The following is a 71,359-nucleotide window of genomic DNA, read 5'->3' as shown; positions in this document are numbered from 1 at the left end:
ATCCCACTTCTGGGCATACACACCAAGGAAATCAGATCTGAAAGAGACATGTGCACCCCAATGTTCATCGCAGCACTGTTTATAATAGCCAGGACATGGAAGCAACCTAGATGCCCATCAGCAGACGAATGGATGAGGAAGCTGTGGTACATATACACCATGGAATATTACTCAGCCATTAAAAAAGCCAGAAAGATAAAGACCATTACAGTATACTAACACATATATATGGAATTTAGAAAGATGGTAACGATAACCCTATATGCAAAACAGAAAAAGAGACACAGATGTATAGAACAGACTTGTGGACTCTGGGAGGAGGCGAGGGTGGGATGTTTCAAGAGAACAGCATTGAAACATGTATATTATCTAGGGTGAAACAGATCACCAGCCCAGGTTGGATGCATGAGACAACTGCTCGGACTTGGTGCACTGGGAAGACCCAGAGGGATCGGGCGGAGAGAGAGGTGGGAGGGGGGACCGGGATGGGGAATACATGTAAATCCATGGCTAATTCATTTCAATGTATGACAAAAACCACTGCAATGATGTAAAGTAATTAGCCTCCAACTAATAAAAATAAATGGAAAAAAAAAAGAGTGGGATTGCTGGATCATATGGTAGTTCTATTCTTGTTTTTTAAGGAACTTCCATACTGTTCTCCATAGTGGCTGAAGCACTTTACATTTCCACCAAAAGTATAAGAGGGTTACACTCTCTTCAGGATTTATTATTTGTAGATATTTTGATGATGGCCATTCTGACAGGTGTGAAGTGATCTCATTGTGGTTTTGATTTGTGTTTCTCTAATAAACAGAGATGTCGAGCATCTTTTCTTGTGCCTGTTGACCACTTGTATGTCTTCTTTGGAGAAATGCCTACTTAGGTCAGGAGGACTAATTTAGGAACCAGTATATTGATAAAGCTAAATTGTAATTTTTATATTTCTTGTCTTCATTGGGCAAGGAAAATTTTCTTTTAAGTATGAAAGTGAGTGAAAAATATAAGGAGTAAAATGGGAGCAATATTTTCTGAAAATTGCTTTTGTTTCTTTTCCTTCAAAACTCCTAATTTTGTTAGCTTAGGTTTTCCAGGATATGCATCTGTGGGGTAAGAGATTGTAATATTACTGAAATATAGCAAGGAGAATTTCAGCTTCTAAAATTTAAAATAGCAATATGAGCCAGGCTCATAGAAACTTTTCAGAGTCCCTTATTACTCTGCAGTACTGTATCCAAAACTTTCCTCTATTAAAGGACCAAAATCCCTCAATATTGCACTTATTTATCACATGAAAGTTTACTCCCTGCTCGTAAAGATCTACTCTGGTCCTGCTGCTTTCTAGGGCTGCTGCCTTCCAAGTAATCCCAGTCTGCATCCATCCTGTGGTTCCACCATCTCAAAACAAGACTTAATCTTGTCAGCCAAGCATCTTACTACCATCTCCCACTGTGCCTGGGTCTATGAGTTCAGTCTCTCAGCTTCAATTTTCCACAGAACATGCTATGGCAAAGTTGCCTAGCTGCATGGTGATAGGAATGAAACTTGGGCTTTTGTGCATGAGTGCTCAGTCACTTCTGTCACGTCCAACTCTTTGCAACCCCATGGACTGTAGCCCACCAGTCTTCTCTGTCCATGGGATTCTCCAGGCAAGAATACTAGTGTGGGTCGCCATGCCCTCCTCTGGGAATCGAACCTGCATCTCCCGCATTGCAGTCTTATTCTTTACCACTGGGCCACTGAGGAAGCCCTATGGGCTTTTGCTACTTCTCAATCAGAACTTCAAATAAACCTTATTTTTTCATGACTCCAGCCTTTAGTTTTACATGATGCTTCAAATTCCAAAGTCTTACTGAAATTCTCTGGGGCACACCGGGAGGGAAGAGAGATGTGGTTTGTATCTCTGAAATGTTTCCTTCAGCATCCAAACTATCATTTTCAATTTCCAGGAATGATTCTGAGTTTGACCACTTCTGTACATTTTCATAATTAGGGCTTAACTCAGTAATCATCAAGTCTCACCTGTACTATTTAGGTATTCTAACTACATTCTGGGCTTCCCAGGTGTCTCAGTGGTAAAGCATCCACTTGCCAATGCAGGAGACACAGGACACTTGGGAAATGGCAACCTGCTCCAGTATTCTTGCTTGGAACATCCCGTGGACAGAAAAGCCTGGCAGGCTCCAACCCACGGGGTCACAAAGAGTCAGACATGACTGAGCATTCATACACCCACAACTACATTTTCCTGCCCCTACATGGTCCACAGAACAATGAAGGTGATTATTTAAATGTGTAAATGATATCATGTCAAGTGCTGTTTTAAACTTCCAGTGATTTCTCATTTCAAGTAGAACAAACTCAAATACTTAACATGAGCTACAAGGTCCTACATACCCCAGATCCTGCCTCCCCCTCTCTATGCCCCAGACACAAAGGAGTGTGCAAAAACTTTCTATCCTGCAAAAACACCACCAAGCTCTATGGTAGGTCTGTTACACTGCTGTTTCTTCCAAGTGGAAATCAGCTCTGGATCTCCCTTCTTGTCATTTGAGACTGGGAAATGTCTCCTGCTCTAGGAAGTATCAGAGAAGGCAATGGCAACTCACTCCAGTACTCTTGTCTGGAAAATCCCATGGATAGAGGAGCCTGGTAGGCTGCAGTCCATGGGGTCGCAAGAGTCAGACACGACTGAGCTACTTCACTTTCACTTTTCACTTTTATGCATTGGAGAAGGAAATGGCAACCCACTCCAGTGTTCTTGCCTTGAGAATCCCAGGGACGGGGGAGCCTGGTGGGCTGCTATCTATGGGGTCTCACAGAGTGGGACACAACTGAAGTGACTTGGCAACAACAGCAGCTAGGAAGTATTTCTATACCACTCGAACTAGACTTTCATTGCTTCACAGAATGTATGCCCACTTGAAATTGTCTTGTTCATTTATGCATGGATTCACTTACTGGGATGTATCCATGACTTAACCATGTGAAGCAGACACACAGCATTGAAAAGGCAGTGGAGAGTTAGAAGATTTTCAGATGGCATTTTTTTTTTATCCTATGTTGGATCATCTCTCCTAGCAACTTGGGTCAGACAAGTACCAGGTGATCTCCACCAAGTCCTCATCCTTAAGATATGGCTGCAAACCAAATCCCCCAACCCATCCAGTCAGCCTGAACCCAACAATCAATCCCCAACTCATTTATCAACACCACACGACACAACAAGCTCATAAAAATAACTTTTGCTTGAAATATTTTGATAGAATTATTCAGAAAAGTGCCTAAACACATCTCAAATGATTAAATCAAGTCAGATGTTAACATCCTAGTTGCCTTTAATATAGTTGTGAACAAATACTGGCAGCGAACACTTTTCCCATACATCAAAGACTCAAAAACCCAGTACACTTCCACGGGCAACACAGGAGGGACTCTGCGGCAAGACTAATGACCTGCTAACACCCAAAGCTCTGAAATATAAGCGATGACCAGTCTCGAGGATCGCCCACACCCAAGAGCAGTGGGGTACAAAGGCTTCCCCTAACAGCAGTCATACTCGGAGGCCTCAGCAAGACGTTGGAGCCCACGGGCTGGGTTGTTCCACCCAGGGTCGCTCTGCAGGGCGAGGCTGCGTCTCAGATCTGAGTCTTTGGAGAGGCTCCTCTTCGCCCGGGTCGGACAGTCAGCCCCGGAGTACCCTTTTCCCTTTTCCCGAGGACGACGTCGAGAAATACATCTGCCAGTTGGGTGGTGAGCTGGAGCGGATGGACCTGGCGTCAGCGGCGGGGTCTGGCGCGGCTCCAGGGAGTTGCAGGCGAGCCGGGTTCCCCAGGGCGAGTGCACCCCGCTCCAGGCGCTCAGCTCCCGGCCGCCCGGCGCCGCGGGCTCGGCGTGGTTCACCACCGCCCGGTCCTGCCCGCGCTTCCACAGCTCATAGCGCTCCGGCTGCAGGATGCGCACGAAGGCGTCCATGGAGAAGGCCACCTGCGCCTCGCCGCAGCTGCACTGCGAGGCCACTTTGCCATAATCGACCCAGCGCGGGGTGGCGAAATTGATGGCCTCGGCGCAGTTGAAGCCGTGGTTGAAGCCAGAGTGGTAGCCGTAGGGGAAGGTGACCATGAACTCGCCCGCCTCCTGCGTGACCCGACCGAAGGGGATGCCGTTGTTCCGGAGCACCGTGGGCGAGATGAGCGCCGCCTTGTGCCGCAGGAAGGCGTCGCAGTCCCGCGAGCTGCCCGGGAAGAGCTCGCGGGCCAGGCGTTCCAGGCGCCAGCCGTGCTCGGGCGGCACCGCGTACCAGGTCTTGGGCTCCCCGAAGTGCAGGAAGTTGATGCTGTAAAGGTCCATGTCCTCCGTGTGCCAGGCGAAGGCGGTCTTCCACATGCCGAAGTACAGGTAGGGAGTGTTGACGCCCTCGATGACCACCCCGCACTCCTGCTCCAGCAGGTCCTGGATGGTTCCCAGGTGCCCCAGGTTCCACTGCTTCGTGTTTTCATCAAACAAAGAGCCACTGATGTCCGCGCCGTATATCGGGGACTCGTACACGCGGGTTTTCCAGTATTTTCGCTCCAATTCCTCAAAATCGGAGTAGAATGGAGTCTGGTATTTTTCAGTATTTGCTAAGCGGCGGTACTCTGCCACTGTCATAGCTTTCTTCTTTTTGTGGTATTGAGTAAACACACCTGCCCTCCCAGAGACCACCTGCTGCAGCGGAGCGGCTATTAAGATGTCATCGATATCGTCGTAGGTCTGTCTGGCTTTCCATTCCTTGGGTGGAACTATCTTAGCCAAGCCTGCTCGGTGGGCCCCTTGCGATTCTATGTAAGCAATGTATTTGTTGAAGTCCGCAAATTCTTCCATGGTTGGGTAGAAGGTCATGATCTTACAACTTGGGTTCTGGGAACCAAAGTGCTTAGACTGCATGGCTGCAATATAATCAGCAGTGGCCTCTCCGGCTCTTAGGTATGCTGTGGGCACCTGAGAGCTTAGGGAGTAACCTCTTCCCTAGACTTTGTTTTTAGAAATTTTTGCTGTGTCTGAGGGGCAGTGACTCAGACTAGAACCTTTAAACCAGTGAGGTGGTATCTTTTCCAGCTTGTTAATCCACCGGAACGACAACCCACCCTCGTCTGTATTCTGTAGCCCAAGGAAAGAGGGTGTTTCCCAGAGGGGAAGGTTCCCTGAACCAAGTCCTGCTTCGGCCTGCAGCTCTGTGACTTTCTTTGGTTGAGGGTGTAAGTGCCTCGGAGGCCGCCCCAGATTCACAGGCTTGAGTGCCTGGCAGTTTCTCAGCTCACTGTGACAAAAAGTGTCTTCATGGAAGTTTCAAAGCCAAACCTAAAGAAAATACAGAATATCTGAAGATGAGTAGATGATAAAAGGAACTGATTTAACACAAAATTTTACAGCAATCTTAATTTCAAAATTTGAATTTAAGGGCAAAAATATACTTTTTAAACAGGAATGTAAATTGGTGCAGCTACGGTACATACTGTGGAAAACTGTATAGAGGTTCTTTAAAAATTTTAAATAAAACTATTATATAATCCAACAATCTCATTTCTGGGTATATATCCAAATGAAATAAAAACAGAATATCAAAATAACATCTGCCCTCCTAGGTTCCTTGAGGCATTACTCACAATAGCCAAGATATGCAAACAACCATAGTGTCCATCCATGGTTGAATGAATACAGAAGATGTGACATAGATATCTGGTGGAATACTACTCAGTGATAAACAAGAATGAAATTTTGCCATTCACAACAGCATTGGTTGACATGGAGGGTATTATTCCAAGCGAAATAAGGCAGAGAAAGACAGAAAGTACAGATACCAGTGTGCATGTTCCTAACAAGTATTATCCTTAATGAGCAAACATCTGAAACATTCCAACTAAAGTCTAATTATTAAATTGCATTCACAAACAGATTATTAGAAATATATGGATCAACCAAGTTTCTGAACACTGATTAGCATACAAAATCTATAGATCCCATGTACAAATTAACATCAATTATGAAGTGAAATAGTAAAAAAGTTTCAATTCCTTTAGTAACAAATACATGCCTCCAAAGAAGAAGTCAAAATCATATGCATTTAATACTTGTACTTTAAATGCATAAATGAGAATTTTACCAGGGGAAAAATGTTGCTTTCTAATATAAAATGTCTTTTTCATCTTTGTATTTTAAAGGACAAACATAAAAAAAAAAAAAAGTGCTTGCCTCCTGCTAATCTAAAACCTTAATTCCAAATGAGGAAACACTACAACCCAGAAAATTGTTTCCTTGAATAATTCAGCCTCTAAATAAAAAAGGTTGTGCTCAAAGTCTGGCTCTATCTGTCCCACCTCAGTTTCAGCTCAATCAGCACCACCCTAATTCTAATATCCTCATATCCAATCAAAGTCTTTAATTTGATCCCACACATTTTTCAAGTTCCTTCTAATTGACTCACTCCTTACCCAATTCTAGAAACCATCTTATTTCCATTGGATCCCAGTTAACTAAATGAGGCACTTTATCCTGAAAATCTTTGTGATTTTTATTAAAAAAAATTAAGAAAAAAATTAGCTCCATTTGTCAGAAAATAGTTTAATAATAAAAACACAAGGAAATAATATCCCAATGTATCTCTCTCTATATATATATATGTATACAGTACAGTATATATATATATATAGTAACTTTTAAAAACTTATAATAGAAAAACACCTCTTTTGCTTACAAGCACAAGTAGAAATAAAATGACATACCTCCAATCAACAAAATCCTGACTCCAGTTGGAGCTATTCAAGGATCCAGAGAGACAGTGTTCTCTCAGCAGCTGGTCTCCAAATGCAGACCAATGTCCTGATGGCTCTGGCTTTATACCTGGGCAAAGGTATAATTTGATCAGGACCAATCAACAGTAATCATGGGATGAGGGCTCTGATTGGTCAGCCCAGGTAGTCTGTGCCCTTTTGATTTTTAAACCAATCAACAGAGAACTGAGAGGTTGAAAATTATAGGAATGGCACTTCCCTGGTGGCTCATGTGGTTAAGAATCTGCCTGCAATTTGGGAGACCGGGGCTCGATCCCTGGGTTGGGAAGATCCCCTGGAGAAGGAAATGGCAGCCCGCTCCAGTATTCTTGCCTGGGAAATCCCATGGACAGAGGAGCCTGGCAGGCTACAGTCCATGGGGTCACAAAGAGCTGGACATGACTGAGTGAACACACAACTTTAAAGCAGCTCTAGGTTACTCACCATACCATCATGGTTATCCAGGCCTTTAAGACCTTTCTTGTATGTTCTTCTGTATATTCTTTCCACTTCTTAATCTCTTCTGCTTCTCTTAGGTCCTTACCGCTTCTGTCCTTTATTGTGCCCATCCTTGTGTTAATAAATGTTCCCTCTCTATCTCTAATTTTCTTAAAGAGATCTCTAGTTTTTCTGATTCTATTGTTTTCCTCTATTTCTTTGCATTGTGTATTTAGGAAGACCTTCCTATCTCTCTGTCCACGCTGTTCTCTGGAACTCTGCATTCAGTCGGGTATATCTTTCCCTTTCTCCCTTGCTTTTCACTTCTGTTTCCTTAGCTATATGTAAAGCCTCCTCAGACAACCACTATGTCTTCTTGCATTTCTTTCTTTGGGATGGTTTTGGTCACTGCCTCTTGTACAATGTTATGAACCTCCATCCATAGTTCCTCATGCACTCTACCAGATCTAATCCCTCGAAACTATTTGTCACTGCCACTGTAGAATCATAAGGAAAATGATTTAGGTCATATTTAGGTGTATGGCCTAGTGGTTTTCCCTACTTCAATTTAACCCTGAATTTTGCAATAAGGAGCTCATGATATGAGCTACAGTCAGATCCAGGTCTTGTTTTTACTGGTGATATGAGGCTTCTTCATCTTTGGCTGCAAAGAATATTATCAATCTCATTTTGTTATTGACCGTCTGATGATGTCCATGTGTAGAGTCATCTCTTGGATTGTTAGAAAAGGATGTTTGCTATGACCAGCATGTGCTCTTGACAAAACTCTGTTAGCCAATGCCCTGCTTCATTTTGTACTCCAAGGCCAAACTTGCCTATTATTCCAGCTATCTCTTAACTTCCCACTTTTGCATTCCAATCTCCTATGATAAAAAAGACATCTATTTTTGGTGTCAGTTCTAGAAGGCCTTGTAGGTCTTCATAAATCTGGTCAACTTAAGCTTCTTTAGCATTAGTGGTTGGGACATAGACTTGGATTACCATGATATTGAATGGTTTGCCTTGGAAACGAACAGAGATCATTCTTTTGTTTCTGAGATTGCACCCAAGTACTGCATTTTGGACTCTTCTGTTGACTATGAGGACTACTCCATTTTTTCCTAAGGGATTCTTGCCCACAGTGGTAGATATAATGGTCATCTGAATTAACTTAGCCTATTCCCATCCATTTTATGTTAGATCATATGGTAGCTCTATACTTTCAGTTTTTTAAAAATACCTCCATACTGTTCTCCATAGTAGCTGCACCAATTTACGTCCCCCTCAAGGTGGAAGAGGGTTCCCTTTCATCCATACCCTCTGCCGCATTTATTTCTATGCTTTTTGAGATGTCCATTCTGACAGGTATGAGGTGATGTCACTGTGGTTTTGATTTGCATTTCTCTAGTAATTAGCAGTGTTGAGAATCTTCATGTGCCTGTTGGCCATTTGTATATCTTCTTTGGAGAAATGCCTACTGAGGGCAAGAAGACTAATTTAGAAACCAGTTTATTGTTACAGCTAATCTGTATACTTAACACTGCTTGTCCTGATTAGGTTAGGAAAAAAAAAATTTTTTTAAGAAAGTGTAACGCTTTAAAAAAAATATTGATTGATTGATTTTTGTCTGTGCTGGGTCATTGCTGCACAAGCTTTCCTGTAGTTGCGGCAAATGGGGGCTACTCTCCAGGTGTGGTGCCCGGGTTTCTCACTAGGATGACTTCTCTTGTTGCTAAGCACAGGCTCTAGGGCTCACAGGCTTCAGCAGTTGCGGTTCCCCGGCTCTAGAGCACAGACTCAATAGTTGTGGTGCCCAGGTTCGGTTGCTCCAAGGCATATGGGATCTTCCCAGATCAGAAATTGAACCAGAGTCTCCTGCATTATCAAGCGGACTCTACCACTGAGCCATCAGAGAAACCTGGGAAATATATATTTTTTTTAAGTGTGAAAGTAACTTGAGTGAAAACATAAGGAGTACAATGGGAGCAATATTTTCTGGAAACTGCTTTTGTTTCTTTTTCTTCCAATCCCCCAATTTTGTTATCCCAGGCTCTCCAGGACATCTATATGCCAAGGAGGAGACTGTGATATTCCTGAAATATAACAAGGAGAACTTCTGTTTCTAAAATTGCAAATAGAAATATGAGCCAGGCTACTGTCTTCATAGAGACTTTTCAGAGTTCTTTTATTTCTCTGCACTACCATACCCACAACTGACCTATATTAAAGGGCCAAAACCCCCCAACATCTCAGTCACTAAAAGTTACCCCTGCTCATATAAGATCTACTATTATGGTCCAAGTGCTCTCTAGGGCTGCTACCTGTCCAGTAATTCCAGTCAGCTTCCATCCTGTGGTTCCACCATCTCAATACAGGACTTAATCATCTTTTCAGCCAAGCATTTCACTGCCGTCCTCCACTGTGCCTGGAATCCCTAAGTTCAGTTTCTCAATTTCAATTTTCCACAGTATACACTACCACAAATTTGCCTTGCTGCATGGTGACAGGAGTGAGACGTGAGCTTTTGCTATGTCTCAATCAGAACTTCAGAGAAGCCTTACTTGTTCATGACTGTTCCCTTTCATTTTACATGGTGCTTAAGATTCGAAAGTCTTCTGGAAATTCTGTGGGGGCAGAGCTGGAGGGAAGAGAGATGTGTTTTGATTCTCTAAAATGTTTCCTTCTGCATCCAGTTTTCAAAATCTATTCTGTTTGGCCACTTCTGTGCATTTTCAGCACTACGGCCTGAGTCAATCACCATCACCTGTCTCCTGTTTTGGGACTTCCCTGGTGGCTCAGGCAATAAAGAATCCACCTGCGATGCAGGAGACACGGGTTTGATCCCTGGGTCAGGAAGTTCCCCTGGAGAAGGGAATGGCAGCCCACTCCAGTATTCTTGCCTGGAGAACTCCATAGACAGAGGAACCTGGTGGGCTCCAGTCCATGCAGTTGCAAAGTCAGACACGACGGAGCGTGGTCCACAGAACAATGGAGGTGGTTATTTAAATATGCAAATTGTATCGTGTCAAGTGCTGTTTTAAACTTCCAAAGCATTCTCATTTCAAGTTGAATAAACTCAAATACTCATCATGAGCTACAAGGTCCTATATACCTTGCACCCCGTCTCTCCCCTTTCTACGCTCCAGATACAAAGGAGCTTCCTTTCTATCTCTGCAAAAACAACCACCCCAAGCTCTATGTTACATCTGTTACACTTGCTGTTTCTTCCAAGTGGAAATCAGCTCTGGACGTCCCTTCTTGTCATTTGGGACTGGGAAAGGTCTCCTGCTCTAGGAAGTATTTCCTGACCACTCGAACCAGACTACCCATTCCGCTGTCTCATCCCACCCTCTTTCATTGCTTCACAGAACATATGCCCACTTGAAATTCTTGTTCATTTATGTGTGGATTCATTTATTGGGATGTATCCATGACTTAACCATGTGAAATAGACTCACATCGAGAAGAGAGTGGAGAGCTGGAACTCTTTGTCCCATGTTGGCTCATCTCTCCAGGTGATTTCCACCAAGTCATCCTTAAGATATGGCTGCAACCCAAATCTCCCAACCCAGCCAGTCAGCCAGAACCCAACAATCAACCCCCAACTCATTCATCAATACCACATAATGCAACAAGCTCATAAAAATAAGTTTTGCTTTAAATGTTTTCATATAATTATTCAGAAAAGTGCATAAAAACGTTACCACCTCTCTAATGATTGAACAATTCCAGAAATCAAGTCAGATGTTAACTTTTTGGTTGCCTTTAATAATAGTTGCAAACAAATACTGGCAGAGAACATTTTTTCAATAAATTAAAGACTCAGAAATATTCTATATTATTATCTGAACCTCTACTGACCTAATTGGTCAAAAGAGCTTTGTGTGGCAAAAGCAAGGGGTGGGAAAAAAGGAAGTAGGAAGAAGAAACGGAGAGAAGTCGGAGAGTACTCAAATCCCAGGATTCTTCAGAAGCTAGGCAGCATCCAGAGCTGGCCCACGGGATGGGATCTGAGGTAGATCAGCTCTGGTGACCTCAGCAGGACCTAGTTCACAGGGTCACTAGAGTGTCCAGTGGATGAAGCCTCAGCTGGTGACACAGGAGTTAGCAGTGTCTGACGATTCCAGGTTCTGGGAGAAAGAACAAACATTGGAGAACTGAGTAAACACCATGGACCCACCACTTCCAGAAGCAACACAGGAGGGACCCTCATGCAAGACTGCATGCGTGCTCAGTCGCTTTGGGCATGTCCAACTCTTTGCAACCCTATGGATTCTAGCCCACCAGGTTCCTCTGTGCATGGGATTGCTATGCCCCCCTCCAAGCATCTTCCCTACCTAGGAATCGGCCCCATGTCCCCCGGGTCTCCCATGTTGGTAAGTGGGTTCTGTGCCACTAGCCACCTGGGAAGCCCCTATGCAAGACTGCTGCTGCTGCTGCTTCAGTCGTGTCCGACTCTGTGCGACCCCATAGATGGCAGCCCACCAGGTTCTCCTGTCCCTGGGATTCTCCAGGCAAGAATACTGGAGTGGGTTGCTATCTCCTTCTCCAATGCATGAAAATGAAACGTGAAAGTGAAGTCGCTCAGTCGTTTCCGACTCTTAGCAACCCCATGTACTGCAACCTACCAGGCTCCTCCATCCATGGGATTTTCCAGGCAAGAGTACTGGGGTGGGGTGCCATTGCCTTCTCCCCATGCAAGACTAATGCCCCGCAAATACCCAACCCTCTGAAATGTCTATGTGACCACTCTTGAGGATCCTCCACACCCAAGAGCAGTGGGGTACAAAGGCTGGGTTATGGGGCAGGGCCACAGTCATACCTGGAGGCCTTAGCAGGAGGCTAGAGTCCAGGGCTCGTTGGGGCAGGGTTGTCCATCCGTCCCTTTGCAGACAGGCGTTGAGCCTTGAGGTCCCGAGCCTTGGGGTCTAGAGCGAGGCCCCTCTTAGCTCTGATGGGGGCAGTCAGCTCGCGAGTGCCCTTTTCCCGAGGACGACGACGAGAACCACATCTGCCGACTGGGTGGAGACACTGCGCCACCGACTGACATGGCGAGAGCGGACAGGTCTGGCTGGGCTTCCGTGAGCTCCTGCGGGTGACAGCGTCCAACTGGGAGGCGGGGCAGGAACCCCGGGCAGGCAAGGGGCGCAGGGACATGGCCCACACAGGGGCTCTGGGGTCGGTGCCCTCTCTTGAAGACACGGGCTGACGTCGGCGGGCGGTGCGGCGAGGCGGGTAGTACTTGGGTCCCAGCGTTTGCACCTCCCTCCAGGCGCTCAGCTCCCGGCCGCCCGGCGCCGCGGGCTCGGCGTGGTTCACCACCGCCCGGTCCTGCCCGCGCTTCCACAGCTCATAGCGCTCGGGCTGCAGGATGCGCACGAAGGCGTCCATGGAGAAGGCCACCTGCGCCTCGCCGCAGCTGCACTGCGAGGCCACTTTGCCATAATCGACCCAGCGCGGGGTGGCGAAATTGATGGCCTCGGCGCAGTTGAAGCCGTGGTTGAAGCCAGAGTGGTAGCCGTAGGGGAAGGTGACCATGAACTCGCCCGCCTCCTGCGTGACCCGACCGAAGGGGATGCCGTTGTTTCGGAGCACCGTGGGCGAGATGAGCGCCGCCTTGTGCCGCAGGAAGGCCTCGCAGTCCCGCGAGCTGCCCGGGAAGAGCTCGCGGGCCAGGCGTTCCAGGCGCCAGCCGTGCTCGGGCGGCACCGCGTACCAGGTCTTGGGCTCCCCGAAGTGCAGGAAGTTGATGCTGTAAAGGTCCATGTCCTCCGTGTGCCAGGCGAAGGCGGTCTTCCACATGCCGAAGTACAGGTAGGGAGTGTTGACGCCCTCGATGACCACCCCGCACTCCTGCTCCAGCAGGTCCTGGATGGTTCCCAGGTGCCCCAGGTTCCACTGCTTCGTGTTTTCATCAAACAAAGAGCCACTGATGTCCGCGCCGTATATCGGGGACTTGTACACGCGGGTTTTCCAGTATTTTCGCTCCAATTCCTCAAAATTTAAGTGTGATGGAGTCTTGTATTTTTCAGTATTTGCTAAGCGGCGGTACTCTGCCACTGTCATAGCTTTCTTCTTTTTGTGGTATTGAGTAAACACACCTGCCCTCCCAGAGACCACCTGCTGCAGCGGAGCGGCTATTAAGATGTCACTGATATCGTCGTAGGTCTGTCTGGCTTTCCATTCCTTGGGTGGAACTATCTTAGCCAAGCCTGCTCGGTGGGCCCCTTGCGATTCTATGTAAGTGATGTATTTATCAAAATCAGTAAACTCTTCTTTGGTTGGATGAAATATCATTATGCTACAACTTGGGTTCCGAGCAAAACTGGACTTCATAGCTTCCATTAATAAGAAACAAACTGCCAAGTTTTTCTGTATATTGTGGATAGGTGAGGATGCTGGAAAATGTTACTTTTTCAAAAACAGTTTGAGGATCTGTGAGTCAGAAGGAATGACCAGTGGACTTTAATACAATGAGCTAATGGTACTGCTTAGGCCTGCTGCTTCTCCAGCGGAATCCAGTCTGGGCAGAAGCTTTGCTCAGGACTGCTGGTGGCTGAGCCTGCAAGTCTATGATGTTCCTCAGTTGACCTTTGGCTCTGTCCACTTGAGGTATATTGAATTACCCAGTCCTGGACAGATATCTCAAATGTAGTGTCTTCAGGGTGGTATTGAAAACAAAACCTAAAAAGTATATATACAGAAAGGTTGAAAACTAATGTTTGAAAATGTTAATAAAGAACTACAAATAAAACTGTATCATGGAATATAATTGCATCTTCAAATAAAGGCTAAAATTTCACAAGACTGACAATACAAGAAATGGTATTAATGTGGAACAATGGAAATTCTTATATTCTAGTAAGGAGAATGAAAATCATTACACTCACTTTGAAAAATAATTTGGACAGTACTATATGTCCTGAGTTTACCCTTTTGCTATGATTCAACTGTTACCACATGCCTAGCTATGTGTATGCCCATGCACTGAAGGTCAAGTCCAAGAATGTTCAAAACAACATTATTTCTAGTAACTAAACATTGGAAACAACCCAAATGTCAATCAACAGTAGAATGGATAAACACATCATAGTATATTCATAGTGTAATACAATACAGCAATGAAAAAAAAATAAGAATTACATGAAAATATAGGCGTAATTCTATAAACATAAAACTAATTATCTAGGCTCAAAAGAATATCTATTTTATGCTTCCATTTATACAAAGATAAAAATGAGGCAAAGTAATCTATGTTAGAAGTCATAATAGTGGTTACCTTTGTGAAGAAGAGAGGTTATGAGTGGAATTATGAGGAAGTCTCTAGAGTAATATACATATTCTGTTTGAAACATAGGTAAACACAGCTATCAGAATGGTTGTCATAATTCATCAAGCTATAATGATTTTCACAGATCTCTGTGAACTAAATTTTTAAAAATTTACTTAAATTAGTTTAATAAATATATTTAAAAATAGAGCTTAGGGTGAAAAGCATTAAAGGAGTCAGAGATATAACAAAAAGGAAAAGGAAGAGGGATTGAAAATAAATGAACTAAACATTCAGTTGAAGAAGCTAAAAAAGAGAAGAGAAAATGCTAAAAAAGTATATTTAAAAATTAAAAAAAGAGAAAGAAGAATTAAAAAATAACAAAGAATAAAGATGAAATTAGTGAGAGATAACACATACAAAACAGAAAGTTGATGACCAAAAATATTCTTTGAAGAAATTAATAAGAGCAACAAATTATGGGAATAACTGGGCATGAGAAAAGGAAGAAAGGGACTTCCCTGGTGGTAAAACGGATAAGAATCCACCTGTAAATGCAGGGGACTCGGGTTCAGTCCCTGGTCTGGGAAGACTGAACATGCCTCAGAGGACTAAGCCCATGAGCCACAACTAGTGAGCCTGCCTGCTTCAACCACCGAAGCAGGTGCCTGGAGCTGGTGCTCCACGGCAGGAGGAGAAGCCACTGCAAAGAGAAGCCGGCGCACCGCAACTTGAGAAAGCCCATACACAACAGTGAAGGCCCAGAGCTACCAAAAAGAAAATAAATAAGTTTTTAAAAAGGAAGAAGAAAAAAATAATTTACTAGGAATGAAATAGGGCACAAAGCTAGTAACAGCAGAGAATTTTTTAAATCTCAAAAGAGAATATTAGGAGCAACATGACAGCAAAAGTTTCCAAAGATAAGAGAGAAAAATAATTTTCTAGGGAGGAAACATACAAAATGGATCCAAGAAAAACAAGAAAGCTTCAATATCCCAGTATAAAGATCTGATTCAAAGTATGTCCCTTGAAAGTCCAGGTCATTTCATATGTGAATCTAGTCATTTTATTTGTGGATCTAGAAGATTTTCAAGAAACAGCTAACTCTTATTATTCAAGTTGTTTCAGAGTATAGAAAAAGGTGGAAAGCTACTCAGATGAGGCTATTCTTATCTCTGATAGCAAAATTAAATAAAGGACAATAGAAAATATAGCTATGGGCTATCTTTGTTTATAAGCATAGATAAAAGCATAAAATGGAATATTATCCAATGAAATACTGTAGCAATACAGTAAAATAATAATACATCATGACTAAATAGAATACAAGAATGATTCAGCATTAGAAAATCTAATGGTATAATTCAGAATATTAACAAAGGGAAACATATCATCATATTGTAGGTATCCAAAAAAAAAGCATTTGATAAAATGCAACATCCATTCATGATTTAAAAATTCTTACTTGTAAAGCATCAAGGGAAACTTCTTTTGCAAGATAAAGAATTTTAATGTAAAAAAATAGCAAGTATCATTCTTAACAGTGAAACAAAAGTAATAGTATCGTTAAATTTAGAAGAAAAAAAAAGATGTATCAGCAAACTATTTCATTAACTCAATTTCAAGTGCTCTCTCTGTTTCCTAATCCTCTTTGTTCAGTACAGTTCACTCGCTTAGTCGTGTCCAACTCTTTGTGACCCCATGGACTGCAGCACACCAGGCCTCCCTGTCCATCACCAACTCCTGGAGTTTACCCAGACTCATCTCCATTGAGTTGGTGATGCCATCCAACCATCTCATCCTCTGTCGTCCCCTTCTCCTCCTGCCCTCAGTCTCTCTCAGAATCAGGGTCTTTTCAAATGAGTTCTTCACATAAGGTGGCCAAAGTCTTGGACTTTCAGCTTCAACATCAGTCCTTCCAATGAACGCCCAGGACTGATCTCCTTTAGGATGGACTGGTTGGATCTCCTTGCAGTCCAAGGGACTCTCAAGAGTCTTCTCCAACACCAAAGTTCAAAAGCATCAATTCTTCGGTGCTCAGCTTTCTTTATAGTCCAACTCACATCTATACATGACTACTGGAAAAACCATAGCTTTGACTAGATGGACCTTTTTTGGCAAGGTAATGTCTCTGCTTTTTAATATGCCTAATCCTCTTATACTCCCCTAATTTCCACCCTCTAAATATTCTATGTCACCTTCCCTATCCTCAAACTTCAGGCATACCTACTCCACCCCACTTAGAATCCTTGGAATGTCCAAAAGTCCCTACGTGATCTGGCCCACCATCACCTCCTGACCTTACCCCTTTCTATCCGACTCTTTGCTCTCTCTGTTCCAAACACATTCCTGGCTGTGTCTCAAAACAATGCCAGTATACTCCTGGCTTCTCCCCTGGAGAAGGAAATGGCAACCCACTCCAGTATTGTTGCCTGGGAAATCCCACGGACACAGGCACAGGAGCTTGGCTGTGGAAAGAGTCAGACACAAATTAGCAACTAAAACAACGACGTTAAATGTCAAACTGTCTCCTTCTTCCCACTTCTCTTCCAAAATCTCCTTACTTCTCAGTCCCTAAATCCCACTGCTTCCTAAGTGGATGAACTTGACTCCTCATCTTCCTTTACTGCTCCCAAAAAAGCACAATCTCTTCTTTGATTTTCTATAGTTCTCTTTCAGCATTTATCATTTCTACAACAGCAAGCATCACCTTTATCTGCACTTCATTTTGTCATGGTTTTTTTAAAGCACGGTCTGTAAAGTATCTCATTCAAACCTCACAACTAGTCTATAAAACTGGTATTATCATTATCCCCAGTTTATGGAGGAAAAAACCAAGATGTAGAAAAATTTATATTTAACTTAATTGTATTCTCAGTCTCTACAGTTATTTCTATACTTGTCTTATCTTCCATAGGAAAATATTTTGAGAGCATTGTCTATGTCTTGATCATCATCATATTTTCCAAAGGATCTTGGTACTTTACATAGGGCACACTCCAAAAATTTTTATTAAAAAAATAAGTAAAATCATCAGCACACACTGCAACCTTTCTCCTCTTACCTTTCTCCATTTAGAAATGGAATTACCACATTGCAAAGTTTAAACATTTTAAGATCCTTAACTCATATTGCCAAAATTTTCCAGAAAGATATCACTTTACATCCTTACTATTAACTTTGCTCTGAAAAAAATCTTTTAATTTGTAAGTGAAAAAGAGTAGCCCAAGTTTTAAATTATACGTCTTGGATTACTACTAAGATTGATTTTTTTTTCTTCAATGAATGCTAGCCCCATTTGGATTTTATCACATACACTGGTTCGTATGCTTTGCCCATTTTTCTCTAATATGCTTCTAGTGTTTCGCCTCATCTACTTATGTGAACATTTTACATATTATGTGAATATTTCACATATTTTACATAGTATATGAATACTTTACAAACTGCTCATATGAATATTTTACATATGAAACCTCTTGTTGAATCTAGTTATAGTTTTTTCCCAGTTTGCCATTTCTTAAATTTATATTTAGTTTAAAATGATTTTTGACATTCATTTCAGTCTTATTAAAAAGTTGAGTTTTTCCTATGTAATGCCTTTCATGGCTTTTAAGTTTAGAAAGTTATTTCCCCATCCTGAGGCAGATAAATATTGCCCTATGAGTTTTTTCCTTTTTGTATGTTAGTTCACTTCAGTTCAGTCACTCAGTCGTGTCCAACTCTTTGCAACCCCATGGACTGCAGCACACCAGGCCTCCCTGTCCAACAACAACTCCTGGAACTTGCTCAAACTCATGTCCATTGAGTCGGTGATGCCATCCAACCATCTCATCCTCTGTTGTCCCCTTCTCCTCCCACCTTCAATCTTTCCCAGCATCAGGGTCTTTTCCAGTGAGTCAGTTCTTCACATCAGGTAGCCAAAGTATTGGAGTTTGTGCTTCAGTATCAGTCCCTCCCATGAATTTTCAGGACTGATTTCCTTTTAGGATGGACTGGTTGAATCTCCTTGCAGTCCAAGGAACTCTCAAGTCTTCTCCAATACCACAGTTCAAAAGCATCAATTCTTCAGCGCTCAGCTTTCTCTATAGTCCAACTCTCACATCCATACATGACTAATGGAAAAACCATAGCTTTGACTAGACAGACCTTTGTCAGCAAAGTAATGTCTCTGCTTTTTAATATGCTATCTAGGTTGGTCATAACTTTTCTTCCAAAGAGCAAACATCTTTTAATTTCATGGCTGCAGTCACCATCTGCAGTGATTTGGGAGCCCAAAATAATAGTCTCTCACTGTTTCCACTGTTTCCCCATCTATGCCATGAAGTGATGGGACCAGATGTCATGATCTTAGTTTTCTGAATGTTGAGCTTTGTGCCAACTTCTTCACTCTCCTCTTTCACTTTCATCAAGAGGCTCTTTAGTTCTTCACTTTCTGCTATAAGGGTGGTGCCATCTGCATATCTGAGGTTATTGATATTTCTCCTGGCAATCTTGATTCCAGCTTGTGCTTCATCCAGCCCAGCATTTCTCATGATGTACTCTGCACATAAAGTTAAACAAACAGGGTGACAATATACAGCCTTGACGCACTCCTTTCCCAATTTGGAACCAGTCTGTTGTTCCATGTCCAGTTCTAACTGTTGCTTCTTGACCTGCATACAGATTTCTCAAGAGGCAGGTCAGGTGGTATGGTATTCCCATCTCAAAGAATTTTCCAGAGTTTCTTGTGATCCACACAGTCAAAGGCTTTGGCATAGTCAATAAAGCTTAAGTAGATGTTTTTCTGGGACTCTCTTGCTTTTTTGATGATCCAGCAGATATTGGCAATTTGATCTTTGGTTCCTCTGCCTTTTCTAAAACCACCTTGAACATCTGGAAGTTCACGATTCACGTACTGTTGAAGCCTTGCTTGGAGAATTTTGAGCATTTCTTTACTAGTGTGTGAGATGAGTGCAATTGTGCAGTAGTTTGAGCATTCTTTGGCATTGCTTTTCTTTGGGATTGGAGTGAAAACTGACCTTTTCCAGTCCTGTGACCACTACTGAGTTTTCCAAATTTGTTGGCATATTGAGTGTAGCACTTTCACAGCATCATCTTTTAGGATTTGAAATAGCTCACCTGGAATTCCATCACCTCCACTAGCTTTGTTCATAGTGATGCTGTCTAAGGCCCACTTGACTTCAGATTCCAGGATGTCTTGTTTTAGGCTGGTGATCACACCATCGTGATTATCTGAATCATGAAGATCTTTTTTGTATAGTTTTTCTGTGTATTCTTGCCACCTCTTCTTATTATCTTCTGCTTCTGTTAGGTCCATACCATTTCTGTCCTTTATTGTGCTCATCTGTGCATGAAATGTTCCCTTGGTATCTCTAATTTTCTTGAAGAGATCTCTAGATTTTCCCACTTTATTGTTTTCCTCTATTTCTTTGCATTGATCACTGAGGAAGGCTTTCTTATCTCTCCTTGCTATTCTTTGGAACTCTGCATTCAAATGGGTATATCTTTCCTTTTCTCCTTTGCCTTTCACTTCTCTTCTATTCACAGCTATTTGTAGGGCCTCCTCAGACAACCATTTTCCCTTTTTGCCTTTCTTTTCCTTGGGGATGGTCTTGATCCCCGTCTCCTGTACAATGTCAAGAACCTCTGTTCATAGTTTTTCAGGCAATCTATCAGATATCACCCCTTAAATCTATCTCCCACTTCCACTGTATAATTGTAATGGATCTGATTTAGGTTATACTTGAATGATTTTCCATACTTTCTTCAATTTAAGTCTGAATTTGGCAATAAAGGTCTGTGCCACAGTCGGTTCCCGGTCTTGTTTTTGCTGATTGTATAGAACTTTTCCATCTTTGGCTGCACAGAATATAATTAGTCTGATTTCGGTATTAACCATCTGGTGATGTCCATGTGTAGAGTCTTCTCTTGTGTTGTTGGAAGAGGGTGTTTGCTATGACCAGTGCATTCTCTTGGCAAAACTCCATTAGCCTTTGCCCTGCTTCATTCTGTATTCCAGGGCCAAATTTGCCTGTTACTCCAGGTATCTCTTGAGTTCCTACTTTTGCATTCCAGTCCCCTGTAATGAAAAGGACATCTTTTTTGGGTGTTAGTTCTAGAAGGTCTTGTAGGTCTTCATAGAATGATTCAACTTCAGCTTCTTCAGCATTACTGGTTGAGGCATAGACTTGGATTACTGTGATATTGATTGGTCTGCCTTGGAAACCAACAGAGATCATTCTGTTGTTTTTGAAATTGCATCTAAGTACTGCATTTCAAACTCTTTCATTGACTATGAGGGCTATTCCATTTCTGATTTTAACTATGCCTTTAATACTAATGGGTTTTGTTTCTTTCTTTTTAACTTTTTATCATTTTGTGAGTATGACATAAAGAGTAAGGGAGATGCAAATATGATTCCTTGTCTTAGTTTGCTGTATTTTCCTTTTTCCCTCTTAGTTTATAGGAGCTTTTACTTGTTCCAGTGTTCTAAGATCTTTTCCATCTCAAAATTCAGATTCATTAGTTTTAGGAAAACTTTTTAGTTACCTCTTTGATAATTTTCTGTAGTTATTCCCTCCGTACATTAACACCTGTATTTGGATACCAGACCTCATGGATTCAACCTCTAATTTTTATATATTTTCTTCTTTCAGTTTTCTCTCTATCACTATCTTCTGAAATTTTTCTCATCTTTATCTTACAAACCTACTTCTACTGTCTTTTTCATATCTTTTATCAAAGTTTTAATTTTCAAGAGCTCATTTCTGTTCCCTTAGCTCTTTTCTGTGTATATAGCTTCCTTACCCCCACTGTCCCCAAGGTCCTGTTTTTGTTTCATGGTTACACTTATTTAATCTCTCAGTTCAGTTCAGTCGCTCAGTCATGTCCAACTCTTTGTGACCCCATGGACCGCAGCATGCCAGGCTTCCCCGTACTTCATCATCTCCTAGAGTTTGCCCAAACTCATGCCCATTGTGTCAGTGATGCCATCCAACCATTTCATCCTCTGTCATCCCCTTCTCCTCCTGCCCTCAATCTTTCCCAGCATCAGGGTCATTTCAAATGAATCAGTTCTTTGCATCAGTTGGCCAAAATATTGGAGTTTCAGCTTCAGCATTAGTCTTTCCAGTGAATATTCAGGATTGATTTTCTTTAGGATTGACTGGTTTGATCTCCTTGCTGTCCAAGGGACTCTCAAGATTCTTCTCCAATACCACAGTTCAAAAGTATCAATTGTTCGGCACTCAGCTTTCTTTATGGTCCAGCTCTCATATCCATACAAGACTACTGGAAAAACCATAGCTTTGACTAGACAGACCTTTGTTGGCAAAGAAGTGTCTCTACTTTTTAATATGCTGTCTAGGTTTATCATAGCTTTTCTTTCAAGGAGCATGCATCTTTTAATTTCATGACTACATTCACCATCTGCTGTGATTGTTGAGCCTAAGAAAATTAAGTCTGTCACTGTTTCCATTTTTACCCTAACTATTTGCCATGAAGTGATGGGACCAGATGGAATGATCTTTGTTTTTTGAATGTTGAGTTTAAGCCAGCTTTTTCACTCTACTCTTTCACTTTCATCAAGAGGCTCTTTAGTTCCTCCTCACTTTCTGCCATAGGGGTGGTATCATCTGCATATCTGAGGTTATTGGTATTTCTCCTGGTAATCTTGATTCCAGCTTGTGCGTTATCCAGCCTGGCATTTCACATGATGTACTCTGCATATAAGCTTAATAAGCAGTGTGACAATATACAGTCTTGATGTACTGCTTTCCCAATTTTGAACCAGTCTGTTGTTCCATATCCCATCTGTTGCTTCTTTGCCTGCATACAAGTTTCTCAGGAGGCAGGTAAGGTGGTTTGATGTGCCTATCTCTTGAATTTTCCACGGTTTGTTGTGATCCATACCGTCAAAGGCTTAAGCGTAGTCAGTGAAGCAGATGTTTTTCTGGAATTCTCTTGTTTTTTCTATGATCCAATGGATGTTGGCAATTTGATCTCTGTTTCGCCTCCTTTTCTAAATCCAGCTTGAACATCTGGAAGTTTTCAGTTCATGTACTGTTGAAGCCTGGCTTGGAGAATTTTGAGCATTACTTCATGTCTCAGAAACTACTGAAATGTCATTGACTTTTGGAGGTGCTTTCCCCTCCTGCATAGTCTGGTTCTTTGAAACTTCTTTTTCATTCATTTGTTTTGGCTTCTTTCAGGTTCAAGGCTTTCCTCAAATGCCTGGTGATCCTTAGTAATAAGCTCAAACATAAGGGTATGGCGCAAGGAACTTATTCGGAGCTCTGGGCGTGTGGATGCTTTGGTGACTCATACTTCCCCGTATGGGGATCTGGCTGGGCTGTTTCCTGACTGCAGCTCTGATGCTGGTATCTCTACAACTTCTTTACTAGAAGTAAAGAATCTTCTAGTCTTCCCCTTGAGGGGATAGGCCTAGTTTCCCCACCAAAAAGAAAATGGGTCTTGAATTTTCTAATATCCAACTGCAGAGGTTTAGTAAATCAACCAGTTTCCCCTTTGACAGCCATTCTCCCAGTGGTTCCCCAAAATTCCCAGTCCAGAGAATATCCTCTTCAGCCACTCTAGTCAGTGAAGCTTAGTTTTCTGTCAGGGTGAGTAGCAGTTTACTCTGCTGCCCGGAGGGGGAAGGGTGGAATCTTAACTGCTTCTAAGACAGACTTCCAACAAATCCTCCTTAGCCCCATTTTAACTGTCACACCCAGAGGTACCTGGTGCCATGAATTCCTGGTGACTTTGGGGTTCTTAGAGACAACTGAGTCGCTTCTTGACTTTCACTGCCAATTTAGGATTCAACTTTCCAGGGTTTAACAAATCAGTTTCTGCTTGTCCTACTGTTTTCAAATTTTTCTTCTATATTATCTCCTTTACCATCTTCTTTGTATATTTTATATATATATATACACACGCACACACATATATAATTGTAGTTTTTTATTTTTGGCTGTGCCAGGTCTTCCGTGCTGCGTGGGCTCGTTCGTTGTGGAAAGCAGGGGTTACTTTCTAGTTGTGGTGCGCAGACTTCTTATTGCAGTGGCTTCTCTTGTTGTGGGTTCTAGGGTAAGCAGGTATCAGTAATTGTGGCGTAAGGGCTTATAGTTGCTCCGAGGCCATACGGGATCTTCCCAGACCAGGGATAAACCCATGTCTCCTGCATTGGCAGGCAGGGTTCCTCACCACCAGGGAAGCCCTGTTTATTACTTCTCAAAACAAAGACCCTGTTATTGTCACTCCAGTGGAGTTTTGGAGCGAACAAAGTAAATGTTTTTAAAGCACCATCTTTATCTCGTTTTCCCAACTGTCTCTCCCAATAGTTCCTAAAACTAACTCTCAGCTTCAAATACACGCACTTTGGCTCTCCCCTTTCTTCTCTCAATGCAATGGTTGCTCAGTCGTGTCTGACTCTGTGCGAACCCATGGACTGTGGCCCATCAGACTTCTCTGTCCATGGGATTCTCCAGGCAAGAATACTGGAGTGGGTTGCCATTCCTTCCTCCAGGGCGTGTTCCCAACCCAGGGATCGAACGCAAGTCTCCCACATTCTAAGTGAACTCTGTCTGAGCCACAAGGGAAGCCCCACTTTCTTCTCTGTTATCTAAATTATGATCCCTGCCTTCCAGACAAGTCTCCTGCTTGTAGGATCCTTCTGCGTGCGTGCTCATCACTTCAGCCGTGTCCAACTCTGTGCCACCCTATGAACTGTAGCCTGCCAGGCTCCTCTGTCCATGGGATTCTCCAAGCAAGAATACTGGAGTGGGTTGCCATGTCCTTCTCCAGGTGATCTTCCTGACCCAGGGATTGGCCCGGTGCCTTTTGTCTCCGGCATTGGCAGGTGGCTTCTTTAACCACTAGTGCTACCTGGGATGCTCCAAACCTGCAAACCCTAGGTGCTTGTAAAGACTGTCCTCTACACTCCATGAGCACTGTTTGCCTGCACCATTTATTTGGTGCTTAAAACAAACTGTTGATGTGGGTACTCTCCAGACTGTTTTACTTGAAGCTAGCTTGCACCTTCAGTGGGCACTTAAGTAATAAATCCCTTCTATGAGATGTGCTTCCTTCTTTTTCTGAGATACCTGCATGTTTCTGCTCCACAAGCTTCAACATTCTCTTCTTGATAAGTTGTGTGGAAAAGAGAAGATGAAAGGTACCTTTTCCTGGAGCCTTTTAATCTCAATTGCCAATATTTGATGTGGACTCCCTAGTAAGGAACATCCAGGAGTGTGGACATAAAGGACAATGACACATGATGGGAAGTGTCAGGCATGAACAGCATGGCAAAAATACTGATCCAAAAAAAAAAAAAAACTGATCCAGTCAAACAGCAGAAATTAAATCATGACAAAGGCAATGACTTGGTCTTGAAATCAGCAACTTAAATGTCTTGTAATGATTTCATTGTGACATGTAATAAATTGAGCCTGGGAATATTAACCTCAGAGACTTCTCTCTTTACTTTGCTCTTACATGGATGCTGTGGCAATCACAGTGGTATCTGGCAGTCAGGCAGAAGTCTTCTTGAACGCGTATCTCCATGACACAAGCCACTCAAATTTTAATTCTAACACAGGCTTCTTTGATTTGTCAATAAATTTTTAATATATTTCTTGAGTAGTATTTAATCCTAATTCTTGCAATTCTCCCAGAGATCCCATAAAACCACTGAAAAACAAACTAAACTCAAAACAGAACCAACCTCCTTTGCCTAAGGGTAAATTCTCTAGGCAATAAAGAATCCTGACAAATATACTTTCTATCCCTCATTCCCACTCCTCAAAGGCTTATTACTCTTACATATTTTAGCTGTTTCTGGTATTTTGTATTTCCAGTATTTCTAGACTTTGCAGTCTTAGATATTGTGGACATAAACTATAAAAGACATGGATCTAGTTCTCTTTTGCTCCATCCCAGCACACATAGACTTTCCCTACCCCATCCTCTCATATATAATTGGTAATAACTATTAACCAATATTTTGGTTAAGTCAAGTCTGAAGTTTTACCACACAATCTTAGATACAGCTGAATCACATAGTGTACCATGATTGCACTACCTTTCATGTACAAAATGTTATCCTATAGTTAGTTAATGCCTTATTTCATTTGCCTAGTTTTATACATATTAATTCATCCCCAAATTCATTCCCAGTAGTGTAAATCTCTTCTAAATACATAAAACACTTCAGGTACCAAATCTAATTTCTCTTTTCAGAAATATTCTTCCTGGAGCCCTCCATATGCTTACTTGAATCAGGACTGGTTAGTCTTTAGGCTGTTGCATAGACTGTATCCTGGGGTTTCTATTCACTGAAATTCTGGGTGTTCTTTTTATTATGTGAGATCCTCTAATCTACCCCCACCCCCCATCCAAATCTCAATCTTCTTTCCTGGTTTATTTTCTTGGGTTGGTGGAGTATCCATCAGGAACATCCTTGGAAGCATCATTAGACATTATGGAGCTAACAGAATCTCCAGGAGGACCAGAGAATAGGGTTTGGTGACTGTGCACCCAGGAACAACACCCAAATTATCCAACCATCTATGTATTCTATACCTTCTCTGGTCAAAGACCCTGAGCAAGGGACATCACTAGCTAAAACCTATGCCACTGCTGCATCTGAAAGCTCAGTCTCTCACCATCCTCCTCCAGGGTCACATCTTGTGCAAAACTGACTTTCACAAATTTCTTCAAATTGAGGGCTTCCACAGAAATGTCTGATTGGAAGAGCTAAGGTCGTGTGCTTATGTCTTTGCTACAGCAGATACTGGATAAGTGACTTACCACTTGGCAAGGCAGGGGTTATAATGTTCGAATTTCCTCAGATACAAAAACAGAATTCTAAAGTTACTGGCCACAAATGTAACAGCTGTCTATCAGAATCTGCATGTCTGAAAATGTCTGTGCTCTACCTTTTTCTTTCAAGATTCTGGAGACAATGTTCCATTGAATTACAGCTTCTAGAAATCCACAACAAATCTGCTTTCTGATGCTTTTTGTGTAACTTATCTTTCTTGAACACTTTGATGATTATTTCTTTGCTCCTTATTTTCTGAGGTTTCATCAAAATATGGTTGCCTTTTTTTGCCAGTTATTGTGTTAGATCTTCTCATGTAAATTCTTCATTGCTGAGAATTTTCTTATTCCATCTTTCTTTCTTTCCACTATATTTTCAGTTTTCTCTCTCTGGAAATATAATTTGTTGGATATGAGACCTCCTGGGCTGATCCTCTAATTTTCTTATTTTTCTCTTATTTTCCATCTTTGTTCTTTTATTTTCCAAGCCTTCTAGCAATTATTTTTAATTTTCAGAAATTCTTTTGGTTCTCTGAATTCCTTTTATATTTCCAATATTTTTCATGGTTTCAGATTTCTCTTGTCTCTTTTGAAATATTAATAGGGTTTTTTTTTTAAAGTTTCATTTATTCTCTACATGATGTCAGCTTCCCTCTGAATTCACCCTTCCAGGATGTTTTGGTTTCTATTTTTTCATGTTAAATGCTCTCCTCATACATCTAATTACCCTTGGCTTATATTTAAATAAGAGTTAGGCACTAGAGAGTTGGGTTTGCTATGTATGACTGGTAAGATTTGCTGAGAATGTTCTAAGTAATTTCCTCTGGGAATGGGGACAACTGACAGTGTCTGAAGGTGAGAGTATAATCAAAAGACTGTAAATTAATGCATCTATCTCATTTGAAATTGGGGCCTAGGAACTTATGGTGTCTTAATTTTTTGTTTCTGAGAAACAGTAAAAATAGAGAAAATAGAATATATAGTAAAATCCTGCATTCCAACCAGCCAGAATTGACATCTTAATATTTTATCATATTTGCTTCAAGTGGTTTTTTTAAACAGCTTTATTGAGATGTAATTTACATAACAAATATTTCACCCATTTTAAGTGTACAATTGAATATTTTTTTTGTATATTTACAGAGCCGTGAAGCCATCATCACAATGTACTTTTAGAACATTTCCACCATTCCACATATAAACCTCATGCCCATTTGCAGTCACAGCCTATTTCTTCTCAGCTCCAGGAAACCACTAATCGACTTTCTGTCTTTGTAGATTAACCTATCCTGGACATTTCATATAAGTGGAATGTGTGATATTTTGTGTCTGGCTTGTTTCACTCAGCATGTTTTTGAGGTTCATTCATATTGTAGGCATATTTCTTCTCTTTATGGTTGAATAATATTCCATTGTTATGAATATACCATATTTTATTTATCCATCCATCAGTTGATAACATTTGGGTTGTACTCTTTTGACTCTTATGAATAATGCAGTTATGAACATTCATATTAAGTAGACAGGTTTTTATTTTTTCTCTGTATAGATACCTACAAGTGGAATTGCTGGGTCATATAGTAACAAAGCGAGTGCAGGTAATGGAATTCCAGATGAGCTCTTTCAAATCCTAAAACATGATGCTGTGAAAAGTGCTGCACTCAATATGTCAGCAAATTTGGAAAACTCAGCAGTGGCCACAGGATTGGAAAAGGTCAGTTCTCATTCCAACCCCAAAGAATGTTCAAACTACCATAAAATTGCACTCATTTCACATGCTAGCAAAGTAATGCTCAAAATTCTCCAAGCTAGGCTTCTACAGTACATGAACTGAAAACTTCCAGTTCAAGCTGAATTTAGAAAAGGCAGAGGATCCACAGATCAGACTGCCAACATCCACTGGATCATAGAAAAAGCAAGAGAATTCCAGAGAAACATCTACTTTCGCTTCATTGATTACACTAAAGCCTTTGATGGTGTGAATCACAACAAACTGTGGAAAATTCTTCGAGATGGGAATACCAGATCACTTTACCTGCCTCCTGAGAAACCTTTATGCAGGTCAAGAAGCAGCAGTTAGAACTGGACATGGAACAACGGACTGGTTACAAATTGGGAAAAGACTACATCAAGGCTGTATATTGTCACCCAGTTTATTTAACTTATACGCAGAGTCCTTCACACAAAATGCCAGGCTGAATGAAGCACAAGCTGGAATCAAGATTGCCAGGAGAAGCAGCAATAATCTTAGATATGCAAACGACACCACACTCGTGGCAGAAAGTGAAGAGGAACTAAAGAGCCTCTTGATGAAAGTGAAAGAGGAGAGTAAAAAAGCTGGCTTAAAACTCAACATTCAAAAAATGAAGATCATGTCATCCGGTCCCATCACTTCATGGCAAACAGATGGGGAAACAATAAAAACAGTGACAGACAGAATTTTCTTGGGCTCCAAAATCACAGCAGATGGTGAATATGGCCATGAAATTAAAAGACATTTGCCACTTGGAAGGAAAGCTATGACAAAACACAGACAATATATTAAAACACAGACACATTACTTTGCCAGCAAAGGTCTGTCTAGTCAAAGCTATGGTTTTTCCAGTGGTCATATATGGATGTGAGAGTTACACCATAAAGCTGACCACCGAAGAATTGATGCTTTTGAACTGTGGTGTTGCAGAAGACTCTTGAGAGTCCCTTGGATAGCAAGGAGATCAAACCAGTCAATCCTAAAGGACATCAATCCTGAATATTCATTGGAAGGACTGATGCTGAAGCTTCAATACTTTGGCCACCTGATGCAAAGAGCCAACTCATTGGAAAAGACTCTGATGCTGGGAAAGATTGAAGGCAGGAGGAGAAAGGGACGACAGGAGATGAGACGGTTGGATGGCATTACCAACTCAATGGACATGAGTTTGAGCAAGCTCTGGGAGATGAAGGACAGGGAAGCCTGGCATGCTGCAGTCCACGGGGTCACAATGAGTGAGACACAACTGAGCAACTGAACGATGATACTAACCCTATGTTTAACATTTTGAGAAACTGCTATACTATTTTTCCAAAGTGCCTGCAACATTTTCAGTTTCCATCAACCATATATGATGGTTCCAATTCTTCAAAATCCTCACCAACATCTGTAATTGTCTTTTTTGTTTATAGCACTTTAGTAAGATGTTGTATCTCACTTTGATTTGCATTTCCTTAACAACATATGATGCTGACCATTTGTCACTATGCTTATTGGCCATTCATATATCTTTTTTGAAGAAATTTCTATTCAAATCCTTTGCTCGTATTTGCATGTGTTATAATTAACTGAGTTACAAGAGATCTTTATATGTCCTGATTATAAGTTCTTTTTTGAATATATGATTTGCAAATATTTTCTCCCAGTCTGTGATTATCTTTTCACTTTCTTAACTGCATCTTTGGAAGTGCACGAGTTTTGAATTTTGATGAATCCATCAGTTTATCACTTATGCCTTTGGTGTTTTAGCTAAGAAATTATTGCCTAGCTCAAGATCATGGAGATACATTTCTGTTTTAAGAGTTTTATAGTTTTAGCTTACATTTAGGTCTATGATTAACTTTGACTTAGTTTTTGTGTATGGTGTGAGGTGAAAAAAGTGAAAGTGAACTTGCTTAGTCGTGTCTGACTCTTTGCGACCCCATGGACTGTAGCCTACCAGGCTCCTCTGTCCATGGGATTTTCCAGGCAAGAGTACTGGAGAAGATTGCCATTTCCTTCTCCAAATATGGTGTGAGGGAGGAATCCAGATTCAGACTTTTGTTTAAGGATATCCATTATTCCAGCAACAATGCATTGAAAAGATTACTCTTTCACTGTTGAAATGTCTTGAAAGTTTTGTTGATCCTATTCAAGTTTACAGTTAGTCATCAAACTATATACAGCTGTCCCTATACCAATGGCTTGATAATTGAAACTTTGCAGTGAAGTTTTGAAATGGGGAAGTATGAGTTCTCCAAATTTTTTATTATTTTTCAAGACTGTTTTGGCTATTTTGGGTCTTTAGTACTTATATACCTTTTTCAGGATAAACTTTTTTTCCTGGGGGAAAAAAGCCAGCAGGAATTTCAATAGGGAATGCACTGGACCCATAGAACAATTGGGGGAGAATTGACATCTTAACAATAAGATGTTTGATTTGCAATGAGATTTGCAACTCATTTTTGATCAATGAATATGGAATGTTTTTCCATTTATTTAGATCTTCTTTAACAATGTTTTGTAGTTTCCAGTGTAGAAGTCTTATATCTTTTTTGTTGAATTTATTCTTAAGTATTTTATTCTTTTTGATATTGTTAATGGAATGTTTTCTTAATTTTCAGATCTTGCTGGTGTATAGAAATCAACTGATTTATGTATATTTATCTTGTGTATCCTGCAATCTTGCTGAACTTATTTGTTGTAGTAGTTTAGTCATTCCCTAAGATTTTCTCTATATAAAATCAAGCTGTCAATAAAGATAGTTTTATTTCTTTCAAGTTGGATACCTTTTATTTTTTTTTCCTTACCTAACTGCCTTGACTAGAATCTCCAGTGTAATGCTGAACAGACATCCTAAATGGTCTTCTTCCTGGTTCAAGTATTTTTAAATAGAATAAATATTTCAGATGAAGTGGAAATCCCTTTCAGATTTAAATCCCAAATCCTAACCTCTCCTCCCCAACCCCAAAACAACAGCTATCATGAATTTGGTTCATTTTCTATCTGTGGATGTCTTTTGTGTGTGTCCAGGTGGTTCAGTGGTAAAGCATCCACTTTCCAACGCAGGAGATGCAGTAATGATCCCTGGGTCAGGAAGATTCCCTGAAGTAGGAAATGGCTCCCCACTGCAGTATTCCTGCTGAGATAATCCCATGAACAAAGGAGACTGTCCATGGACAGTCCATGGGCTGGCAGGCTACAGTCGTGGGATCACAGAGTTGGCCATGACTGAGCAACTGAGCACACATGCACGTGTCTGTTGTGTGTCCACATATACAGTACTGTTTCGTGTGTTTGCTATTATTATTTTGTATAAATGATTTTATACCAAATATACTAATTTTTGTAATTTTTAAATTCAACAGCTTCAAGATGCATTCATCTATGTACATATATAGCCTGTCATAAAAAATCTGTAATGCATTTCTCTATTGATGAATATTCAGATTACTGTTTTTTATTGTAAACAATGCTGCATTAAAAATCTTACTTACATGTGTCTTAGTAATTATATGTGAGAATTTATTTAGCTTAGATATTTTGGTCTTGTTTTTTAATGATATAGAAACTATACTTTGTAGTTTATTAGGCAATGTCAAGTTGCTTACCTGTGGATTTTCCTAATTAATACAGTCACTAGCAGAGTAGGAGAGTTTATTTCTCTGTATCTCCAGATATATTTGATAATGTCAAATTTTTAGTTGTTGGTGATTAGATTGGCAAAGTAATTTATCACCTTTATATTTTTGTTAATATTAATGTTGTGTGACTCATGCTTTTTCATTGATTTATTGGCTTTTTGTGGGTTTTGACAATTACATTATGTCCTTTGTCCATTTTTTCAGTGTTTTTCTTTATTGATTTATCAAAGTTCTGTAAATGTTTAAATGTTTGATATACTAATTCTACGTCTATTGTATGATTTGAAATATCTTATCCTAGGCACCACCTTCATTTCAATCTGTTTATGGTGTATTTTTCAGGTGTTTTCAAAATTTAAATGTAGCCTAATTTATTACTATTTTCCTTTATGGTTTGTTTCCTTATCTCTTGTTAAAGTATCCACTTATTTTGGAGTAGTAAAGATTTTTAGTTTCTCTTTTTCATATTTATTTGTTTCAGCCATTTAGAACATTTTTGTTAGACGTAGGGATCTATATTGTCTCCCAAACTGCAGAATATGATTTTTTTGAGTACTATGGAAATTTTGCAAAATTGACTATAAAACTTTGGCCATAAAACAAGTTTTAACAAATGTCAAAATAGGCAGAATGTGTCCTCTGACTACAAAACAATAAAGTTAAAAATTAATATTAAAGTGATAGTGAAACCTCTATATTTTGTAAAATTAAAAATACATTTCTAAATAAAACTTGTAATCATAAAGTAAAAATAAAATTAGAAAATACTTTAAAGTAAATGAAATCCTAAAGAAATGAATATCCTACATTTCAAATCTAGAGGGATACTAGTGAACAGTATTGAAAGGAAGATTTATAGGCTTAAATAAATATCTAAGAAAAGAAAAAGGACTGGAAAATTAAATGAACTCAGCATCCACTGCAGAAAGTCAGAAGTACAGCAAAGAAAGTAGAACAAAGGAAATAGTAAAAATAAGACCAGAAATTGATGAAAGAGAAAACCAATATAAAGAGGATGAACAAAACCAATGGTAGTTTTTTTGCGAAATGTCTAATAAAACCAACAAACCCCAGGTGAAATGGTAAAGACAAGAAACAAGGCACAGATAATCAACATTAGGAAAGACAAAGAAGTCATCGCTACAGATGCTGCAGACATAAAAAGGAAGTAAAGACAGTAAAAACAACTTTAAGCCAACGTATTTTAAAATTCAGATGAAAAAACTCCTAGAAAACTATAAATAGCAAAATTGACACAAAAAGCAACAGAATGCTGAGTATATCCATAACCAGCAAAGAAACTGAAGCAGTAATCAAAACTCTTTTCCCAAAGAAAACTCTATACTCTAAATGGTTACAACAGCAGCTTTTACCAAATATTCAAAGAAGACGTAATTTCAATCTTAGACAAATTTTCCTGAAGAATAGAAAAAGAAAGACTATTTCCCAAAAAATTTTATGACACAGACTGTATGTACATGTCTCCAACAAGAACATTTTGAGAAAGGAAAATAAAAGGCTAATCTCACTGATAAGCACAGATGCAAAAGTCCTAAATACAAACTGAGTAAACTGATCCCTACAATATATTCATCATGACCAAGATGGGTTGATTCCAGGAATGAAAGGTTAGTTGATACTTAAATAAATAAATATAATAACACACACTAAGATTAAAAAATAATCTTATTAGATGCAGAGAAGTATTTGATAAAAATCTGCCATTCATTTAGCAAACTATAAATTGGAGGGAAATTTCTAACTGAATAAAGTACATCTACCCCAAACCTTCAGTAAACATCACACTTAATAATTAAAAGTTCAAAGTTTTCTCCTTCAAAGCAGGAAAAAGACAAGGATGCCTGTGACCACCTGTTTTATTCAGTATGTCCTGGATGTCTTACGAGATGTAAGAAGTCAAGGAAAAAAGGGAAAGGGGGAGGGGGAGAAAAGAAACTGTTGTTATTCCTAGAAATGACTGTATGTAAAAAATCCAAGAGATCTATGAATGAACCATCTTAATTAACAGAAGTGCTCAGACAGTCTCTGAATTTAAAACAGCAATATATAAAAAACAATTATCTTTATATATACCAGCAACTAACAATTCGACAACTAAAATTTAAGAAAGATGCCATTTACAACAGCATTAAAAATTAAACAGTATCCAAGGCTAACGCTAACAAAAATCTGCAAGACTTCTATGAAGATAATATAAATTTACTTAAGGGAACTTAAGACTTAAATAAATGGAAAAGACATAACCTGATAATAGATTTGAAGACTCAATTTTGTAAACATCAGGTTTTAAACTTATCTATAGATTCAACATTATCCCAATCAAAATCCCAAAACTATTTTCATAGAATAAGACAACTTAAATTTTAAAGTGCAAAAGACAGAGAATAGCAAAGCATTCATAAAAGGACAAGGTGAGAAGACTTGCTTTATCAGATGCTAAGACTCTTCTATTATACCATATACAAAAATGAATTCTAGTAGAACTGTGAAAGACCCAACTATAAAACTTTCAGAAGATAATATCTGAGAACATCAATGTAATCTCAAAGTAGGGAAGAATTTTTTTTTTTTTTTTTAGTTCTACCACTTTATTGCTACCAACTCATCTCCCTCCACCCTCGTGCACACATGCTCAGTCATGTAATCCCATGGACTTCAGCCCACCAGGCTCCTCTGTCCATGGACTTTTCTAGGCAAGAATACTGGAGTGGGTTGCCATTTCCTTCGCCAGGGAAGAATTTTTTAACCAAGAAATACCATGCACTAAGCAAAAAGGAAAAAAAATTAATAAAATGAACTGCCCTGGTATTAATTTTTATATATTAAAATATACCAAAAAGCCAAATGCAATAAGCATACATGTCTATACACATATTGTTTCTGTGTATCAACGTTGTTAATTTGGAGTTAATTTCCTAGTGGATTTCTGTGATGCAGTAAGATGCCTATATTTGTGTCCTTGTTAATGCTACACTACTTAAAGAATGCATTTGATAATCTTGCTACATAAAGCTCCTTGTGAAAAAGAATGAAAAATTTATGTACAACACAAGTAAGTGACAGAGAGCTGTTGCCTAGAGTATTAAGAAGTCATAGAATCAACAAGAAAAAACATTTCAACCGACTGGACAGACGCCTCCTAAAAGAGATCCAAATGAACAATAAACATATGAAAGGAAATTAGTGCTCAAGGAAACGTAAATTAAGACCCCAGGAAGATATCACTATGCACTCACCAGAGGAGCTACAATTGAAAAGCTGGACAGTACCAAGTGTACAGTATCAAGTGGGATTATGGGACAAGGAGAGTTCTTATCTTGATGATGGGATATATATATATATATATGAAAAGTATACACATACAGCTCTGCACATTTCCAAGAATGTTCAAGGTGGCATTATTTATAATACACTGAAAACATAACCATTAAAATAAGTTACAGGACGCATTTTTATGCAGTGAAATTCTATATATTATACCACAGCTACACATAATAGACTTTAAGGAACAAAACACCAAAAAACATATATGATTCATTTATATAAAGTTTAAAAATTGGCAAGATTAAATACTATCATTTAAAAATAATACATAGGCATTTACTGAAATTTATTCAGGGACTTTATACTTGATTAAATTTTGTACATATTCATTGTTTATCAAAAAGAATGTGTATTCTCTTTTTTGGTTAAAAGATTTTATATACAAATACAAATACAATATTTAAATATATGTGTGTATATAAATGCAATAAGCATACATTCTATAATCTTCTGTATATCAATGTTAATTTGTTAATATCATAGATGTCTGTGGTGCAATATGATGTTCATATAAGTTTCCTTATTAATGCTAAAGAATACTTTTTATAATTAATATTGCTACATGAAGTTCTTTATTCTTGTTGCTTAGAATTTGCCTGGCATTATCTTTATCTAGCCTTCATTTTCTATATTCTAGTTGTTTAACTGTTTCTTAATGTTTGTTTTTAATTGTCTAATTAATAACAGACTGGTTAGCTAGTGAAGCAGCAAAGTGCTCAGATTAAGTAAGAGGTGATTAAACTATAATATGGTCCAGTAATCTAGTCTGGACCATCAGCAAATTTCATCTTGAGGTTACTGCTGGGAAAGCATCTCTCTGGTATACAAAGCATCTGCATTTAAAAACAGGATTTTGTTGATAGAAAGTAAGCTTATTTTTCTATTCCTTTCACTTTTCAGAACAGTTTTTTATTTTTTTTTTTTTAAAACAGTTTAGAGCAATCACTTTTTATAAAACCAGTCATTTTCAGATTATTTTTTAAATGTGATTAAAAAAATTTTTTTTTTTTTTATTACATTGATATTTTTATTTTTCAAATGTGATTTCTAACTTGTAACCACTAGGTTTTTTCCTTCATTTTTCAAGCAAAAGTTTCACACTTTGTGGGCTGGTAACTTTGTAAATGAGAGGGTTTACTAGAATTGGGGAAGAGGAGGGAAGTTCGACTGAGTTAGATCTGTGATCCAATTAGGGGTGAGCTGACTGAATTAAAATTCTGATAGTACTTATAGAGCCTGTTAATCACTTGATTTTTCATTTAGAGATTCTTTCCTAAAAAGAGCATCTTTCTGGGTCTTGGTGTAACTTCACTTTAAACCTGGATTTCAGACTAGCAGAATAAAAATTACTTTTTTCTCCTTTAAAGTATAAGGAGGTATAAGATTAAGGTAATAACTTTTTGCAGCAAAATGTGATTTTTTTTTTCTTGTTAAAGCTCATTCACTCTCTCTCTCATGCATTCACTCATTCATTCATTTGGAAATCACTTATGTGCACCTATTTGTGCCAGGCACTGCTTTAGTAAATATAGCCAGACACCAGTTTCCAGGAAGACTGGAGGGATCTAGACCCAGAGAACAAGGGAGAGGATTAGGGTTACCTAACAGTGTGTTCATATCTTCTAATACACAGAAAGCTCAATGTAAGGACACAGTCAAAAGCAGCTCAGTACATCTGCTGGGGAGAGATGAGGAGTCCTCTGAGAAAAACAGCTTCCATTTTCTCAGGGAAGTCAGATGATTATCCATTCCTGGGAAACAAAATGAGGGAAAGGAGGGTGGAAGAGGTATGTGGATTAGAAGAAAGGAGAATGTGGCAAATTATAATACTGCAGAGTGGGAAAATAAGCAATTAGGAGAGTGTAAGAGGACTGCTGGGTAGAATAAAGGGCTCACCTAGGTTTCTGTGGAAATGACTTTAAAATGAGGATTCTTAGTTACGTATGCTTTTTACCAGCTGACTGGGCGAATTAGGTTTTTAAGTTAATCTTACTTTATCTAATATTTTCAAGTCATTTAAATAAAAAAATTTTAGAGTTTTGGCTTTTCACTAATACTTTAAAATTATTTAAGCAAACTTTTTAGTTTCTTTTCCTTATTAATACTTTCAGACCATTTAAGCTAAAGCTTTTAATTTTGTGGGCTAATTATATTTTAAGTTGGTGTTAATGAAACTACAGGGGTGGTTATATAATCATGGTTGGCGACCAAAAGGTTATGTGGTTGAATGGAAGATGAACGAATCCAGGTGACTGACTCAGGGCTGATAAGTTGGAATATATTAATAAAAAACTAGGAGAGTTTTCTAATTTGTGTCACCACCTTGCCATCCATGTCATTCCTCCACTTCAGTGTGCTAATCATTCATTCATTCAACAGATACTTACTCAGCACCTATTATGTGCCAGGCACTGTTCTATATGCAGAGGATACACCAGTGAACAAGAGAGACAAGGTTTCTGCTTTCCTGGAACTTATGTTCTAATACAAGAAGATAGACAACAATAAAAAAAATATTAATAATAATAATAATTAACATCTGGTTAGCAAATATTGTTTGTTGAGAATTTTAAGCACTAGTATTAATTCACTTAATTCTCATAATAACATTATGAGGTGGAAATTAGAATTATTCCCATTTAATACATGAGGAAACTGAGGGCAAAGGGTAAATATCTTGCCTGAAGTCACAGTTAGGAAAAAGCAGATCTAGATTTCAGAACCGAAACAGGCTGGCTGTAGGTTCCTTCCTCTTAATGACTTTGCTACGCTGCCTCTCAGACAAGAAACAAGGAAATAAACAATCAAACAATACATTCACAAGTGTTTAGTACTATGACAAAATAAAACAGGGTGATGTGATGCTATTTGTGTATTGGCAGGATGGGGGTGTAAAAGTAGATGTCAGGAAACCTGAGGAGGTCGTCCTTGAGTTGAGACTTGAAGAATGGTAATACAGCTATACCGAGGCGCATACAACAGAGAAAAGCGAGTGCAAAGAAATCTAGTCTGTGAAACAGAAATGCAGTGTTGCCTGTGGCTAGAGCTTAGTGTGTAGCACAATGATTAGAAGTGAAACCAGGGAGATAGGTAGGGACCAAACCCTACAAACTCTCAGGTCAGGTCACATTAAGAAGTTTGATTTTTATTCTAAGTGCAGTGAATTTTTATGCAGGAGAGTAACATTACCTGATTCACGATTTTAAAAGATCCCTCTCATTTTTATATGCGAAGTTAACTGTGGGAGAAAAGTGGGAGCAGGAAGATCATTAGGGGACAATTACAATCCAGGTAGAAAATGGTGGCGTGGACTAAGGCAGTGGAATGAAATTTGGGGTATATGCTGAAAGTAGAATTAGGGAAGACTTGCAAGTAAACTGGATAAGAAAACTGAAGGAAAAGGAATTTAAGCAGGAGGCTTGGGATTCTGGTTTGAGTAACTAGCCTGATGGCAGTCGTGTCCTTTACTGAGACGTGGAAGGTTAGAGAGTAATACCTTAGGTGAGAAAAATCAAGATTAGCAACTTGAATTTTATGAGGGAAACATTTTCTAATGCTTTGTTTCACTTAAAGTTCAAAGAAAGGGTTCTGGGGGCGTGAGTGGGGGAAGCTTTTTCTGTTCGATATTATGAGCTCTTTACATTTGAAACTAAGTTGGGGGAGTTGAATTTTCAATTGTTTAACAAATATCTACTGAACATCTACTGTGGCCAAGGATTATGTGATTAGATACCAAGTTGAACTAGAAAGGCAAACCAAATCCACGCTCCCAGGGGGCTTTTGGTGGGGGAAGGAGTTAGGACGATACGTGATTTTTTTATTTTCCTGTTGTTACCTTACGAAAACTTCACCTAATGCATGAGTAGCCATCTTACAATACTAACTGCATCTAGGGCTCCTGGCAGTTGGGCCCACCATTCTAAACGTTCAATGTCGGTCAGTATATAAATGAATCTCGATAGTGACACCTCCCCTCCCACTAGAACTTAGGCTTTTTTAAAAAATAAAAATTTTAACGAACGTTACGAATACAACCTTCGATGTGAAGACTAATATTTTTGCGGGAATGGTACCTTTATAAAGATCGTGGTTGCCCCAGTACATATTTGTTCTTTCTTCATATCCAATTAAATGCAAATACTACTTTCCGTAGCCCAACTCTCTAGGCTTGTTGGGTCTAGCTCAGGAGAAAGGAAGCAGGAGCCGTTGGATTTTAAACAGTTTGGTGTAATCCTTTTCTATGCTCTCTCGCTAGCCGGGTATTTGGTATCGGCTACCCGCGGCTCTCCGTTCACGCAGTACCGGAATGAAGGAATCTGGGAGGGGGTCGGGAAAGGAAAAGACGGAAGAAACGTTAATTGGCTCTCGAAGGTACAAACCGACGTTCACGGTCTACTCTAAACGACGGATTTCAAATGCCCGCCCCCTGGACCGTTTCAGCCCCGCCCCTTGCGTCGTCACTTCAACTTCCACCTTGGTCTCCGCTGATTGGTCCTTGCCTCCGCCTCCGAAGGGCGGCTGAAGAGTTCGGCGTTTGCTTCCGGGTCTTGGGCTTTTTTTTTTGGCCGCGGGTGCAGAGGTTTCTGGGAGCAATCATGATGGCGTCCGTATGATCTCCAGAGGCAGCGGCGTCGGAGCTCGGCCAAAGTGAGCGGCAAGACGAAAGCAGACTGTGGGTTGGGCCGTAAAGGGCAGTTGGCGGCGGAGGCAGAGAAACCGGTGCGGGCGGTGGAGGCGCCAGAGCTCCAGACGAGGATAGTCGAGTGTAGGTGGGGCCGGAAGGGGCAGCTGGGGGCGGAGTCAGAGAGCCTGTACGGGCGGAGGCGGCGGCGGAGCTGCAGGAGAGCGGTGGCGCTTGGCGCCTAGCGAGCGTGTCCCTGGTCTCCGGCCGGTCGCCGAGAGCGCAGCGCCAAGGCGGCTCTGCAGAGGGCCGCCCCTCGCCCCCTGGGATAGGGGAGAAGAGTCAGCGGGCTCCCTGGGATAGCCTGGAGGTGAACTCCCTGCCCCCGGGATGATTCTCTGTTGGGGGAGGCGGCGGTGCTCCCCTGCGGCCTGCATCCCTGTTTCTGTCTCTGGATACATCCCTCTCCCCCCGCCCCCTTTTCTTCCGGAAAATCTAGAGAAGTATATCGTTTCCCCCGACACTTGCTTTTCTGACGCGTGAGGATGTTTCAGTAACCACAAACGGGTCCCTAATTTTTGGCTATCAGAGTTCTTTGAGGGTGGGCTCTTGTGTTTCCAGCATTTCTTAAATAGTAACTTGTGAAAGATCTGATTTATATTATGTTGGCTGCTGCTGGAGGAAATTTGATCAACAAAAGATTGTTGGAGATATTTGCCTATGTAACTGTCGTTGAAGTTTAGCACACTTTTTTTAGAACACTCAGTAACTGTGTCAGTGATTTTTTTTTTTTAATGATGTTTTTGTGGTTGCTAACCTGTTCTGTGTGAGGTTTAGATGAAATGGGAGTAAGGAGTCTGGTGGCATGAGATTGAGTGGAGATGTTTAAAACTCAGACGTGACTGTACTCTATTTTACAAGGGTTTTGATGTGTCAAGTCTCCTGATTTAATAATCTTATGAGGAATATCCCCATTCCGCAGATAACAGAAACTTAAACTTGGTGGCTTGCCAGGGGTCACAGATGTTTGAGGGAATGAGCTAGGGCAATTATTTCACAAGGATGGATATTGATTAATGCTTTTCAAAATGATAGTTTTTAAAAATAACTTGGCACTGTTTTTCTTCAAAGCATAAAAGATGACAACAGCAGCTCGGCCAACTTTTGAACCTGCAAGAGGTGGAAGAGGAAAAGGTGAGGGTGATTTGAGCCAGCTCTCAAAGCAGTATTCAAGCAGAGACCTACCCTCTCATACAAAGATAAAATATAGGTAATGAAGCCTTTTATTTTTTTTCTTGTTTCACAAGCAAGACCAAATCTTTTAAATGATATGGTCATCAGATAGCGTGTTTGGGTTATTATCACTCAAGTTATCTATTTTCATAGGGGTAGAGTGTAGTAGTGTTTCTGACACCAAAATTATGCTCCATGATTTAAAAGTGCTACCAGATACTCCTTAAGCAGAAATTCCAGTTTACCAGGAATTTCTGTATGTAGATTGAACAATGACTAGTAACACGTTCTGTCAGGAGGAGTAAGCACTATCAGTACTAATCAGTATGAGATTAAAAGTGTTGCTGTAACAAGCCCTGAGTTAGCATACTAACAAAAAGTAAAGGCGTTTTGATCAACCTGCTGCCTTACTATGGGAAAGTATGTTGATTTAGTTTGAGGTTATTGACATCACAGGATGCCTCTAGTAACCTTCAGATTAGACTAATGATCTTGTTGATTCCCCTAGTGGAATTTTATGCTTTAGGGACTCAGGATAAAGTTGTGTTTCTTGAATTGTCTTCTGTTATTACAGCCATTTGTTTTTTAGAAGTAACTTTGCCTTGTTTTGTTTCTACTTCAGACAGACCACTCAGGATGCCCCTGAAGAGGTTCGAAACCGTGACTTCAGGAGAGAGTTGGAAGAGAGAGAGAGAGCTGCTGCAAGAGAAAAAAACAGAGATCGGCCAACCCGAGGTACCAACACTACTTTAGACATTTCTCTCATGACATTATGTTGACAAACAGTTTTTCTTTATGTAGTAATAGGAATAGATTATTATTTTTGTTTGTTTGCTTTTAAAATTGGGTAAGAGCTGTAGCAGTTTCTTGAAAGATTGGATTGGATTGATTGGACTAGATTACATTGGGTTGGATTAGAGATGATAATGAAATTGATACCAATTTCATCTTTTTATGCTTCTTATTAGAACTAGTAGGGTATATTTAGCAACCATTGTTTCAATTCAGATTAAGGAGTTTTTGACTACTTAGAGCAGCCAGACTCTTTAAGTCCCCATGGTTTCTGTCTATGAAGTTCTTCCATTTTTACTTTTAGCATGTGTAAACTATATCCTAAATTTCCTGAGGCCACAGTTCCCATACTAAAATCAGTACTTTTGTTAACTCATTCAGCAAATATTTGTCTAAGACTTATTTACCTGCCCCTGTTGTTATAATCCCTACTGTTAGGTTTAAGATCTAAGCTCTCTGTGCCCGCAAGTCCCTAAAATGTTACCGGAAATGCAGGATTTGATTCAGTGAGCTAACTAATGTTTGTTTTCTCCCAGAACATACAACCTCTTCCTCAGTGTCAAAGAAGCCCCGATTGGACCAGATTCCTGCTGCCAACCTTGATGCAGATGACCCCCTAACAGATGTATGTTTTACTTCTTCCTCTCATCTGCATGTAGTAATTTACTTACCATTTTTCTGAAATACTTTTTAATTTACTTTTTTAGCTTTAAGAAGCAATTTGTATTTACTTACTATTATTCAGTTACAGCTCTGACTTCAGTTTATTTTAAAACAAAAAAAGCATTATCTTGTTAATCAGATTTCAAGTTTGATCTCTAGAGAACCAGAAAGGTGTGCTTCCCTAAAAAATAATTCCCTGTATTAAACCATGGAAATGGATAGCTCTGCCTCTTCAGACTGGGCTCTTCATCAGTAGCATCCCCTCCAGTGAACGTAGGGACCGTTCCCTATTCTCAACTAGTGTTGCCTCTTCTACTCGTTCAGTGGGCATAATGGCTCCTTCTGTGTTTAGGGAGGCATGTGATCTAAGTGAAAGGTTTTTAAGGATTGGCACTTTCATTAACATTCAAATTTAGTGGAACCCCACAGACCCACTAAATTTGCGGTTTTCTACATACAGAAAAAAGTCTTAAAGGGTAGCATCTAATTAAGCATATATGTTAGTAATTCTAGAATTGATAGACTAAATTAAAAATTAACATCATAATTCAGTATAAGAAATTCAGTTTTAAGTGAGATTTAATGATTATTCATTTGAAATTATTTTACTCTGAGAATTTAGCACCCTGTTCTGTACTTCGAATTATTCTTACTTCCTAGTTGTTTTGGACAATATTAAAGTGTTTTGACCCTCAGGGTCAAAGTATGTAGTTAGTGTGTATCAGTGTAAAGTGTTCCTTTTCCAGTTTTACAGTTATTTTCATGTGTAAATCCTTATTTGATCATGTAAATTTGAAAGATACTATTAGCTGCTATAATGTCTAAAATACATTTTAAGATACATTTTAGTAAGTAGTCATAAACTACTTGTGAGGTTTTATTTTACTTTTTGTTTGGTTGCTGATCTAATTTTATTTAGCTACATTTATCTTTCCCACTGGGAAAATTAATCCTGCTCCAAAGATTTGGTAAGTGCCATTTTTATGGGAAAAAAATGACTTATGCCTATTTTGTGTCTAACCTCCTTTGCCATCACCATTCTTTTTTAGGAGGAAGATGAAGATGAAGATTTTGAAGAGGAGAGTGATGATGACGACACTGCAGCTCTTCTTGCAGAGCTGGAAAAAATTAAAAAAGAAAGAGCTGAAGAGCAGGCCAGGAAGGTGAGACCAACATATTAAATGTTTTTACATCATCTCACATAAATTATAGCAGAAATGTTGTTTAATTCAAGTAGTAGCACCTTTGTAGAAAGCAGTGGCACCCCACTCCAGTACTCTTGCCTCTAAAATCCCATGGATGGAAGAGCCTGGTAGGCTGCAGTCCATGGGGTCGCTAAGAGTTGGACCCGGCTGAGCGACTTCACTTTCACTTTTCACTTTCATGCATTGGAAAAGGAAATGGCAACCCATTCCAGTATTCTTGCCTGGAGAATCCCAGGGATGGGGGGAGCCTGGTGGGCTGACGTCTATGGGGTCGCACAGAGTCGGACACGACTGAAGTGACTCAGCAGTAGCAGTAGCAGTAGTAGCACCTTATATTAGAAATCATCCTTGCCAGGTCTAGATAGAATTCTAGCACCTGTAGGTCTATAGATCTGGTAATTTCTGTGACATCCTAAGTCTCCTAGTTATGTTAGAAATTCTTTTGAAATGGTTCAAACATGCTTTAGGCCTAGTGATTAAATTGTTCTTCACTCATTTATGTGTTCAACAGACATTTAGTCAGTGTCTGTTAAGTGTCAGAAGAATCAAAGATGACTAGATGTAGTCATTACCTAGGAAGAACCCACAGATATAATGAAACTATCTTTACCTCTGTCCTTGTCTTCTGCCCCAGTCTTCTTTCCAGGCACTTGCTGAGGCCGTCTGTCAATAAATTTTATGTAACCTAGTTTCTGAGTCCCCACAGTCTCTCTCTTTGGAAGGAAAGAATGTCTTAACTCAAAGACAGTTAGATAAATTAAATAGGACCCATAGTATGTACATTTATTATATAATTACCCATAGTAGTAACAATAAGAGATAAAACTTAGGAGTCAAGAGTGAGTGAGTGCACTGACCATTTGTAGATCAATGCAAACAGTTTGAACTCTGTTTGAACTCTGTTCTAAAGGGTATGCAGAACTAGTCAATTTCAGCAGGAGATGGTAGGGTTGAGGGTGCATTTTAGAAAGATTACTCTGGCCAAAGTGTGGAGGATGCAAGAAAGAACTGATTAGAGGGCTGTTTCAATAATCCTCATATCCTGTTATGAGAGTCTTGCATGCTAGGAGTTGAATTTGAGAGATGTTAACTCTCAGGGAGATAAAATTAACCAAAGAAAAGTGACAAATTAGCTATGGCAGTTCCTGGGTCTGTATGAGTGCCATACACTAATTCAGGGAACGTAGAAGGATGGGCATGCTTCAGTGGAGAGAAAAGAAATGATGAGTTCTGTTTGGAACATGTTGAATTAGGCACACTGTGAGACCCTCACGTAGATCTATCTGCCTCCACTTTCAACCAGAATAGAGCAAAAATTTTTTTTAAGTGGGCTTCTTTGTAAGATTTTATTTGAACCAAGAATTGTTCTGTTTAGAAAAAGGAAAAAGACTGATGTAGGCTATGCTTGGAACCTAGGGAGGTAGAACTCATGTGGGTCAGAAGGACCAGGGAAGAATTGAGAAAATAGGTAGAATTGGGGATAGGCTTTGAAGACAGTTAGAATTCACATTGGAAGAGTAAAAACATTAAAGATACAATTCGTGTCAAAATTTGGCACAGGATAGCAAAACTCCAATAGAACTATAAGACCATTCCTATGCCTGTGCACCACAAGAGGGCAGTTTTTCTATTCCAAATTCTTGTGGCCTTCCTAACAGCTGTGGATACAGAAGGAGACAATTAAATGCATTTGGAGCATAAACATTCATTTAAGGAGCATAAGCATTTTAGACAGAAGTTCTTGGCAATTTTGCAAGATGCATCTGATTTCTTTGTACAAATATGTGTTGGTGTATTTTGGAGTCAGATGACAGTTTTGTACGTATTTCCCTATCTTGCTTTCTAGTGGCTGGCTTTTGAGGTGTTTCAAAACATTTTCAAACCAGTCAGCCTATGTTAGGGACTGGGAAACTGTCTATAAAGGACTAGATAGTAACTGTATTAGGCTTGCAGACCACATAGCCTCTGTCACAACTTTTCAACTCAGCTGATTGTAGGATAAGCAGCCATAGGAATCATAAATAAATGAATGAGACTGTACCAGTAAAATTTATTTACAAAACAAGATGGTTTGGATTGGAGTAAACCACAGGCTGTCCATCCTGTATACCCATGGTCATGAAACAGTGTACCTGGTACTGGAGTATGGAAAGAGTGTCACCTTTTTCCCCAGTGCTGTGTGTGGCAACCAACCAATAACTCTAAAGGAAATGATAGGAAATTGTTCTTGGTAATAATAACTTGTCACCAGTCCTAGAGATGCAAGTTTACATTGCTGCTGAGTCGAAAGATTATTTATAATCAGCTATATTAACCCTTCTTTAGAAATTGAGATAAATTGCTTTGCTAAATGTGTCTTTTTGATGTTTAACATGTTCTTAAATGATTAGAATGTTTACTGATATACTGTCTAAGCAATTATGTAACTTTGTATGTAATTCAAGAAAGAAAATATGTTTAAATATGCAACTCAAGAATTTCAAAGTCAGAAGGAGACTAATGAATGCTAACAAACTTGAAAGTGCCAAATTATTTCAGTAAATGAGACTTTTTTGGTATATCTTTAAAAACAAAAACAGTGCTATCTTGATGCTTATCCCATCTCTCCCTAAAAATCCTAACAGTCTTTTAAAATATGAGTTATGATAATAAGATTGATGCCAGAGTTAATATAAGTAAATGAATCTTTTACTTAGGAATCTTCCCATATCATTGACAGGAACAAGAACAAAAGGCTGAAGAAGAAAGGATTCGTATGGAAAACATTCTGAGTGGAAACCCTCTTCTTAATCTCACTGGCCCATCCCAGCCTCAGGCCAACTTTAAAGTTAAAAGAAGGTATAGTACAGTAAATAAGTTGGAGATTTTATGTATATGTATACAGTACAGATTATATATAGAATAAAGTTGTATCTGTAGTTTTTTTTATTGTATTAAACTATATGGTGGTTCTACGTTGTTTGGTGCAGATAGGAATGTTTGGAGGTTGAAACATGTCTTAATGTGCAGATCACATTTGACCTAGCTCTGCTCAGCTTTTCACATTTCTCTGCACTGCGCCAGTGATGACTTACAACCCTTTTCAAAGATGCCTATGTTCTTTGCTGATTTTCCACGTGCAGTTTCCTCTGACATGCATACATCCACACACAAACACACATTGTATAGACTTTCATTTGATACATGTTTGTGAGAACCCATATATTGCATATATGAGTTTGTGTTTTATATGCTAGATGATATTTTGAAATAATAGTCTTTATTTTCTCTAAAACATGTATTTAAGCCCATCCTGGGCTGCCTGGTTTTTTGTTTGTTTTCTTTTTTTTTTTTTAATTTATACGTTATGAAAGCCAGCCAAGAGAATCTTAACCAGAGTCCTGCCCTAAGCTCTTCAGCTGCTCTTTCCTTGTGGTTAATGTAGATGTGGGCCAACATATGAGCCTTAATAATTTCTTCTTTTGTCCTAAATTGTTAAATGGTAAGAGTATATATAAAATCCTTAAAACCACGTAATGTAACTATAGTGACTTGCCCAGTTATCCTTGAGACCTGTCCATACTAATCAGGGTAGTACCAGGTGCTGCCTCTTTGTTTTTGACCTGAAAACATTAAATATGCAGTTTCTGCTTTTTTAACTCAAAGTTTCTTATACTGGAGAAATAATAAGAATGTTGTGTATATTCTAAAATAGGGATTACCCTTCCTGTTATGAAAAAGCAAGCCAACCACCTCTTAAAATTTACTTATTCTTTTCGGTATAATTGCAGCATCAAACGACATGTGTGTTGAGCATGAGGAAGCTTTGCAGTTCACCTGATGTTTTTATCTCTTGATACAGGTGTTGTAAGATTGTTCTATTTTTTTTTCTTTCAGGTGGGATGATGATGTTGTCTTTAAGAACTGTGCAAAAGGTGTAGATGATCAGAAGAAAGACAAAAGATTTGTAAATGATACGCTTCGATCTGAATTTCACAAAAAGTTCATGGAAAAATACATTAAATAGTACAGTTTTATGTGCTGAATTGAAGGCTATAAAATGTAAATGATCTGACTTCATTTTGATTTATTTTTCCCTCCCCACCCATGTCTAAATTGTGTATAGGCTTCCCTAATTTTTAGTTCCAAAGTATCTTTTCCTTTATTGGTTAATTACTTGGTAAGGACTTGGGAATTGGTTTAACCCAGTTTCCATCTCAATATTTCCAGTCATGTGTTTTCTCTTAAATATGGGAAAAGAAACCTGCTTATAATAAATATTTTTAATAATCTAAATAGCCAAATCTGTGTCCCCAACTTGTTTGTTGAAATGTATGCAGCTAATAAAACATTGCATATTTTCTTCTGTGTTGTATTTCTTTGCATGTTAGCTTTTTCTCGTCATATCTCAAGTCATTTAATTGATATCTCCTCTATCTTTTGAAAAGTGTGATGAAAGATTTAAGGGATTCCATCTTGGACCACTGTGTTGGTCCAAACACAGAGAGGAGTGTTGTCGAGCAGAAAGCTCCCCGAGTGCGTGTGTGAGGGAGCATGGGGTACGTCTCACTTTGGGGTTGCCCCTTCTCTCTCAGCCCCAGACAAGAGCTGCTTAAGTGTGCCCAGGAGTGGCATTCACCTGTGTTCTGGATACCCGGCTGCCATGTTTCTCTTGAGTGAGAGAGAGTTTGCACAGTGACACTAGATGCAAAGCCTGGGAGAGTTTAACATCAAACAGTATATGAAATGAAACTTTTGAAAATAAGAGGATATGGATACAGGAAGTAGGGGCGTTTACACAGATGGGCAATGAAGTTTCCCTAAACCTTGGCTAGGATTTTTATGGTTGTCATTTTATTAGAAAATGTGAGACTGGAAATTGAATCTTCTACTGGTAGAGACCCATTCATGGGATTCCCCTATTGTAAATGATGCTAAGCTTGGTAGGGTTAAAGGTAAAACCTTTAAAGCAAAAACAACTTGTTATTTATCACTGGCTGTTTATTTAAACTCTAGGATCCCCAGTGGAAGCTTGGACACCGGTTAACCTGAGTCCAGGGGAGAACTGGAATTACCGCCCAGGTCTTGACCAAGTTTATGCCCTGTGTTTTTGGTTTTTCTCCCAACTGAGCAATTTACATTGCCGTCTGAATACCTTGACAAGTGTACTCTTTTTTTTTTTTTTTTTAATTTGGCTGTGCTGGGTCCTAGTTGGATCTGGTTCCCTGACCGGGGATTAAACCTGGATCCCCAGGATTGGAAACGGAGTCTGAGCCACTGAACCACCAGAAAAGTCCCTTGACTAGTGTTTTATAAAAAACCTTTCATAATACTGAAATGTTTTTGTCTACAACTTCCAATTTCTAAAGTGCCTTCACTGTCATTTTCAATTTTCTTCATAGCAGTATTTACATAGGAAGGAAACACTGGGTTATTTGAAGCTGAGGAAAGGAAATTCAGGCTCAGTGATTGGATCAGCATTAATACATGGTGGGACACATGCGAGTGTCTAAAACTATGTGAAAATGTGCATACAGAAGTGAGAAGCATTATTTAGATGTCCAAAAGTAGTTCTTGGGATTATGGGTAAAGTCTTGAGGAAAAGAAGTAGCAATTAATCATAAAACTTTTTAGTATATAAAAGGCTTATAACTCATACCCAAGGGCCCAATTTAGGTGCACCCTTATTCTGAGATCCACTTACTTCAGATAACCTATTGGAACCCAATAGGTTCAGGAAGAATCAGAGTAAAACTAATTTCAATGATTTTTTTAATCTATTTTCCTAATGTTTTCCAATGTGAGACAACATTATGTAACTGGTCATAGATCAAGGACACATAAAAATGGTACAGTTTCAGCTCTCAGATTTATAAAGCCAGTAACAGCCTTCCTTGCAAAAATGCCTAACGTTCTCTTTGCAGCACATCTTGGCGTAGGTGTGGCTGAGGAAACCGTCTAATCCTGCCAAGAGCCAGGACTTGGAAGAAGGGTGGATGTGAATGTGAAGCCCAGCTCTCTCACCTCGGGTTCCACTAAAGCAAACTAGCTAGCATTTCACCAAATGTACTTGTGCTATATGCGTGTAATCAACACCGCTCCCTATAAGGCAGGCGTCATTATTTTCTGTGTTTTATAAACAAGGAAATTGAAGTTTCTAAGAGAAATTTAAAAACAAGCCAAGTCATAAATCTTTAAGAGAATAAGACCAAGATTCAAACCTTGCAGTGTCTATTTGCAGCTCATCCTCTTAACTGCTCGGAGGAAGAAATGGCAACCCATTCCAGTGTTCTTGCCTGGAGAATCCCATGGACAGAGGAGCCTGGCAGGCTACAAGAGTTGGGGTTCCAAGAGTTGGACACAACTTGGCAACTAAACTGCCACCACCACCTCTTAACTGCTATGCTTGACTTTCTCTTTGTGTGAAATAGCCCTTCTGACATTTCTCACCTATGAAACAGCAGTAACCAGGGTGATGAGTAAGGGAATTTGATGGAAATCAATTTAAGGTTGAGTACCTGGCAGATATATAGTAGGGATTTCATCCATGTTCTCTTTCTACCTGCCTCTTCTAGCATATAGCATGGGATGCTGAAAAGTTTAAATGCCTGTTGTTTGTTCTATCATAAAAATGTGTGTGTGTGTGTGTGTGTGTGTGTGTGTGTGTGTGTGTGTGTTAGCTACTCGTTCATGTCCGACTCTTTGTGACTCCATGGACTGTAGCCCACCAGACTCCTTTGTCCATGGGATTCTCCAGGCAAGAATACTGGAGTGGGTTGCCATTTCCTTCTCCTACAGGTTTTGAATTAAGAGGTTCCCAATTCCTTCAGTGGAGAAGACAACGGCAACCCACTCTGGTACTCTCGACTGCAAAATCCCACGGACAGAGGAGCCTGGTGGGCTGCAGTCCATGGGGTCGGTAAGAGTCGGACACGACTGAGAGACTTCACTTTCACTTTCCCTTTCATGCACTGGAGAAGGAAATGGCAACCCACTCCAGTGTTCTGGCCTGGAGAATCCCAGGGTCGGCGGAGCCTGGTGGGCTGCCGTCTATGGGGTCGCACAGAGTCGGACACGATTGAAGCGACTTAGCAGCAGCAGCAATTCCTTCAGAGGGCTTCCTAGGTGGCGCTAGTGGTGAAGAAGCCACCTGCTAGTGCAGGAGACTCAGAAGATGTGGGTTTGATCCCTGGGCAAAGAAGATCCTCTGGAGAAGGAAATGGCGACCTACTCCAGTACCCCTGCAGGAATAACCCCATGGACAGAGGAGCCTGGCAGGCTACCACGGGGTCACAAAGAGTCAGATGTGGCTGAGCACCCTCTCAACCCTTCAGGGTTTACCTTGGGTTATAAGTATGGCCTCCACAGGGATTGATTGGTTTTGCTTGGTTACTAGGATTAAAAACCACTAGGGACTTCCCCAGTGGTCCAGTGGTAACACTACGTGCTCACAAAGCAAGGGGTCCAGGTTTAATCCCTGGTCAAGGAACTAGAGCCTGCAAGCCGCAACTTAAGACCCAGAACAGCCAAATAAATAAAATATTTTTTTAGAAAGTAACTAACAGAAACTCAAGAGAAATAGAGGCTTATCTTTTTTATTTTTTTGGAATTGAAATATGTCTGATTTACAAAGCTGAGTTAGTTTCAGGTGTATAGCAAAGTCAATCAGTTACAACCTTCTGACTTTGTCACAAGGAAGGGCTCTCATATGGCCCTGAAATTTCCTCAAGGCTCACACCCCACTGGAAGTCCAACTCTTGGCCTCAGAGGCCTATTTCCAGAGTGTAGGTTAAATCAGCACTGGGTGCTGAGTCACTGTCTGGAAGCCTTGACTTCAAACAAGCCCCAGTGGAAGAAAAAGCTGTGGATGAGGAGAAAACTGAGATGACAGAAGTGGCAAAGCTCACAGAGCGTCGATGCGCGAGCCTGGGCGGTGGGCCTGCAGACCAGGCTCCCTACCTCCCTCCGGCCCTGGGAGAGCTGCTCCCTTGCCACCTTCCTGTTTAAAGCCTTCGACAAGCAGTGAGGAAAATGCTGGAAAATCATCTCTGTCAAGATAGCTACAGAAAATGGAAAACGTATAGTCATAAACCTAATAGGAAATGTGGGTAATATTCCACTGTGGGGCATTAATAAAATACAATAAATGTAGCAAAACATATATTTCTGGATGGGATGACTCAATAAGGGAAGATATAAGTTCTCCAACCCCTAAAAAACTTTATGAAATTTCAGAAGGTTGGGATATTTTCCATGAATATTTTGACCAAATTGCTTAACATTTTTCTGTTAAAATAAGTTTGTAAGAATAGCCAGGAAAAAATTCTGGCAAGGAAACATAGTGAGAGGGATTTTCTCCACCAGTTAAAAACAAAATGTACAAAGAAACCAAAACAGAAAGAGACGCATGTACCCCAATGTTAACTGCAGCACTATTTACAATAGCTAGGACACGGAAGCAACCTAGATATCCATCCACAGATGAATGGATAAGGAAGCTGTGGTACATACACAGAATGAAATACTACTCGGTCATAAAAAGGAATGCATTTGAGTCAGTTCTAATGAGGTGGATGAACCTAGAGCCTATTATACAAAGTAAGTCAGAAAGAGAAAAACAAATATCATGTATTAATGCATATATATGGAATCTAGAAGGATGGTACTGATGAACCTGATTCACAGAGCAGCAGTGGAGATGCAGACAGAGAAGAGATTTACGGACGGGGTGGGGGAGGAGAGGGAGAGGGAGAGATGAATGGAGAGTAGCTTGGAGGCACACACGCTAACATATGTAAACAGCCAGCCAACGGGAATTTGCCGTATGACTCAGGGAACTCAAACGGGTGATAACCTAGAGGGGTGGGGATGGGCGGCAGGTGGAAGGGAGACTCAAGAGGGAGGGGACATATGTACACTTAGTGGTTAATTCATGTTGATGTATGACAGAAATCAAACCAATATTGTAAAGCAATCATCAATTAATTAAAAAAAGATAAATTTTTTAATGCATTAGAAATTTACAACAATTAGTGTGGTGCCGGCAACAGAGTAGAGAGATGGAAAGAAATGGAACATAAAAAGTCTGAACACAAATGAGGTACATAAAATCATTTTGTAGATAAGAAAAATCTTAACTAGAAAATCAATGGAGTCATTTACCGCAATATGGACGGACCTAGAGATCATCAGTACTAAGTGAAATAATTCAGAGAAATACAAATATCATATATACATGATATGATGTTATATCGATATCATGTATATATGATATTCTACATATGTGGAATCTAAAAACAAGATACAAATGAACTTATTTACAAAAGAGAAATAGACTCACAGACATAGAAATATTTAGGATTACTTAAGGGGAAAGAGTAGGGGAGGGATAAATTAGGAGTTTGGGATTAACATATACACACTACAATATATAAAATAGATAACCAACAAAGACTTCCTGTATAGCACAGGGAGCCATACTCAATATCCTGTAATAGATAAGAATTTGAAAAAGAATAGATACAAATATATGTATTAATATAACTGAATCACTTTGCTATATACCTGAAACTAACACAACATTGTAAGTCAACTATACTTCAAAAAAAAAAAATCAATGAAGAAAGAAGGAACTATTCAGTAAATGGTGTCAGTAAAGTCAATGAATAAGTTAGGTAGAAAATACATGCTAGTGTCAAACACAAGGCCAGAGGAAGACAGACACTTTCAGCCAGTAAAGAAAGAAGCCCTTTTTAGATTCAGATAATTTAGTACTCTCAAAGTCAGTGGAAGGAAGTAGCCAAGGATGCAAGCCTTCTGGGCCCCTTGTGCAGGAAAACCGTGAAACCAAAGGTGATGGCAACTCTAAAGCCAGCCACCCTGCTGCAGCGAAGCCAACTCAGCCAGCTGCATTTTGCTTCAGAGCTTCCAGCTGTGCTACAGGGAGGTGAGGCGGAAAGCCTCAGGCCTCATCAGAACTTGGCCATGGGACGCACCCCTTAAGAGACTGAGAATCGAGTGATAAATAACCCAGTAGAAATTCAGGCTCCCAAGACTTTCTGCCAGGATACAGATCAGCTGCATTTAAGACTTGTCCAGGTGTCTTAATGGAGGGAAGACATGTGCTGTCCTGGGGGCCAGCACAGATCTGTTCCCCTATAGCTACTTCACAAGTCCTCCAGAATAAATTTCACATGGTTTAAAGATTTAAAGGAAAAAAGTAAATCAATGTACTGGTGAAAAATATAGCTAAAATACATGTTTGAGTTGAGACGGGCTTTCTATGAATGACATTGAAAGCAGGAAACATTTTGTAAAAAGCTGAATTAATTACTTAAAAAGATTTGGTAGCTCAAAGAACTTAAAATGCCAATATTATGATTGAATTTTCTTACTTAGCAATTTTGTTTTCTTAGAGTTTCATAGTGAGTTTCTTTTCTTCTCTATTGTCTTCATTTTTAAAAAAATATTTCATTATATGACATAAGCAGTCAAGTTCTCTCTCTCTTTCCCAGAGCCTTCCAGATGGAGTAGTAGTCCCACCATGAGTGTAATTATAGGTCAGCTTTTCATTCTTTCCTGCATAGAATCCCCTATTTTCAGTGTCCCATGTCTACTTCCTCCTTAATTTGTGTCCCCCTTTTTTTTCATGGAGTACATCCTGAAATAACTTCCTTGGAAAGGATGAGTCAGGGGTAACATATCTGAGTCCCTTATGTAGACATCTAACTTTAACCTACCCACCTCACCCTCTCCCCCCGCCACACACACACACACAAACACTCAATTGATAGTTTTCCTGTTGTTGTTCAGTCACTAATTCATGTCTGACTCTTTGCGACCCCGTGGACTGCAGCATGCCAGGCCTCCCTGTCCTTCACTATCTCCCAGAGTTTGCTTAAGCTCATGTCCATCGAGTCGGGGATGCCATCCAACCATCTCGTCCTCTGTGCTCCCTTCTAGCTTCAATCTTTCCCAGCATCTGGGTCTCTTCCGATGAGTCAGTTTTTCTCATCAGGTAGCCAAAGTATTGAGAAGTGTGGTTTGAAACAAACTTCTCGTAGAATTTAAATGCTTTGTTCCATGTTCTCCTAAATTTCAGTCTTCTTGAAAGTGTTGATGCCAATCATTTTTGTGTTCTTTTATAGATGTCCTAGTTTTGGTTTTGTTTTGAATCTCTGCAGTCTCTTGGGATATTCTGTTTTTCTTTTCTGTTCCAAAATTCCCCAGTGATATAGCTAGTTGTGTGTCTATCACTACTTATTATGTTTGATTCTCAGTGATTCCTTTGGCGATTCACAGCCTACAGCTCTAGTAAAATATCTCATCCCTCTGAAAATGCGTTTTCTCCACGTCCTCTGTTCTTCTTGTTCAGAATTCCAACTCCTTGGTAAACTAACACTTCTGTCCTTCATTTTTTCTCATAATTTGGTCTCTGTCTTTTTGTTTTACCTTCTAGGGCATTTCCTACTATTTATGTTTCAATTATTTCACTGACATTTTTATTTTCTTGCCTAATTTTGGAAATCATGTCCTAGATTTTCAAGATGTCTTTTTATTCTCTGAACTTTCCTTCTATATCCTCATGATTCTCAGCCTTGGCTGCACATTAGAGCTTACCCGGGACCTTTGAACACCACTGATGAGCAATGCTCCATCCAGTTAAATCAAAAGCCTAAGGGCTAACTCCCAGGCAGCCATATTTTTCAAAGCTCTCCAGTAGATACCAATTTTTGTCCTAGTTTGGGAAACATTGCATTATCTTGTTTCCGTCTTGACCTAAACTCTTTTTCACCAATATCATATTAATATTAAACATTACATAGTTAATTACCTATTTATCTATTTATTCTATACTATCTACTCATAGATAACCCTTGCCCTGTATTTAACAGGTATAATTCTCAGGCAATAGTCTCAGGCATACAAATATATAAATAGCCATAATTCAGTTTAATTTCTATTTCCAGCCTCTTGTTCTGGTTGAAGAAACTCAAACTGAATGGACTAAATTTATTTCAGTTCCAGGTTTAGACATGAAGTATCTATTGAATCTCCCTTGGGTTACTTACAAAGGAAAGGAAAGAAATGCATTTGGTCACTATTTTTAAACCAAGGTATCTCTTGAATAAATTACTAGATGTCAAAATGAAGTGACGTCAGCAATATTTTGCCTTTCCTCTCAGCCTTCTTTATGCTAAGAAACAGATGTCATTGGTTCAGATAACACACATATATCAACGCATATATCCTGTCTTTTTAAAAAGTTCTTTTGTGCCTTTGTCTTATGCCTTCTGTAGACTGGATTTTTTCCTCTAAAAAGGAGGAACTTCATTTTATGCATTTAAAGTCTCTAGTACAATGTGTCCCATGTAACGATCATTTTTTCTACATTGAATGCTGTCTTTTTGACAGGCTAGGACCTGGGACCCGCTATTGAAGTGCTGCAATGCTTGAATCTGGACAAATGTCTCCTCGAGCAACCAAATACAAAGGAATTGTAAGGGACAGAAAATAATTGTGTGCATGCACGGTTGGGGTGAATCGGACAAGGTATAAAGAGACCAAAAAGTCCAGCTGCCACTTCAGAAGAGTAGGGAGCCAAAGCAATGGACTATGTGTGCCCCCTGCGTACAACACCACCTAAAGTGGCGGGCAGACCACTTAAGCCACCTCTCTAGTCTGACCTGTGGACACATCCCTACCTTCATCCCAAATAAGGAACCAACTCAGCCTCTCTCAGTGAGCAAGCTAACAAGGAACCTGTCACTTGTTCTTGACCCCCTCCTCCTGCAGCAGGGGCCCCAGTAAAGTCTTGCCTGAATGTCCTGTCTGGCCTCTGATTAATTTCTACTGATTAAGGAGGCAAAGAATGCTGGTCAGTAGCATTTGGCGTAGGTATCAGTATGGATGTTCATAAGCTAGTCAGCCTGTGCTCAAAGTAGCTATAATAAAATGCTTTTAAAGTAAGCACACACACCCACAGGCACACAAACTTTCTCATAGACACACACACACACACACACACACACACACTCCTTTTTTCCCCCAATCAGTTCCAAACTTAGTGCATGACGCTTCTACAAGTTTCCAAGTGGCTCAGCGGTGAAGAATCCACCTACCAAGCAGTAGACCCATCCCTGGATCGGAAAGATCCCCTGAAGAAGGAAATGGCAACCCACTCCAGGATTCTTGCCTGAGAAATCCCATGGACAGAGGAGCCTGGCAGACTATAATCCGAGGATCACAGGAGTCAGACACGACTGAATGACTCAACAACAGCAACAGCATCCCAATTGCTTTTCCATGGTGTGGGAGGGGGTCTGCTGTCATGGCTCTATCAACTGCTCCCTAACAAAGGGCAGTGAGAACGGACTCCCCAGATGCCAGGACAGAAGATGCGGTTGTCCTTGGCAAGGTGGGAAACCAAACTCAGATCTCTGCCTTTTCCTCCTGTGTTTCAGGAGGCTCGGGTATTTATACCATATTTTTCAGAATAGTGAGGACAAGGTACCCTCTTATGTTCAGTTCAGTTGCTCAGTCATGTCTGACTCTTTGCGACCCCATGGACCGCAGCACGCCAGGCTTCCCTGTCCATCACCAACTCCCAGAGCTTGCTTAAGTCTGTCGAGTTGGTGATGCCATCCAACCATCTCATCCTCTGTCATCCCCTTCTCCCCCTGCCTTCAATCTTCCCCAGCATCAGGGTCTTTTCAAATGAGTCAGTTCTTTGCATCAGGTGGCCAAAGTGTTGGGAGTTTCAGCTTCAGCATCAGTCCTTCCAATGAAAATTCAGAACTGATTTCCTTTAGGATGGACTGGTTGGATCTCCTTGCAGTCCAAGGGACTCTCAAGAGTCTTCTCCAACACCACAGTTCAAAAGCATCAATTCTTCGGTGCTCAGCTTTCTTTATAGTCCAACTCTCACATCCATACATGACTACTGGAAAAACCATAGCTTTGACTAGACAGACCTTTGCTGGCAAAGCAATGTCTCTGCTTTTTAACACGCTGTCTAGTTTTATTAGCCCTATTATGTTGTTGTTAGTCACTCAGTCGTGTATGACTGTTTGTGACCCCATGGACTGTAGCCTGCCCAGCTCCTCTGTCCATGGGAGTCTCCAGGCAAGAACACTGGAGTGGGTTGCCATTTCCTTCTCTAATAGTGTTCTCTTATCATGTTAGCAGACTGCTAAACAAATATACTAGATTCTGAATATATTCTTAACCCACAACGAGGCATCCTTCAAGTCGATTTATGAGTTAAACCCCAGCATAGCTTGGCCAGAGCTAGATTTGTGTGGGATATCTAGGTTCACAGAGAAGTCCAAGGGCTTCCAGGTGGTACTAGTGGTAAAGAACCCACCTGATGATGCAGAAGACATAAGGGATGCGGGTTCAATCCCTGGGTGTGGAAGATTCCCCTAGAGGAGGGCATGGCAATCCAATTTAGCGTTCTTGCCTGAAGAATCCCATGGACAGAGGAGCCTGGCAGGCTACAGTCCATGGGGTCGCAAAGTCAGACACAACTGAAGTGACTTAGCATGCATGTACTCAGAGAAGCCCAAAAAGTCTTGTAGATTGCCGTTTCTGACCTTGAGAGACTGTTCTAATGTCAGGGGTGAAATTTTATTGCTACTATATTATCTCATTCATACTATAATGAAGGAATGTAAGTGATTTGTTCCCAAAAAATCAGCTCTTGAATTTAGTGATTCTGTGACTATAATGGGTTTGTTTCTCATATCCACACATGTAATTTTAAATAATGTTATAGTTATAATGCTACATTATAGTTAAATAATGTAACAGTTTCATTTGAAACTGTTGTAAAGTTACTTCCTGGAAAGTTTGGCTAGCCTGGGTGGTAGGATTCCTCCTCCCTGTCTTAAGGTTGAGTCTTTGACCACCCTTGGAAGAGGGAAAGTCCGGGTATCTTACTGTTATTCCAGGAGAGTGGCCATCTACATGAGGATTCCCCTCCTGGCTGGGGGTCTACTGGGAACCCAGCACCCATCAGATGACAAGCTTGTTCCTTCCACACTTCCCTGCTTACCTTCCCCTTATTTCCCACATTCTTCCCTAATAAGAATTTTTAAATTTCATGTATTAATTTATTTATTGTTTTTCTTTAATAATTATTGTGTAAAATAATAATTTTCAAAGTATTAACAATAATAAATCACTGTATGTCACATGATACATACTATTTACCACTCACCATATTTATATATTTTTTGCCTCCCTCTGCCTTTGTTTGAAAATTTTTGATATAGACATGCAATTTCATGTAAAATAAATAAAATGATATTTCATATACTGTGTGATTCTTTAAAAGTAATAATATTAAAAGACCCAGTATTTTTCTCCTGTGTTGTTTCTCACTTTCCCTTCTGTCTCTCCTGCTCCTCCTGTGTTAGCACCCACCAGGTAACCCACGTTAACAACCTAACGTGCATCATCCATGCTTTTTTCTTCATGCTTATATAATTACTTGGGCATCCCTGGTGGCTCAGCGGTAAAGAATTTGCCTGCCATGTGGGAGAGCTGGGTTCGATCCCTGGGTTGGGAAGATCCGCTGGAGAAGGGCGTGGCAACCTGCTTCAGTATTCCAGCCCGGAGAATCCCCATGGACAGAGGTGCCTGGTGGGCTACAGTCCATGGGGTCACAAGGAGTTGGGCACAATTGAGCTACTAAGCACATATAACTACTCACCACGTACACATACGCACACAGGCATATTTGCTTTACATATGTGGGACTCTGTGGCATAATTCCCTATCTTTGTTATTCTTACACAACAAATTTTTTTAGAAATATTTCCAAGATAACTAGTATAAGTCCAATTTACCCTTCTTAATGGCAACGTGCAAGACTCTGTGGTGCTCTAGAATCATTACGTATTTAATCCTCACCTCTTACAAGAGCTAGTTATTAAATATTCAAGAATTCTGAAAGCTAGTTATAAACACTAAGCTTGACGTAATCTGTGGTGGGAGAATTTACACCACGGAAATTGGCAAACACTACAAATGCTAGCTAGTCTTTGATTTTTCAGAGAGCTAGCACACCATTGGTGAAAGTTTATAATAATTTTACATAAGCAATCATGTTTTGAAAGGCTGCTCGTTTTATTTTTCTTTTCTATTCCTTATCTGTATCTTCCCCCCCTCTATGAACAGGGCTGTAATAAATTTAGGGGAATTGAGCAGGGCTCTACTGAAGACATTTGGGCAGTTGCTCCAAAGTTATTATGAGCCCTCACAGTGCAGGATAACGGAGGTATGGGCATCAGACCCTGACTGACGCTGCCTTATTGTCCCCTGGCTGCCTCCGTTTTTGAGAGTGCCTTACTTGGATGCTTCTTGTATGGCCTCCCAGAGGGTTGGCCGCTCATCCTTCCTTCCATTTCATAGTCACCTCTATATAAGCCTCTCCTGCCTATTGCCCTTAGCAGCCTCCTCCACCCTTAACACTCTGAGGAAGACTCACACAGAATAGCAAAGGCACAGTTCCCTGAGTTTTGAGAGTTCTGCAGCTGATGGATCACGGTGGTGTGCAGCTGGGTACAGATGGAACGGAGTTGCTCCACTGGGTTACACTCTTTCAGGAAGCCACAGTACGGCTTTATGTGGCTGATCCCCACAACCCCATCTCTGGATCATCTATTTCTGTCTATTTCCCCTCATCTACATCTACTTCCCAAGCTTCGGTTCTTTGTTTCCAATCATCTGCTGAGCAGTCAACCAGAATCTCACATTCAATAGACATATCCAACCCAGCACCCCGCCTTCTGCCAACATCATGGCTTTGGGCAGTGCTGCCATTTCTTCATTAATTTCTGTGGCATTTAAATGATATGCATGTAAAAAGCCTAAATGTTTGCCAAATGTCAGTTCTCTCTCCCTCCTTCCCTTCCTTGATTTCTTCTCTCTTTTTGGAGGAAGAGAAGTTTCAGTTTAGGGGGAACAATCTCACAAAGTTGCCAAAGACAACATACTCACCCTTAAAAGTAGAAAAGCCAAGCTCCAGAGCCTCAGGAGGAAAGTGACACTCAGAGTTGATACATTTCACTGCCCTTTATTGGCCAAGATTCAAGGAAGAGGTGAGATGAGCCAGGTGTGAGGAAGGAAGGAACTGGGTTCATCCTGGCGGTCCTGTCACCAGCTACAAAGGGGCTCCGGTCCAGAGTCCATTGGAACTGATGATGCCCCTTAGGACACTGGTCAGGCTATAGAAGACAGGGTTGTTTGAGTCTGTCTAAATCAGAGGAGGAAAAATAAAAATCAAACTCCTTCTCTTGAGTTTCAGTTTTCTTCCCCTTGAAAATCACCAAAGGCTGCAGGCCCATCTGTCAGCCCCTGATGAACCACATCTGTCCTCCCATTATCTCCTGAGCTGGGTCATTGGAAAAATCTCATAAAACATGTGAGGACAGAACATAACCATTTAATAGGCTGTCAGAAACCCTAGAGCATCAGGGCCCAGCAGCATACTGGGACAACTGGAAGATTGCTTATGGAGGGCTGGGAGAGGGGGGAGGTGGGAGGGGGGTGTTTTTGGCTTTGAAGTGGAAAAGAAAAAGAAAAAAGATATGTGGGATATAGAGCTAAAATATGTTTTGCTTATAATAAATAATGAGGCAGTGCTTTTAGAGGGTGTGTCTAAAAACTGCTTAAAACTGAGCACCTATTTTATGTAAGATGCTGTTCTAAATTTGGAGATTCAAAGGTGTTCAAGACCAGGGCTGGACTTCTGACCCAGCTGTCTGTCTGTCTGGAGTCAGACAGAGGCAGGCTCCAATCAGAGCTCCACTACTTACTTGACTTTGGTTGAGCTATTTCATTTCCCTGAGTCTCAGTTTACTGATCTGCAAAATGGGAATAATGGTCCCATTTGGGAACAATAAGATGTAACATGCGTAAATCTCTTTGCATCCTGCCTGGTACCTGGTAAATGATCAACATACCTCAGTTCTCGCCTGCCCCGCCCCAACTCCCCCTTCCCTTCCCACCAACAAGTTGTCTACTTACCTTACTGCTGTGATCCCAGGGCCCAGAGGAGCACTTACTGGCACTCAGAGAAGGTGGGCATGGTGGGTTGTCCAAAGCTGCACTTTGGGAGAAATAAATGAACATGTTCAGAGGAGAACGAGAGAAAAGAAGAAAAATGGGGAACAGGAACTGCTGAAAGAATCCCACATTTAGTCAAGAGAAGAAGATGTAGGGCTTGGTTAGAAGGGCAGGAAGCCTGTGTTTATTAGTGTAGATGGCTGTTGTGTGGATGCGGACGGAGCCTTGATGGTTGCAGACCAAGGCACAGATTTCAGCATGGTGAGAGAGCCAGTGGGGTAAGGGGTGAGCTGGAGGGTGGTGGGTGGAGTTATGAGGAGGGGGGCATAGGTGCTGCAGGCTGGCCAAGAGGAGAAATGACCTTTAACTTTTACCCCTTCCAGCACTGAAGACTCCGATTGTGAAAATCCTACTCTATTAGAAACGGTTACTCAATATCTTGTAATAACCTATAATGGAAAAGAATCTAAAAAGAATCTAAAAAAAGAAGCTAAAAGAATCTAGCATGTACTAAGTTGCTTCAATCGTGTCTTACTCTGTGCAACCCTATGAACTATTTTAGGGTGGGATTCTCCAGGCAAGAAATGGCCCAACCCTCCTCCAGGGGATCTTCCCGACCCAAGGATCGAACCTGCGTCTTGTGTGTCTCCTGCGTGGGCAGACAGGTTCTTTATCACTGATGCCACCAATGCGACTTTGTCATTCACGATGAGAATAACCACCACTTACCTCAGCCCCTGTGTTGGTCTGCTCGTCTGCTGGTAGCTTCTCAGAGGTCCAGCACCCTCCCTGCTCCGAGCCCTCGCTCACACGGTCCCTCTTCCCTCGAGGGCCACCTCCCTCCTCCGAAACTGTCTTTCCAAGTCATGCCCGTCCCTCATGGTCCAGCTTGCATCTATCAGGAAGCTTTCCAACCCCCACAGGGGCAAAAGGCATGTTTCTGACCCTCTGTCCACAGCATTTTCTGTTTAGGTGCAGCAGAGATCTCCAGGGATAACTCCCTCCCACCCTAGATTAGGAGCTTCGGGCCTCTCACAGAAGCTTAGTGTTACTTATTCTCACTTCCTGACCCCCTCAAAGTTAATGGATGCTCAATATTTGACTTTTAATGGCCTGAATAAGGCAAGTAACTATACATTATCCTCTCCCCTTTAAAAACAATCAAACAAAAGAAAATGAGAAAGCAAAACCAAAAGTCTGGCTTGCCTGAATTTCTGTTTGTCTACTTCATAACCTCTTCATATTCTGGGTCAATAAAAAGAAGCTATTACTGACCAAAAAAAAAAAAAAAATGTACAGACTCAAAGTTGGAAATTATATTTTGTTCAGTGGCTTTACTGACGACTGTAGCCTGGGATGTCAGCCTCTCAGATTGCTCTGAGGGATTGTTCCAAAGACCTAAGGAGGAACAAGGATATATAGGAGCTTTTGCAAAAGTAAAAAGCAACAACAAAAGCCCAGGTAGTAAAGCAAGAAAAGATTCCTACTAATGACACATACTCAAAAAGACAGACGTCTCAAAGTCATGAATCTAGCACTTTTCTGTGTATGGGGAGGTGCAAGAGTCTGGGCATTTAAAAATCATTCTTTTGATACGCATCTTAACTATCTAGGGCCAGTATCCTGTTATATTCCATCCCTCAGGGTGCGCTATGGGGTGGCGGCAGGCACCGCAGTGGTGGATGGCTGATGGCCAGACATCCTGTATTTTCTGAAATGGCAGGGGACAGTCTTTGCCCACATTATGCAACTGTTAACTGCTTAGACTGACTGCTGGACAGTGCTTCCTTCCTAGTCTTACATCCCCCAATATCACCTTTACTCACTTGCTCCCTGTAACCCTGACGAATCTCCAACAGTGAGGATCACAGTTTTCTGTATTTGGGTTCAAGTTCTGGTCCCAGCACATAACAGGGTGACCTTCAGTAAGAGAATCGACCTAGGAGACTGTGCCCAGGTTTTCCTTTGTCACACAGAGGGATGACAAACTCGCTCCCAGGATGAGATGAGAACCCAATACAATGCCAAGTGCTTTACGAGTGTTGGGAGCTAGTATCGTTAGTATTTGGTGCAATCATCCCTTCCATGTTGGTACCAAGCAGAGCCCTCTGGGGCTCCTGGGCACAAAAGCCTTTCTGTGTCTCCCATTTCTTTGATTACAGGAAACAGGCTTCTTTCAGCCTCTATGACCTTCCCAGTGTTCCAAGTTCCAACTGGCAGAGTCAAGCAGTTGTTAATTAGGGAAGGAAGAGGCTTCAAGACCAGGGAGAAAAACAGTCTAGAGAAACAACGGTGCTGCCTTGGGGCAAAGTCCTCGTTTCCCATCAAGGGATAAACTCGACAGTCTCTGAGCCATTTTGCAGACACGGAAACCCCACCAGGTGGGAGAAGTTATCGGTTAAAAAGGACTTTGATGCATGAGACAAGTGCTCGGGCCTGGTGCACTGGGAAGACCCAGAGGAATCGGGTGGAGAGGGAGGTGGGAGTGGGGATCGGGATGGGGAATACATGTAAATCCATGGCTGATTCATGTCAATGTATGACAAAAACCACTACAATATTGTAAAGTAATTAGCCTCCAACTAATAAAAATAAATGGAAAAAAAAATTATCCACCAAAAGGAAAAAAAAGGACTTTCTGTCCACAAGCACAGAGACCCCAGACCAGTTGGAAACAGGATGGTGAATGCGGACTCCTACTTACCTCTGCATCCACGCATCAGGAGAAAGTCCTTGAACTGATCAAGCCTCCTTTGAACCATTACTATAAAACTTCTCCAGGCGGGGGTGGGACAGACAGTTTGGAGGGCCTTAGCTCTCTGTGACCCTCTTTGCCAGGCAAAGCAATGAAGCTATTCTTTTCTACTTCACCCAAAACTCTGCCTCAGAGATTTAATTCCGGTACAGACTTGCTTTAGTGTCAAACACATCACGCCAAGCATACGCTTGGAAAAGGGCAGGGGTCTTCCCAGCCCATGGGCCTTGACACCTGAACAGGAACTCAGAAAGGAACACTGGGGCTGCTCCCTCCCCACACCCTGTGCCTGCTATCTCTACGAAGCTCACTTCCTCTCCTAGGATGTCTTGTTCTGAAAAAAGAGAGAAAAGCCTTGTGTCCTGCGGAGCCAAAGCATCATTTTAACTCCCTCTTTCATCTTCTTTAGTCCTTACCGAAAAGAAGGAACTGTCTGTTTCCCACTGCGGAAGCCTGAAGGGAGATTAATAACAATAATAGTTCATGTGGAAATAATGCTCCATGAAAAATACCCCTCCGTTCTGATTCCTTCATTTCAGAGAGACAGGGCCTGAGAGGTAGTGAAATGGATACGACGATGGCATTCTTGGAGAGATACAGAAATAACTCAATGGCCCCAGATTCCTGTCACTTTCCTTACGTGAGAACTCTTACGTGAGTTCTCCATCAAACGGCTTGTTGCAGGAAGGGGGACCCCTTCCAGGGCCTGAGATGGGCTCTTTCTAACACTTAGACATGACTGATCTGAGGAGACACACGTCCTGACAAAGCAGGAGACTGTCAGGAAAGGAGGCTGGGCGGAGGGCCGCAGGGTGAGGGGAGCCCAGGAGGCCTGCGCGGCCGAGACTCGTGTCTCGGGTTTTATGCTGACGGTGTCAGTTTCAGGATCCTCGCTAACCACGCGCTCTCAGGGTCCTTCCTGGTGGCAAGCATCCCTCGGCCAAGACGGATTCCAGCGAGAAGGGTCCTGGGAGGCTGCTAGGATAGACGGTGTCTGGTGCCTCTTTTGGCCTTTCTGAATTCTTCCTGTGGGTGGTAGCTCGTCAGCTCTGCGTTTCTCACCAGGACCTCCGGTCGTAACACAACTCATGCAGGCAGTTACTATGATGCCTGGTGAGGGTGGGTGGTTGCGGACAGTGTTGCCCCCCACAAATTTGCTTTTCTCAAGCCAAATTCTTAGTGATGACTAAGCCAGGCCTGAAATTTGAGCCCACAGCACAACCATACCTTTCTGTATATACGCCTGATCTTATTTGAATTAATGGCTTAGATATTCTCTGCCCCTTCCTGGCTGGGCGAGCCCAGGCAAGGCACCAGGTGATGCTGGGCCATCCCCCAGAACAAGGGAGTAGCAAGGAAACTTTGGCTGTCTAGTCCGTGGCATAGGTAGGTCCTGGCAGCTGAAGAAGCAGTGCCTCTTCTGGAAGAAGTGGGTTGGTTTCACCTGACAGACTTCGTCAGCCCTGCTGAGGCCAGGAGCCACTCTTAGCTGGGTCACTAGGGAGTTCCGAGGTGGTTTGTGCAGACCCCTGGGCCCCACCTGCTTCCGCCTTTCATCTGCTGGGCACTCACCAGCCCTATTTTTCCTTTTCCTGGAGTCCCTCCACCCCTTTTTCCCCTTGGGGGTCATATGTATTTTTGTAAGCACTACCCAGCTTTTCTAGGAAAGAGAGGAAATTATAAATACATTTCAGAAATCACAGGATGTCTTGGGTTGTTTCTTAATGGTCTCTTGTATATCTATTTAAACACAAGTAGATTATAGTCAAAACAAGAGAAGGGTGGAATAGATGGAATATTCATGGTCCTCCAAAAGCCGTATGTTGACAACCGTCAACATGTCTTAATATGAAATGTGATGTATTAGGGGTGGGGCCTTTGGGAGGTAATTAAATTATGAGGATAGAGCCTTCATAAATGGGATTAGCACCTTATAAGAAGAGGAGTGAGAATGGATACACATATATGTATGGCTGAGTCTCTTTACTGTCCATCTGAAACTATCACAACATTGTTAACTGTCCATCCTTCAATCTAAATTAAAAAGTTTTTTAAAAAGTAAGCATGAAAAAAATTTTCAAAACATTATTTGTATTGTTGTTATGATAATTATTACAATATTCACTATATTCATCATAATTTTGTATACACTTTGGCTCCCTTGAATAAAATCTCAACTCTTTTTTTTAAAACTTTTTATTTTATATTACAATATAATTAACAATGTTGTGATAATTTCAGGTTTATAGCAAAGGGACTCACCATTACATATACATGTATCCATTCTCCTCAAAACTCCCCTCCCATCCAGGCTGCCACATAACATTGAATAGGGTTTCCTGAGCTCTACAGGAGGACCTTGTTGATTATCCATTTTATTTTTTTAAACATTTATTTACTTATTTGGCTGCACTGGTTTTCTAGCTTTATTTCTAATTGGATGATAATTGCTTTACAATGCTGTATGGGTTTCTGTCATATATCAACATGAAATAGCCATAGGGTTATCCATTTTAAATATAGTAGTGTGTACATGTCGATACCAAACTCTCTACTATCCTTTCCCCCCATTCTTTCCACATGGCAACCGTAAGGTCATTCTCTAAGTCTGTGAGTTTTGTAATTAAGTCCATTAGTATCATTTCTTTTTAAGTCCCACATGTAAGGGATTGCATATGCTCTTTCTTCTTCTGTCTGACTTCACTGAGTGACAATCTCTAGGTCCATCCATGTTGCTGCAAATGGCCTTATTTCATTCTTTTTAATGGCTGAGGAATATTCCATTATGTATATGTGCCATATCTTCTTTATCCATTCCTCTGTCAACGGCCATTTAGATTGCTTCCGTGTCTTGCTTATTGTAAACAGTGCTGCACTGAACACTGGGGGTGCGTGCATCCTTTTGGACCATGTTTTTCTCCAGGTGGATGCCCAGGAGTGGGATTGCAGGGTCTGATGGTAACTCTATGTTTTAGTTTCTTAAGGGGCCTCTGTACTGTTCTCCACAGTGACTGCACCGATTTGCATTTCCACCAACAGTGTAGGAGGGTTCCCTTCTCTCCATACCCTCTCCAGCATGTATTCATCGTAATTTTGTATATACTTTGTATCTCCTAGGTGAAAATCTCAACTCTTAAGAAAAGGAAGAGGAATGAGACAGATGATCTCAGGGCCATGTGAGGGTGGAGCAAGAAGGTCGCTGTGGCAAATGAGGAAGAGGGTTCTCACTAGCTGTTGTTGCAAACCGGCAAGACGGTGCTCACTGAATCTGCCAGCATCTTGATCTCAGACTTCCCAGCTTCCAGGCCTTTGAGAAATAAATCTGTGCTGTTTAAGCCATATTACTTTAGGGTATTTTGTTATAGCCATCCACACAGGCTAACAGACTCATTTTCCCCTGCTTTTCTTTTACTTCTTTCATTGTGTCAGCTTGGATCCTCTTAGAAGTAAATGCCAAGACAGAATCAGACAGGTAAGAGATTTATTGGGGGGAGCACCTGTGAGGGATACAGGGGCAGAGGAGCAGGAGTGAGGGGGTGGCCGTCAGCCCCTGAGGCTGGTCTGACACCTGGGGAAGGACAGCGGGACGGCAGGAGCTCTGCGTGAGAGCGGAGGGTCTCAGCCAGGCCGATGGGGAGCCCCACTGAAATATTCTCCACCGGCATGGACCAGGGACGTCAGGCTGCGGTACTGATGTGAACAGCCCAGGGAGAGCATGGCCTCAGCCTGAGTGCTTGGGAAGATCTAAGTATGTAGCAGCTGGAGGCTGTTCCCCAAAGACCCTGTTCCAAGGAGGTTCTCTTGAAGGGAGATTCGAGCGGCACCGCCGAGTGGCTGCCTCACCCACAGTGTCCAGCTGACTCACACCAGGAGCTCAGCGTGCTAACTCAGAAGTTTCTTAAAGCTGTGTTCATGTTTCACACCTTCCAGTTCCTGTTCCACATCATACACAGCTGTTTTGCATACTCCTCTCTAAGAAATCATGTCCCATTTTCTTAGGACTTTGATGCCCTCTCCAGGAAATGACTGTCATAGGAGAGTGGTCAGGGGTGTAGGTCCTGGCACCAGACTGCCTGGGCCCGTAGTCTGGGAACCCCTCACCTACTAGCTGTGAGAACTGGAACAAAGTACTGAATTTTGTATCTCAATTTCCTCATTTACTAAATCATGACAGGACTAATACCTATCTCATGGGGTTGTGAAAAATGCTACCTGTGAAGCTCTTAAAACAGATCTTTGAAAATAATAAGTTCTCAAACAATATTAATTAACAACTGAGAATATGATTTGCATATGAATGTAAATAGTATATGAATGTGTCCCCCCAAATTCTTATGTTGAAATCTAATCCCCAAAGTGACAGTATTAGAGGGAGGGGCCTTTGGGAAGCCATTAGCTCATGAGGCAGTTATTGTTGAGCCGCTAAGTCATGTCCAACTCTTTGTGACCCCATGGACTGCAGCACACCAGGCTTCCCTGTCCTTCACTGCCTCCTGGAGTTTGCTCAAACTCATGTCCATTGAATTGGTGATGCTACCCAACCATGTCATACTCTGTGGCCCCCTTCTCCTCTTTCCCAGCATCAGGGTCTTTTCCAATAGCTCTTTGTATCAGCTGGCCAAAGTATTGGAGTTTCAGCCTCAGCATTAGTCCTTCCGATGAATATTCAGGGTTGATTTCCTTCTGTTATATGAGGACACAACCAGAATTCTGCAACCATGATCATGCTGGCACCCTGGTCTTGGGCCTTTTAGCCCCTAGAATTGGGAGAAGTAAATTTCTATTATTTATAAGCCACCCAGTCTATGGTATTTTGTTACAGCAGTCTGAATGGACTAAGACCATTCATTAATTGAAAACAAATACATTCTCAATCAAAATTAATATATTAACATGGTCTGTGTTTCCTAAACAATTTTGTCTTTCAATTTGTCCTACTTCAAACTCCTCGTAGGCATTTCAAACAGACTGGCAGAAGGCTTTCAGGAACCCTTCACATCATTCCACATAGGTTGCTATCATCTGTCTGACTTTGGAATCAGACATAAAATGGTTAGCTTAAAGCTTAACATATAATAAGCACTGGAAATGGGGGAGCTATTTCTACCATGAGCACCATTCAAGGTAGTCTCTGCCTTAAATTTTCTTTTCTTTTACCCAGCAATTATTGAGTATCTGTGGGTGTCAGGCACGGTGACAAATACCAGGGAATCAAAGACAGAATCCCTGTCTTTGATCAAAGACAGATTAGCCAGACAGACCTTGCCCTCCATAAAACCAAACTCTAAGCGAAGAGAAGTTAGAGGCACAAAAAGTAACTAGAATAAAGGGTAGAAAAGCATGAGAATTTTAGCAGACAGCTGGATAAAGAGCGGAAAGAGAGAGACACTGCTTCCACCTGGGCACAGAAGAAACATTCTGGAAAAGTAGATCCTTCACCTGGTTTATAAATGCCAAGACCTAGACCCACAGTGCCTGGAAATGAGCTAAAGAGCAGGAAAATGATGAACTTTGTACCTTCTGTCTGCTGTAGCCTGTCCTTAGGGAGACCATATATGTTTTCAGGGAGATATTGCTTTACAGGGACCAGCTGCCTCTTAAATTGTATTAGAAATATAAATGACAGAGCTACACAGTGAAACAGAAATAACAGCAATGAGAGCTTCAAGCCTGTCATCTGCTCCTTCTTAGCGTTCTATAATGAGTGCTCACCCCAGTGCCTTTCTGGGGTACTGGGAAGACACATCCCGGCCCTTTCCTTTCCCCTGTTGCAGGTCATTAGCAGAGCCGTCGGCTTAGGTGCCAGCACCCTGTTGAGGATGGTGACTGCACCCTGCAGGGGAATTTTCGCCTTTCTCCGGTTCAGCCTGAATTCCATGTTACTCTTTTTTTTAAAAATTACTATTATTATTTTGCCTGTGCTTTGTGACATGCGGAATTTTAGTTCCCCGACCAGGGATTGAACCCATGTCACCTGCATCAGGAGCACAGAGTTTTAACCACTGGACTGCCAGGGAAGTCTCCCATGTTACTCTTCTGATTGGTTCACATTCTACCTTCACAACCTCCACCTCACGCACGTCCCCTACTCGGCTTCTCCTAAGATAAATGCAACATACGGTCTCACATCACTTGTGTTTCTGCTCCTCCAGGCCACCTCTGGGAGACCGCCACGGCTGAGATTTCGAGTAAGACGGGTTGGTCGCTGGTCACATTTCAATTGCCCCAATTTGGGGTCCATTTTGTGGAACGATGGGAAACTCCAGGTTGGTTTCACCACCCCATGTTTAATAACCACGAAGGACATGGGACTGACCAGGTGATCTCACTTAGGCCTCTGAATTGATGATGGCCATTCTGATTCTAAAGTAGGAGAAAGAATTCCTTGGCAATCCAGTGGTTAGGACTCTGTGCTTCCACTGCTGTGGGCACAGGTTTGATCCCAGATCAGGGAACCAAGATGCAGCAAGCTGCATGGGGAGGCCAAAACAAAAAACACACAAAGCCCCCAAACTCCCTAAGTGTGTGTGTCTGTTTCTGTTTTGTAAATAAGTTCATTTATATCATTTTTTAAGATTCTGCACATAAGCAATATCATATGATACTTCTCTTTCTCTGTCTGACTTACTTCACTCAGTATGACAATCTCTAGATCCATCCAGGTTGCTGCAAATGGCATTATTTCATTCTTTTTAATGGCTGGGTAATATTCCATCATACATATTTATATGTGATGCACATATATGTACATACATATATACATGGACCACATCTTGTTTGTCCATCCTTCTGTAGCTGGACATTTGGATCACTCCTGTGTCTTGGCTTCTGTAAGCAGCGCTGCAGTGAACAGTGGGGGGCATACATCCCTTGGGACCATGTTTTTCTCCAGTATATGCCCAGGAGTGGGGTTGCAGGGCCATATGGTAGCTCTATTTTTAGTTTCTTAAGGAACCTCCATACTGTCTCGGTAGTGAC

General features: G+C 40.9%; 3 protein-coding genes and 2 long non-coding RNA genes across 13 annotated transcripts; 2 read left to right on the top strand and 3 right to left on the bottom strand.

The window, feature by feature from the left end:
- Positions 1 to 3,543: 3,543 nt before the first annotated feature.
- Positions 3,544 to 4,929, bottom strand: LOC110132298 (lysine-specific demethylase 4D-like). Its single transcript, XM_020885539.2, has one exon. The coding sequence runs from the start codon at positions 4,924 to 4,926 to the stop codon at positions 3,544 to 3,546; it is 1,383 nt and encodes a 460-aa protein (XP_020741198.2). The 5' UTR covers positions 4,927 to 4,929.
- A 6,065-nt stretch (positions 4,930 to 10,994) lies between these two features.
- Positions 10,995 to 39,623, bottom strand: KDM4D (lysine demethylase 4D). Of its 7 annotated transcripts, none has more exons than XM_070473649.1 (6): positions 39,135 to 39,527; positions 38,251 to 38,299; positions 37,743 to 37,835; positions 37,449 to 37,542; positions 12,070 to 13,931; positions 10,995 to 11,377 (listed from the first exon to the last, which is right to left on the bottom strand). In XM_070473649.1, the coding sequence occupies exon 5, from the start codon at positions 13,590 to 13,592 to the stop codon at positions 12,090 to 12,092; it is 1,503 nt and encodes a 500-aa protein (XP_070329750.1). In that variant the 5' UTR covers positions 13,593 to 13,931; positions 37,449 to 37,542; positions 37,743 to 37,835; positions 38,251 to 38,299; positions 39,135 to 39,527; the 3' UTR covers positions 10,995 to 11,377; positions 12,070 to 12,089. The 7 variants fall into 7 exon arrangements, with proteins under 7 accessions (XP_070329750.1, XP_070329752.1, XP_070329753.1 ...); XM_070473651.1 differs by having other exon boundaries at positions 37,743 to 37,831; XM_070473652.1 differs by lacking the exons at positions 37,743 to 37,835; positions 38,251 to 38,299 and adding an exon at positions 39,535 to 39,623 and having other exon boundaries at positions 39,135 to 39,377.
- On the top strand, positions 39,622 to 47,920 carry CWC15 (CWC15 spliceosome associated protein homolog). 3 transcript variants are annotated; one of them, XM_020885497.2, is made up of 7 exons: positions 39,622 to 39,708; positions 40,814 to 40,952; positions 41,538 to 41,650; positions 42,244 to 42,332; positions 43,420 to 43,533; positions 46,295 to 46,413; positions 47,452 to 47,920. In XM_020885497.2, the coding sequence occupies exons 2-7, from the start codon at positions 40,822 to 40,824 to the stop codon at positions 47,579 to 47,581; spliced, it is 696 nt and encodes a 231-aa protein (XP_020741156.1). In that variant the 5' UTR covers positions 39,622 to 39,708; positions 40,814 to 40,821; the 3' UTR covers positions 47,582 to 47,920. The 3 variants fall into 3 exon arrangements, with proteins under 3 accessions (XP_020741156.1, XP_020741158.1, XP_020741157.1); XM_020885499.2 differs by lacking the exon at positions 39,622 to 39,708 and adding an exon at positions 39,746 to 39,826; XM_020885498.2 differs by lacking the exon at positions 39,622 to 39,708 and adding an exon at positions 39,949 to 40,052.
- Positions 47,921 to 60,618: 12,698 nt separating this feature from the next.
- On the bottom strand, positions 60,619 to 63,790 carry LOC110132284 (uncharacterized). The gene is made up of 3 exons (XR_011489817.1): positions 63,453 to 63,790; positions 61,588 to 63,024; positions 60,619 to 60,814 (listed from the first exon to the last, which is right to left on the bottom strand). It is a non-coding gene; the product is annotated as an uncharacterized lncRNA (long non-coding RNA).
- Positions 63,791 to 63,856: 66 nt separating this feature from the next.
- On the top strand, positions 63,857 to 67,720 carry LOC110132283 (uncharacterized). The gene is made up of 2 exons (XR_002312425.2): positions 63,857 to 64,007; positions 67,499 to 67,720. It is a non-coding gene; the product is annotated as an uncharacterized lncRNA (long non-coding RNA).
- The last annotated feature ends 3,639 nt before the right edge of the window (positions 67,721 to 71,359 follow it).

Source organism: Odocoileus virginianus, chromosome 10 (assembly GCF_023699985.2).
Source record: "Odocoileus virginianus isolate 20LAN1187 ecotype Illinois chromosome 10, Ovbor_1.2, whole genome shotgun sequence".
In the NCBI taxonomy this organism is placed as follows: Eukaryota; Metazoa; Chordata; class Mammalia; order Artiodactyla; family Cervidae; genus Odocoileus; species Odocoileus virginianus.
This window is presented reverse-complemented; position numbering and strand designations above follow the sequence as displayed.

Bases quoted from the DNA above. Each gene is read 5' to 3' on its own strand.
- LOC110132298 (XM_020885539.2), bottom strand. From the start codon at position 4,926: ATGCAGTCTAAGCACTTTGGTTCCCAGAACCCAAGTTGTAAGATCATG.
- KDM4D (XM_070473652.1), bottom strand. From the start codon at position 13,592: ATGGAAGCTATGAAGTCCAGTTTTGCTCGGAACCCAAGTTGTAGCATA.
- CWC15 (XM_020885497.2), top strand. From the start codon at position 40,822: ATGACAACAGCAGCTCGGCCAACTTTTGAACCTGCAAGAGGTGGAAGA. The intron at 40,953-41,537 runs GTAATGAAGCCT...TTTCTACTTCAG, and splicing joins CATACAAAGATAAAATATAG to ACAGACCACTCAGGATGCCC. The intron at 41,651-42,243 runs GTACCAACACTA...GTTTTCTCCCAG, and splicing joins CAGAGATCGGCCAACCCGAG to AACATACAACCTCTTCCTCA.